Source organism: Monodon monoceros, unplaced genomic scaffold (assembly GCF_005190385.1).
Source record: "Monodon monoceros isolate NGI ecotype Baffin Bay Population unplaced genomic scaffold, NGI_Narwhal_1 Super_Scaffold_11, whole genome shotgun sequence".
In the NCBI taxonomy this organism is placed as follows: Eukaryota; Metazoa; Chordata; class Mammalia; order Artiodactyla; family Monodontidae; genus Monodon; species Monodon monoceros.
In genome coordinates this window covers 15,595,934-15,668,022 of record NW_021703767.1, presented here as the reverse complement: position 1 = coordinate 15,668,022, position 72,089 = coordinate 15,595,934, and the positions used below count along the sequence as shown (strand labels likewise).

Genomic DNA, 72,089 nt, shown 5'->3' with positions numbered 1-72,089 from the left:
GACATAGACTGGCTGAATGGATACAAAATCAAGACCCATATATATGCTGTCTACAAGAGACCCACTTCAGACCTAGGGACACATACAGACTGAAAGTGAAGAGATGGAAAAAGATATTCCATGCAAATGGAACTCAAAAAAAGCTGGAGTAGCAATTCTCACATCAGACAAAATAGACTTTAAAATAAAGACTATTACAAGAGGCAAAAAAGGACACTACATAATGATCAAGGGATCAATCCAAGAAGAAGATATAAACATTGTAAATATTTATGCACCCAACATAGGGGCACCTCAATACTTAAGGTAAAGGCTAACAGCCATAAAAGGGGAAATCGACAGTAACACAGTCATAAGAGGGGACTTTAACACCCCACTTTCACCAATGGACCAAAATGAAAATAAATAAGGAAACACAAGCTTTAAATGATACATTAAACAAGATGGACTTAATTGATATTTATAGGACAGTCTATCCAAAAACAACAGAATACACATTCTTCTCAAGTGCTCATGGAACATTCTCCAGGATAGATCATATCTTGAATCACAAATCAAGCCTCGGTAAATTTAAGAAAGTTGAAATTGTATCAAGTATCTTTTCCAGCCACAATGCTATAAGACTAGATATCAATTACAGGAAAAAAATCTTTTAAAAATGCAAACACACAGAGGCCAAACAGTACACTACTAAATAACCAAGAGATCACTGGAGAAATCAAAGAGGATATCAAAAAATACCTGGAAACAAATGACAATGTAAACACAACGACCCAAAACCTATGGGATGCAGCAAAAGCAGTTCTAGAGGGAAGTTTAGAGCAATACAATCCTACCTCAAGAAACAAGAAACATCTCAAAAAAGCAACCTAACCTTACACCTAAAGCAATTAGAGAAAGAAGAACAAAAAAAGCCCCCAAAGTTAGTAGAAGGAAAGAAATCATAAAGATCAGATTAGAAATAAATGAAAAAGAAATGAAGGAAACGTTACCAAAGATCAATAAAACTAAAAGCTGGTTCTTTGAGAAGTTAAAAATTGACAAACCAGTAGCCAGACTCATCAAGAAAAGAAAGGAGAAGACTCAAATCAATAGAATTAGAAATGAAAAAGGAGAAGTAACAACTGACACTGCAGGAAAAAAAGGATCATGAGAGATCACTACAAGCAACTATATGCCAATCAAATGGACAACCTGGAAGAAATGGACAAATTCTTAGAAAAGCACAACCTTCTGAGACTGAACCAGGAAGAAATAGAAAATATAAACAGACCAATCACCAGCACTGAAATTTTGATACTGTGATTAAAAATCTTCCAACAAACAAAAGCCCAGGACCAGATGGCTTCACAGGTGAATTCTATCAAACATTTAGACAACAGCTAACACCAATCCTTCTCAAACTCTTCCAAAATATAGCAGAGGGAGGAACACTCCCCAATGCATTCTAGGAGACCACCATCACCCTGATACAAAAACCAGACAAAGATGTCACAAAAAAAGAAAACTACAAACCAATATCACTGATGAACATAGATGCAAAAATCCTCAACAAAATATTAGCAAACAGAATCCAACAGCACATTAAAAGGATCATACACCACGATCAAGTGGGGTTTATCCTAGGGATGCAAGCATTCTTCAATATATGCAAATCAGTCAATGTGATACACCATATTAACAAATTGAAGGAGAAAAACCATATGATCATCTCAATCGATGCAGAAAAAGCTTTTGACAAAATTCAACACCCATTTATGATAAAAACCCTTCAGAAAGTATGCATAGAGGGAACTAACCTCAACATAATAAAGGCCATATTTGACAAACCCACAGCCAACATCGTTCTCAATGGTGAAACACTGAAACCATTTCCACTAAGATCAGGAACGAGACAAGGTTGCCCACTCTCACCACTATTATTCAGCATAGTTTTGGAAGTTTTAGCCACAGCAATCAGAAAAGAAAAAGAAATAAAAGGAATCCAAATCGGAAAAGAAGAAGTAAAATTGTCACTGTTTGCAGATGACATGATATCTACATAGAGAATCCCAAAGATGCTACCAGAAAACTACTAGAGCTAATCAATGAATTTGGTAAATAGCAGGATATAAAATTAATGCACAGAAATCTCTTGCATTCCTATGCATTAACAACAAAAAATCTGAAAGAGAAATTCAGGAAACACTCCCATTTACCATTGCAACACAAAGAATAAAATTCCTAGGAATAAACCTACCTAAGGAGTCAAAAGACCTGTATGCAGAAAACTATAAGACACTGATGAAAGAAATTAAAGGTGATACAAACAGATGGAGATATATACCATGGTCTTGGATTGGAAGAATCAACATTGTGAAAATGACTATACTACCCAAAGCAATCTACAGATTCAATACAATCCCTGTCAAACTACCAATGGAACTTTTCACAGAACTAGAACAAAAAATTTTGCAATTTGTATGGAAACGCAAAAGACCCCAAATAGCCAAAGTAATCTTGAGAAAGATAAATGGAGCTGGAGGAATCAGGGTCCCGGACTTCAGACTATACTACAAAGATACAGTAATCAAGACAGTATGGTACTTGGACAAAAAAAGAAATATAGATCAATGGAGCAGGATAGAAAGCCCAGAAATAAACCCATGCACACATGGTCACCTTATCTTTGATAAAGGAAGTAAGAATATACAATGGAGAAAGGACAGCCTCTTCTATAATTGATGCTGAGAAAACTGGACAGCTACATGTTAAAGAACAAAATTAGAACACTCCTTAACACCATGCACAGAAATAAACTCAAAATGGATTAAAGACCTAAATGTAAGGCCAGACACTATAAAACTCTTAGAGGAAAACACAGGCAGAACACTCTATGACATAAATCACAGCAAGATCCTTTTTGACCCACGTCCTAGAGAAATGGAAATAAACACAAAAGTAAACAAATATGACCTAATGAAACTTAAAACCTTTTGCACAGTAAAGGAAACCATAAACAAGACGAAAAGACAACCCTCAGAACAGGAGAAAATATTTGCAAATGAAGCAATGGAGAAAGGATTAATCTCCAAAATATACAGGCAGCTCAAGCAGCTCAATATTAAAAAAGCAAACAACCGAATCCAAAAATGGGCAGAAGATCTAAACAGACATTTCTCCAAAGAAGATATACAGATTCCCACAAACGCATGAAAGAATGCTCAACATCACTAATCATTAGAGAAATGCAAATCAAATCTTCAATGAGGTATCACCTCACACCAGTCAGAATGGCCATCACCAAAAAATCTACAAACAATAAATGCTGGAGAGGATGTGGAGAAAAGGGAACCTTCTTGCACTGTTGGTGGGAATGTAAATTGATACAGCCACTATGGAGAAGAGTATGGAAATTCCTTAGAAAACTAAAAATAGAACTACCATATGACCCAGCAATCCCACTACTGGGCATATATCCTGAGAAAACCATAAAATTATGTACTGCAATGTTCACTGCAGCTCTATTTATAATAGCCAGGGCATAGAAGCAACTTAAGTGTCCACTGAGAGATGAATGGATAAAGAAGATGTGGCACATATATACAATGGAATATTACTTAGCCATAAAAAGAAATGAAATAGAGTTATTTGTAGTGAGGTGGATGGACCTAGAGTCTGTCATACAGAGTGAAGTAAGTCCGAAAGAGAAAAACTAATACTGTACGCTAACAAATATATATGGGATCTAAAAAAAAAACAAATGGTTCTGAAGATCCTAGAGGTAAGACAGGAATAAAGATGCAGATGTAGAAAATGGACTTGAGGACACGGGGAGGGGGAAGGGTAAGCTGGGACGAAGTGAGAGAGTGGCATGGACAAATATACACTACCAAATGTATAACGGATAGCTTGTGGGAAGCAGCCGCATAGCACAGGGAGATCAGCTCAGCGCTTTGTGACCATCTAGAGGGGTGGGATAGGAAGGGTGGGAGGGAGTTGCAAGTGGGAGGAGATATGGGGATATATGTTTATGTTTCTCTGAATCACTTTGTTATACAGCAGAAACTAACACACCATTGTAAAGCAATTATACTCCAATAAAGATGTTAAAAATTTTTTTTAAAAATAAAAGAAATCTTCTAGTTCTAACATTAGTAATATACTTACATGTGCCCTAATTCTTCTTTCTTACTGCCCATGTAGACACAGTGGAAAGGCCTAGTTAAAATTACTCTACTTTTTGTTCTTAATGTGCCCTTCAAGAAAATTATTATAAACAGATGAATGGCAGATAAAATTTTCTTAAAATCTTAGTCTAAAAACTTAAACGGAGGGCTTCCCTGGTGGCGCAGTGGTTGAGAGTCCGCCTGCCGATGCAGGGGACACGGGTTCGTGCCCCGGTCCGGGAAGATCCCACATGCCGCGGAGTGGCTGGGCCCGTGAACCATGGCCGCTGAGCCTGCGCGTCCGGAGCCTGTGCTCCGCAACGGGAGAGGCCACAACAGTAAGAGGCCCGCGTACTGCAAAAAAAAAAAAAAAAAAAAAAAAAGAAAGGAAAAAAATAAAACTTAAACGGAGTAAAAAATACTATTCTGTTGATATTCTTATTAATCTTCATTTACTTTTTCTTGGTAAAAAGGGAATGTCGTTCTTCTTCATTGTGAATTTCAGAATCTAAATTTGGAAATAGAATTCTAAAGGCATGATAATTAGACTCTGAAGAGAGTTCTTTAAGGTTTTGAATATATAAATAATTTTACCATTCAAAGTGTGAATTAGCTGTAGTTAGTCCAGTGGGCTTTTTAAAGTAATACACTTTTTTCATGTTCAGGAGTGTTTTTCTGCCATTTTTGTGGAACTCAGACCATACAGAGCCCTGTAGTACAGACTTGTCTAATGTGAATGGTTTGGATTAATTTGGCAGTCTGTGAAGTACCACTGTGATTCTTATCTTGGTCATGCTCACCTTAAGGAAGGCATTTTGTTGGTTAATAATGCAAGCTCTCATTTTATCGCAAAAGCATTTGTGAACTCTGTCCTAACTATTGATAGATTTCCTATATTTAATGTATTCTTAAATCTCATAAGGAGGTGATCTCCTGTGGTTCACTGGGATTTTTCTGTTCCAAGAAAATGTCAGTTTCTATTTGTAGACTCTTATAGGAAATCTTCATTCTCCTTTAGCTGGAGCAATGATGGGAAACTGCCCCTTCTCTGATGGACTTAACAATGCTATTTCTGCAACTCATTTGAGAGGCTGGCCAGCCATTCATTTGTGGTTAATACTGTAATTCTTAAAATGTATTTTTAAGAAGGGGATGGAAATAACTGAAACTCCATTTTAATTTGAATGCTATCACTGCTCAAGCACATACAGAACTGTCAGCAAAATGTTTGTGTTGAGCAACTCCTATGAATTGAAAGTAGCTAAGCTAAAAAAAGGGAAATTGACAGGTGTCTTATTAGGCCTTAGCTATTAGTCATTTTTGTATCTGCACAAGTAATTGACACTCCACTTCTAAACTAGGAGTGTGCATTTGCATGCTTTCAGGAAGAAGTCCTGCTGGGTGATTCTAATCCACTATTTTAGGATGTGATGGTTTAATTTGAAAAATGTTTTGATGAACAAAACATGATCTCTTCCGTGTCACTCTTCTGGAAGACCTCGGGGTTCACAGTATAATCAGGGACTAAATGGATTTTGCTCGGGTATGAAATATCTGATGACTAAGGGAGTTTAGCAGTAAAATTGGGGGTGGTGTTGGTAACCGGCTTCAACAGGAAAAGGAAGAAGGATTATCTTCATTCTGTTCTTTTCTGGACGATTGCTGTAAATGTATTTTTGGTTTATTACAAACCATTTGACTCTTTACTAAATCAAAACTAGGGAAAGGATTCTGAGGATAATTCCTTTTTCAATTAGGGGCTGTTCCACCTCCTAAAATGAAAGAGTTTCGAACTGTAAAGAATTTCAGAGCATCAGTTTTAAATCTTTCGCTTCCAGATGAGAAACTGTCGTCCAGAGACATGAAGTGACAATCTCGATGGGGCTAAATGAGTTAGAGACAGAACCAAGATGAAAAGATTACTAAACCAGTTTGATGCCATTTATGGATCTAGACTCCTCTTTCTTCTATCTTTGTGTTTTGTGACTTTTCCCACAAATAGATGAATTGCTAAACCACATCCCACTCTCCACCCACTGCACTTCTGTGTTGTTTTGCTTTTGACCCTACCTCTGAAAACATGGAGTATATCTAAACTGATAATCAAATGGAAAAGTTTGAGTTAGTGATTTGATGAATTAAATACCACTGCCTCAACGATAAAATGTTTCCCTACCAGCAGCTTCTCATTTAGGTGATTGTTGCAACTCACCACGCTATTGGTCTTTGTGACACTATTCAGGAATCGTGTCATACCTAAAAGTGACTGTGCCCTTTGGGTAACCTCTGTTGTCTCCCCACAACCAACCTAAAGGGAGGTGTGGGGAGACAACAGAGGTTACTCAAAGGGGAGAAAGGGTTCAAACTATAACGAAATCACCAATGCCCTCTAGGACACATTAATACTGATGAGCTGACTGATGGCCCTGAACCTTTGTGCTGTCATGCGGTGTGAGTTGGCACAGTGGGCAGTGGGGTAATTTTGGTAGGGATTTCTACACTGGCTTGGCCAGCAACACACTCTATAATGAGATAGAGAACCACATAAATATATGGACAGTAAATGTATCCCCAACTCAGCTTCCATTTAGCCAAATTCTCACACCTTCTCCATTTTCACCCAGTGCAGGTGTGGAAGTGTGACAGAGGGGAAGTTGGAATGGTAAGAGACAAGAGTCTTAACCCATGCAATGAAAATATCTTACTTTTGCAAAGTTTACAAAGACATATGACCATATGAACCCATTGTAAGGGTCCCACCCAGGGCTTTGGAAGGGGTCTGTGTGAGTGAGGGTCCCTGAAAGCTGCCTCTGCTCAAGAGATGCTTTCCACAGAGAATGATATTGACCCAGTCCTCTCTTTTTAAAGAAAGGTAAACAATGGTGGCTGTGGGGAGAATGATCTAGAAGAGAGTCAATGTAGGAGTTTAGTGATGAAGTCATCACATGGATGTTGTGAAGATCTTTGAGGAAGAATTCACCCCATTTGGTTGCCAATTCTGCATGCAGAGATGATGGAGAGGAAGTCCTGTTTGAGAAGGATTGGTGAGATTAGGAAATTTTCCTACCTCACTTCTACCTTTCTTTCAAAATCTAAATGTTATAAATCCCTGCCTTCTCAGAGTCTCATTCTGCTTTCAAAGGTATTATTTGGATAGTATTACTGTACTTCTGTATAGATTAAGCTAAAAAACGGAGAATGATGCTGCTGCAACAGGCATAAACTTTTAGCACTAATCTCTTTCCTTTTTGTTCTCCAGCTCAAAGGCATAACAGTTTTGCTGGGCCTGTTTCCTCAAGAAGGAGTTGGATTAAGATCCTATTCTATTCTAATATTCTGTGTTTTTCTGATTGCTAATTATATGGACTTCATATTAATTCCTTGCACAAGGAATAACTCATGGTCTTATTCATTGGATGAGGTGATCAGATTTGTACCTACCGGTATTAAATTAACTAAAATAAACAAATCTCTTTGTATTTCCTGAGACTTTGCAGCTCATTGCTTTTTGAGACTCCCAGTCTGGCAATAGGAAAAGGTATCTCTTACAAAAGCAATTTTAGCCATATGCTTTAAACAGATTTTGGTTTGTAGATGAAGAGATTTATTTTGGCAAACAAATTGGCTCCGATGCTTTATTAGCTCTGGAACTCTGGAGAGATTACTAAAACTTTCTGTATCTCAGTTTGTTCTTCTATAAAACAGGAATGACAGTAGCTATTTTAAAGGGATGTTTTCAGAATTAAATGGTATCATATGTATGAAAAGAGCTTAGCTGAGTGTCTGGCCCCATCAAGGTCATTTTTAATCATCATCTTGGAGCTAGAATATTTTCATGGGACACAGACACATCCTACTTATGAGGATATTAGCATAGGATTTTTTTTTTTTTTTCTTGCGGTACGCGGGCCTCTCACTGTTGTGGCCTCTCCCGTTGCGGAGCACAGGCTCCGGACGCGCAGGCTCAGCGGCCATGGTTCACGGGCCCAGCCGCTCCGCGGCATGTGGGATCCTCCCGGACCGGGGCACGAACCCGCGTCCCCTGCATCAGCAGGTGGACTCTCAACCACTGTGCCACCAGAGAAGCCCTAGGATTTTTTAAATAGATCTTTATTGGAGTATAATTGCTTCACAATATTGTGTTAGTTTCTATTGCACAACAAGGCAAATCAGCCATATGCATACACATGTCCCCATATCCCCTCCCTCTTGAGCCTCCCTCCCACCCTCCCTATCCCACCCCTCTAGGTCATCGCAAAGCACCGAGCCCATCTCCCTGTGCTATGCTGCTTCTTCCCACAAGCCAACTAGTTTACATTTGGTAGTGTATATATGTTGATGCTACTCTCACTTTGCCCCAGCTTCACCCTCCCAGCCCATGTCCTCAAGTCCATTTTCTATGTCTACCTCTTTATTCCTGCCCTGAAACTAGATTCATCAGTACCATTTTTTTTTTTTTTTAGATTCCATATATATGCGTTAACATACGGTATTTGTTTTTCTCTTTTTGACTTACTTCACTCTGTATGACAGACTCTAGGTCCGTTCACCTCACTACAAATAACTCAATTTCATTTCTTTTTATGGCTGAGTAATATTCCATTGTATATATGTGCCACATCTTGTTTATCCATTCATCTGTCGATGGACATTTAGGTTGGTTCCATGTCCTGGGGCATAGGATTTTTAAGTGGCCTTTTCCTTTCTTCCCTCCCTCCTTCTTTCCCTCTTTTCTTCCCTCCTCCCTCCCTCCCTCCCTCCCTCCCTCCCTCTCTCTCTCTCTCTCTCTTTTTTTCATATGCCCAACATTAGTTTATCAATTTGGAGAATTATTCTCTCTCTACTCATGACACTGTCCAAGTGCTCTACTCCTTTTCCACAGCAATGGACATGGCGCTCAAGCTTGACCAGTGACTATTCTAACCAAGTGTTCTGAGGAACAGGATATTATCCTTCTGTTGGGCTTTTGAGCTGGGAGGATGTATGTTTAGGCAGCTTGTAGCTACCTCATGGGGACACTCCATCTGAGAACGAAGTTAACATAGGAGAAAGCTGACCCAGGAGGTGGAGAAAGACCGATTCCTGATGTCTTTGTGCCTTTGAATAAATCCATTTCTGAAACAAGAAGCCTTCCGGATTTCCTAGTGATGGGAGCCTGTAAATACTCTTTGTTATTCAAGCCAGTGTTGAATTGGCTTTTGACTCTTGCAACTAAAAGAATCCTAAATCAGATCTAAAACTTTTTTCTTTCCTCTCATTCACACGGGAGGTTTGCCTGGCATTTGGTCCTCTCTTGCACAGAAGGCTTTTGAAGTAAAGACATACACTAAAAGGGCAGAAAGCCACCATATTTAATGGATCATGCAGCTCAGTATTTGGGATTTTTAGAAATAGTTCAATGAGTTTCCTTAATAATTTTAGTAAAAATGTGACCTTAAAATTGAAGCTCATTTGAGAAATGTCCGAAAGGCATTTGGGATACATCGCTTTAGGCCTTTTGATTTTTAACAGGCTTGTGTTCATGTGTTAATATAGTACAAATGAAGCAGTTGTGGTACATGTGGTACAATAAAGGTACAATAAATACATGTGGTACGATAAAGGAGGCCAAAGTTTACAGACCCCAGGTGTTCAGCAATTTCCTTAAATGTGTGCTTGTTGTATGAAGGCCAAGAGTGTCATGGGTACCACTCAAACATGGGTTTCAAAGCAGGTCACAGAAGAAAAGTGCCACAAGGAACCAGTCATCATGCCCATGTCACTGTGGAGAGGAGGAGTCCTAATGTATCAGCACTCGAGGAGTCCTATGTTCAAGCTGTGTGTACTTGCTTATTTTCAGGAAAGCATTCTGTCATGTTACATTAATGTGGTCAAATTCTATTTTAGCTTTGGTGCTTTATTTGTATTCAATTTGTAAACTTGGTTTTATAAGAGCCTTAAAAATTTGGTTTTATAAAAGTTTTGTAAGAAGCTTACACATAGTTTTATGCTGTTCTTACTTAAATAACATTATTATCAAAATCATCTAAGGTCTTCATCGCTGTGCGCGGGCTTTCTCTAGCTGCAGCAAGTGGGGGCTACTCTTTGTTGTGGTGCACGGTTTTCTCATTGTGGTGGCTTCTCTTATTGCGGAGCACGGGCTCTAGGTGTGAGGGCTTCAGTAATTGTGGCTCACTGGTTCTAGAGCGCAGGCTCAGTAGTTGTGGCGCACGGGCTTTGTTGCTCCGCAGCCTGTGGGATCTTTCCGGACCAGGGCTCGAACCCGTGTCCCCTGCATTGGCAAGGGGATTCTCAACAACTGTGCCACCAGAGAAGTCCCCTGTTTTCTTTTAAGAATATTATTCACTGCCTATGAAGTTGTCCTGCAAAAAAAAAAAAAAAAATCAGGCTTGAACCTGATCAAGTTTCTGGATCTCATTGTCAATTTACAGGTAATCTAGAGGACAGAGAGGCATGTTAAATGACATTATGGGGGTGCAATTGTGGGAAACTCTATGGTTTTTAAAACAAATAAATTTCCAAAAACTTAGTTGGAGGTGGTGCCTATAGATTTTTAAAAATGTAAGAATAGTAGGAATCAATTATATATTTGAAACTTGTTTGGGCCTTGATTGACCTAAATGGTAAGGAAATCCTAAAAACAGGGGATACATGTATACATATAGCTGATTCATTTTGCTGTACAGTAGAAACTAAGACAACATTGTAAAGCAACTATACTCCAATAAAAATTAATTAAAAGCAAAAAAAATACTAAAAACAAAAATGGTAACCCAAAAAAATAATTTAAGACATTTGTGAGAAAACTGGAGGTTTGAATGTTGTTTGGATGTTCGATGATGTTGGGGAGAGTTATGACTGTGGTGGTTGTTGTTTGGTATGACAGTGTTTTTGGTTGTGTTAAAGACGGGAGTGGTCTCACCTGTTGGGGTGCACGATGGGAATTTTACAAATAATAAGTTTATGTTTTCCTTAGGATAACATGAAAACAATAAGCTAAATCTATCTGTACTATAGTGACAAGTTATAAAACTTGGTTTTAGTAATCCTTCCAGGTTGTATTCTTGGGAAAGATGCAAATGTTGATATATAAGATAAATATGATTTCTCATAGTCAACAATATTAAAGGAAATTTCATTCTCTCTCCAAGAGCCTGATGTCTAAGTTATTTTAGAAATAGGAACATGTAAGTCAAATCTAATCAACTATATATGATATGCTTATAATATAAAACCATTCAAATTCTACATAAGGTTAAAAGGCAAAACAATGGCTACACACACACACACACACAAACACACACACACACACACACACTATATTATTCCAATTTGGGAAACCTTAACTTTTCCTTTGCTTGCTTGTTGGCTAATTCTATAGGTTAAGGGTCTGAAAACTATGGACCTTGGCTCAGATCTGGCCCACTATCTGTTTTGGTGTGGTCCATGAGCTAAGAATGCTTTTTAAATTTTTAAACCATTGACAAATATTAATAAGAGAATAATATTTGGTGACATTTGGGAATTGTGTGAAATTCTAGTTTCAGTGTCTATAAATACAATTTTACTGGAATACAGATGTGCCCATTTATTTACTATTTTTGTAAATGAAGTTTTATTGGCATCCATCCATCCATTTATATATTGTCTATTGCTGCTTTCCACAATAGAAATGGCAGAGATGAGTATAGTCTTATCCCTCAGCAGTGGATTGGTTCTAGGACCACCCCCCCATACTCAAATCCATGGATGCTTTAGTCCCTTATATAAAATAGTGTGGTACAGCATCTGTATCCACGGGTTCTGTATCTCCTTGTTCTGCATCTGAATCCACGTATGTGGAACCCGGAGATATGGAGGGTCCACTGGAAATGCCACAGAGATTGTACAGCTTCCTAAGTCTAAAATATGTACCCTCTGGCCCTTTACAGCAAAAGTTTGCAGACCACTGGTATAGATGAAAAAACAGGTCCCAGAGATGTAAAGTGTCTGTTCTAAACTCACACAGCTTTTGAAGGCAGAATCATAATTCAAACCTAGACCTTCTAACTCTTCTAATACTGTTGGGTGTGGTTTTCCCTATATTTTTTGCCCCCATGAATTCATAATTTCTACTTACATAGTGCTTATTGTCTTTCTGGCATTGTTGTAAATACTTTACTTAGAAATAGAACTCTTCGAATGGTTTAAAGGTTCTAATCCTACTCACACCTCTCTTGAGCTTTAGGGTAAAAATGATAGAAAGTTTGTCACTCTGCTATCTTAAGGCTGAAGTGAGCTTGGACTATGAAAGTGGCTCCCAGTCACCTTTAAAATGAAAGGCTGTGGTAGTGTATGATCAGAAGTTCTTGGAGGAGGGCTACCTTGTTTTTGCTTTGGAGCTTCAGTCCTCGCTTTGTGATCTTTCACTGTATTACCCTGACAAGGAGGTTTGGGAAGGAATGGCAACACCACTGGAAGTAAGAATTGCAAAGAGACTTCTTTGGGACCGTGGGAAATCTTAGCTGAGGCCTGACTGGGGTCAGGAGGAGAGGAAGAGACCACTCAAAAGAACAGTGGCATGAGACCATCTCACAGCACACAACAGGTCCTCACAATGCTTTCCCGCCCTTCACTTGCAGTCCCGTGAACAAAGGGAAGAATCTCATCGACTGAATCTCTACAGCTTTACTGTGGTGCATCTCATAAAAATTTGCCTTCCCCTCATTAGACCAAGGAAACATGCTAAATCCTTGTACTTATTTGCTTATTTAAGTATTTATTCCCCTGTGTTTGTTTCAAACAGATGTATCTGTGCTTTATAGAACAGCAGGGTTAAGAAAGAACTTTGGGAAAACCACAATTCAAAAAGAGACATGTACCACAATGTTCATTGCAGCTCTATTTACAATAGCCAGGACCTGGAAGCAGCCTAAGTGTCCATCGACAGATGAATGGATAAAGAAGATGTGGCACATATATACAATGGAATATTACCCAGCCATAAAATCAATGAAATTGAGTTATTTCTAATGAGGTGGGTGGACCTAGAGTCTGTCATACAGAGTGAGGTAAGTCAGAAAGAGAAAAACAAGTACCAGATGCCAAGGCACATATATGGAATCTAAAAAAATGGTTCTCATGAATCTAGGGGCAGGACAGGAATAAAGACACAGATGTAGAGAATGGACTTGAGGACACAGTGGGGGAAGGGTAAGCTGGGACGAAGTGAGAGAGAGGCATGGGCATATATACACTACCAAATGTAAAATAGATAGCTAGTGGGAAGCAGCTGCAAAGCACAGGAAGATCAGCTCGGTGCTTTGTGACCACCTAGAGAGGTGGGATAGGGAGGGTGGGAGGGAGGAAGATGCAAGAGGGAGGAGATATGGGGATCTATGTATACATACGGCTGATTCACTTTGTTATACAGAGGAAACTAACACACCATTGTAAAGCAATTATACTCCAATAAAGATGTTAAAAGAAAGAAAGGAAGAACTTTGGGGCTGTTGTGAAGGAAAGTCTGACATGTAAGAGTTTTTCTGTGGGGATGGAGTTGGGAGGGATGAATAGAAGAGAGGCAACTGAGAGCGGCACAAAATGAAAAGTTAATTTTCTCCAAGGAGACTCTGCCCTGCCCCTCTGGGAGAGGTATGTCCACTGGAGCTTCAGACTGTGGTGAGGTGAGATAGGAGCTGGTAAACTATGGCTGTGGGCCAAATACAGGCTGCTGTCTGTTTCTGTAAATAAAGTTTTATTGGAACACAGACATGTCCATTTGTTTCCCATTTTTGTAAATAAAGTTGGAGCACCTCCATTCAAATACATCTTGTCTGTGGCTGCTTTTGTGCTACAATGGCAGAGATGAGTAAATCTGAGAGAGATTGTAAGAGCTCATTCAGTGTAAAACATTTAGTATCTGATCCTTTACAGAAAAAAAACTGCTTTTTTTTTATAAAAACTGTTTTTTTTTTTAATAAAAACTGACGGTTATAAGGGAAAACTCATTACTTCACCATGGTGAAACATTTCTTTTGGAGATTATAGGCTACCTACATCACACAGCAGTGGAGAGCTAACTTTAAAGTATTGATGAAAATGTCTTTTAAACCATTCTCTAAATGCTGTACACAAATATTAGCACTTCTTGTTTAAATTTATAAAACCCTGGACATACCCCAGCCCTACTGAGTCACCCCCATGGCAGAGTCTGGGAATAGGTATTTTTAAAAGGCATGAACCCACAATGAGGCAAATTTGGGAAATGCTAGACTGGCACACACCAAGTCTTCCCAAGATGCTTATTGAATTGTACCAAGAAATTGAGATCACATTAATTGTGATAACAGTCTGTACCATGAGCTGCTGACCATAATTCAGAAGCAAGTCAAGGGTTCATCATTTGAAAAGCTCCTTGAATTCCATTAAAAATAACTTTCCATGTAACAGTAAAAATCCATTTACTGTTGAAAAGGAGAAAATAAAAAGTTTACATATTGCTTCTATCCAGAGACATGCTGTTAATCTGTTAATATTTTGATGTACACACACTGTCCCTTCTGGATTGAATTAGTATAATTCTATTGAATTCTTAAAATACCATGTAGTTATTTTGGGTTACATTTGTGGGAAGGGATTTCACTTGAGTTTCAGATTTGTTATCCTCTTGGAAGTGTTTAGATAAAGAGCCAAGAAATACATCACTGCTCCCATGGGAACAGAAGAACTGGTGAATATTATTATTAAAGCCTTGAATTTATGTGATCAGGCTTGGACAGAGCACATTTAGACTATTTAGATGTATTCTTTTTGTTTCTTTCTTGTTGTTGTTGTCATATTATCCTTTAATGACATCTTTTCCTTTGTCTCTCTTTACCAACTGGCATCACCATACCACTGTTGATGTCATGAGGATGCAGCCACTGACATTGCAGCCCACACAATGGGTGGTCCCCAGGATTGCTGTAAAGGTGCTGGAGAATTCTCTGGATAAAGATCTATGCTGCATCTGTCAGGTGCTTTTGACAATATCATAAGAGGTGATATTTCCATTGTATTTAATGTATAACTGCCGTGTTCTAGCTCTGGTTGGTTCGCCAAGGGCTTTTATGATCAGGGCAGAGGAGGAAGGTGCTACCTCATTCTGGGCCTTTCCATTCTGAAGGGTCAGTTTCACTGGAATCCAGATGCTTCCAGTTATGGATTTCCTAGGCAATGTCCTTGTCACCACCAGCTTTTCTGAAGTCACTCCCATGGGCTGATTTGGGAGCCAGTGCAGAATTGGTATCCACTTCCCCACCAGCACACACAAGATCCACAACTTCGGTTTCCTTGAGGTTGAATTTAGGTGTCACGGTAAAGATGGCTGGTGTCGGATGAACCTGGATGCTAACAGATCATGAAGAAAGTTATAACTTTGTCTCCTTCACTCCAAAAGTTGAGTGTCAGACATCGGTAATGAAACAACTCAATTTGATATTTCATATACAGTGCATCCTGGTATAGTGGAAATAGCATGAACTAAAAATTGGAAAACCTGGATCTTATCTGGGTCATTATTCCATAATGATCATTTATCCTTGAACCTTTTACTTAAATTGTTTGAGTCTCAGTTTCCTCATCTGTTAAATAGGGCTGACAGTATTGGCCATGTTTATTTCATAGGATTATTGGGAAGATGAAGATAAACTCTTTTGAATAAGACTCTTTCTGGGGCTTCCCTGGTGGTGCAGTGGTTAAGAATCCTCCTGCCAATGCAGCAGACACAGGTTTGAGCCCTGGTCCAGGAAGATTCCACAGGCCACGGAGCAACTGAGTCCACAAGCCACAACTACTGAAGCCCGTGCACCTAGAGCCCGTGCTCCACAACAAGAGAAGCCACCACAATGAGAAGCCCGTGCACCCCAACGAAGAGTAGCTCCCGCTCGCCGCAACTACAGAAAGCCTGTGCTCAGCAATGACGACCCAACACAGCCAAAAATAAATAAATACAAATAAATAAATTTATTAAAACAAGAGTCTTTTTAATCAGTTTTAATGCAATATGTAAGACGATATTATTATCCATAAAATAACATCAAACAGTAATAATAATTCCTGGAAAGATTTGCAGTTAGAAATGCAAATAGGTTTATATGTGAATGTTTTTAATCATCTGAATCTATGCCCCTTATTACTGTGGATAGCATGACAAATTAACCTTTTATTCATTAGACCAAGGAAACCTGCTAAATCGTTTTACCTATTTAACATTTTTTGAGCAGTTTAAGGTTTACAGAAAAAAAAAATGAGTGAAAAGCACAGAGTTCCCTTCTATTCCCTCCCCCCCCACTTCTCCTCCCCTATTTCCCCAATTATTAACATCTTGCATTAGCGTGGTACATTTGTTACAATTGATGAGTCAATACAGACACAGTCTTATTAACTGAAGTCTGTAGTTTATAACTCTTGGTGTTGTACATTTTATGGGTTTGACAAACATATGACATATATTCACCATTATAGTGTCACACAGAATAGTTTCACTGCCCTAAAAATCCTATGCTCCCTATTCATCTCTCTCTCCCTCTCTTTAAACCCCTGGCAACTACTGATCTTTTTCCTGTCTCCATAATGGTGCCTTTTCCAGAATGTTGTATAGTTGGAATCATGCAATATGTAGCCTTTTCAAATTGGCTTCTTTCACTTAGTAATATACATGTAAGTTTCCTCCATGTGTTTTGTGGCTTGATAGCTCATTTCTTTTTATTATTGAATAATATTTCATTGTCTGGATGTACCACAGTTTGTTTATCCATTCACCTATGAAAGGACCTCTTGTTTGCCTCCAAGTTTTGGCAATCATGAATAAAGCTGCTATAAACATCTGTGTGTAAGTCTTTGTGTGGGCATAAGTTTTAGTTCCTTTGGGTAAATACCAAGGAGTGTGATGGCTGGATCATAATGGTAAGTACATGTTTAGTTTTGTAGGAAGCTGCCAAAGTGTCTTCCAAAGTGGCCACACCATTTTTCACCCTCACCAGTATTTGGTGTTGTTAGTGTTTTGGATTTTGGCCATTCTAAGAGGGATGTAGTGGAATATCAATGTTATTTTAATTTGCAATTTCCTAACGACCTATGGTGTTCAGCATTTTTTCATATGATTATTTGCCATCTCTGTATCTTCTTTTGTGAGGTGTCTGTTCATATCTTTTGTCCATTTTTTTTTTTTTTTTTTTTTTTTGCGGTACGCAGGCCTCTCACCGCTGCGGCCTCTCCCATTGCGGAGCACAGGCTCCGGACGCGCAGGCTCAGCAGCCATGGCCCACGGGCCCAGGCGCTCCGCGGCACACGGGATCCTCCCGGACTGGGGCACGAACCTGTGTCCCCTGCATCGGCAGGCGGACTCCCAACCACTGCGCCACCAGGGGAGCCCTGCCCATTTTTAAATTGGGTTGTTTTCCTACTGTTGAGTTTTAAGAGTTCTGTTTATATCTTGGATACCCATCCTTTACCTGGTATGTATTTTGCAAAGATTTTCTCCCAGTCTGTGCATTCTCTGGATACTTGTTTATCTTTAATTATTTAACCTCAACATCAACATCCAACTCTTTTAAAGTTCTACCCATCTTCAGGTTGATAGCTATTAAAAAGTTTGAACAGTTTGAACTTTCCCTTCCTGTTTACCATTGACTCAGTTTGCGGTCGGTTGCATCGTAGATGGGATCAAGTCATCAAGCCCAACAGCAGCTCGACCTCAGACCTCACGTTCTTAAGTCGAATCATCGCTGCCATCATCTGAGAGTCGGCTTGTGGCCTGTCCAAGTTGGCTGGGTCCCGGGGAGCTGACTGGAGCGGCCGACATTTTTGCTGACTGGAGTCATGCTATCTTTGCCAGTTTGCTGGAATAGACACAGACACCGATTGGGTCACGCTGAAGACATTCCTGTCTTGTGAAGCAAGTCTGTTTGTATTTTAGGTTTGCCAGGACTAATGAATTAAAACATTTGGACTCTCCACGACTTGCTGTTTATCAATGCCTCTGACAGGAGGAGGGATTTCTTTTGCTCTTGCTTTTTCTAGAAGCATGACAACATCCTGGCTGTTGGAGAGACAAGGAAAGGAGAGAGGGGTCGTGGAGGGAAGTACAACAGGGAGGCCCCGTGGGACGCCGGAGTCTGTGGGACAGCAGGTAGCAGCGAGCCGCCCTCCCAGCTGTCACTGCTCCTCAGATTGTCAGCGGCTGCTATGCGGCAGGTGCAGCCTGCTCTGCCACTAGGTCTGTACTCCACAAAGGCAACGACCGGCCAAGGCAGTGGCTGGCCCTGGATTACACAAGTGCAGACACTCAACTAAGTGAGGTAAGGCGACAGGTGTGAAAACCCAACTAAACGCTCAGAGCACCAGCAACTTAACCAAAGCTCTGCTACCACCGAGAGGAGGAATCAGTGGCCCATTTTCCCAGGCGGTGTGATGAAAAGGCAAGTTGGTTCAGGGGCTCTTGTGGCTGACACCGTGTGGAACTCAAAATCCACCCAACTTTGCCGCCGCCATCCTTTGGGAGGCGGACAGATGTTCTCTGTTGTGTGGAGGGGAGGGACTCTAATTAGCTGTGTTGATCAATTCCATTTCCCGTGGCTGAAAACCCTGCCAGAGATCTATTTACAAAATCCCAGGAGGCAAACTTCCACCTCTTCTGGTTTATTTCTTGGTGCAGGAGAGCATTGGGAGATTTAGCCAAAAGAGGAGTGAAGCTTTTCATCCTCAGATGTTACGATAAAATGGTTTGGTGATGGTACAGGGCGTAACAATAAGATTTTTTTCTTTTGGCTACAACTTTAAGGGGTTTTTTATTGTCTGTTTTGTTAAATTTGAGACAGTCTGTTCTATTCCCTAGGAACAGGTGGCTAACAAGATGGTTGATTCTAAGCAGACGAGACTACACAGAAATGTATGTCAGAGCTAAGATAAAACAAATTTTGAGTCAAGTAACAGTGATTTTATATTACCATTTTCTTGAGTCGAATGTTTCACATTAATACTTCTTTTCTAACTTAGAATGACATGACTTGGAGTGCTTTATGGTTCATTGCTACTTGTAGTGTTCAATGAATGGGCCAAATATGATTCTAACTGGGTGATGAACAGTTGCTGGTTTTTCTCCAAAGCTATACTAGGTGTTTAATATAAGCATGTTCTTTTTTCATATACTGGTGATAAGATGATTCCATATGTATGTATGTCTAAATATATATATTATATGTATATATGCATTCGCTTTGGCTCTATAAATAATTGTAAAAACAAAATTCAGTGTTCTAGACACTATTTTTAGATAGAGAAAAGTTATGGGAAAGAATCAGAAACCTTGCTGTGAGAAAATGTCCTTCTAAAGCAGTTCCCAGAATCTCGCTAAGGATGGTTAAAGAGATGATTTATATTTTGCCATTTTTAGAGACATTTTCTTTAAAATATCATTCAGAGTTTTTGGTTTACTGTCTCCATGAGAAGGAAAGTAGAGGGCTTAGGGGAAAGCATGACTAAAAATAGAAAAGTTAAATATATGGATTTAAATGACAAAGATAACTTGTGTTTATAATAATATCTTTTCGTAGACCCATTGAACAAAAATTATCAAATATCTTGGTTAAATTATTATACAAAGAAATTTTCATGTATTTTCACCCACCCCAACCCATATTATCTGTAGCATGCTTTTCCATTCATTCTATCTTAGTTTATTAAATGATAAATTAGTAGGTGATGTAGATCATCAATAGGATGTTTTTAGGATGTGTCTTTTGCTCATATCACACAACCTTAGAAATGTTTGGTAGATTAATAGGTAGTTAATCAGATATTTAAAGCACATACTATTCAGAATATAACCAGGGGATATTTTAAAATAGTCTTTGGTATTCTTGAAATAATTCCATGATAGGTATTTGTTACCACTCCCAGATCAATAATTCAGATCCAATTTAGGCTTTTGAGTGTGAAAAGATGTCTGTTGCCTTATTAAGACTTCTTTATCCCCCTCAATTAAAAATAAAATACTATATAAGACCTCAAAGGGCCAGGGTTGGACTGGTCAGTGTAAGGGATACTAAAAAAGTGAGGTGGGTGGAGATTTTGCCCCATCTTTTATATTTTGTTCTAGATGTATTTCCAAAGCAAATGTTTTTATAAGCCAGAAAAAGAATTATAAATGGGACAGGTGTAGGGAAAGCAAGCTAGGAGCTAGGAATATCTTTAAAATAAGAAAGCAGTGCTTACTAACTTTCCCCTCTAAGTTCCAAAGGCCTCTGAGTATTCGAGGGGTAATGTTGGGTAAAGTGACAATGGCTCTCTCTTGTCATTACAGCTGGAAGACCAGGAGGAAGGCCAAGGCTCAGGTGCCCACATGATCAGCACAGCCAGGGTACCTGCAGATAAGCCAGTACGCATTGCCTTCAGCCTCGATAATGCCTCAGGTATGCTCTGCTTTGAGGCAAAGTGTTGCCTCCCCAGCCTGCTGCCTTCTTGCCATCATTTTTTCTAGTTCCACAAAGGGCATTTAAAAATGCACGCCTGGGGACTTCCCTGGCAGTCCAGTGGTTAGGAGTCCGAGCTTCCACTGCAGGGGGCACGAGTTCGATCCCTGGTCAGGGAACTAAGATCCTGCAGGCTGTGTGGCCAAAAAAAAAAAAAAAAAAATGCATGCCTGGCATGAGCCAATGTTGGGGAGAGTGATTCTTCATCATGCATCGTTGGAGAGTGGCTTCCAGGAATGCCTCTGGTGACGCTTCCATCTCCAAACCTTTGGTCGTTTGAGCACATTTCTTCTTCTTCTTTTTTAAAAAAGTATTTATTTATATTTCTTTAGGCTGTGCCGGGTCTTAGTTGCAGCACTCGGGACCTTCCTTGTGGCATGAGGATTTTTAGTTGCAGCATGTGGACTTCTTAGTTGCAGCATGCATGCGGGATCTAGGTCCCCCACCACAGATCAAACCCGGGGCCCCTGCATTGGGAGCACGGAGTCTTACCCACTGGACCACCAGGGAAGTCCCTCTTCTTATTTTTTTACTTTTTCCATTTTAGTTTTCTTTTATTATAAAATTCATGGAGCTATAACAATTTCTAATGAGAACAAATTATGTCATTGTTAAAACTGCATGAGGAAACGTTTATTAAGAGCTGGCAGTTGGCTAGGTAATATAAAAATATCACTGTCCCTGTTCCAGCAGCATTTCCTGAAGCCTAAGTTCCAAATGCTGGTTTCTCACTGGTGCTCCCACACTTCCGGCTAGTAAACAGACTTCAGCGGGAGTGATGAATGGGACAGGTGAGGCGGACCTTCTTGAAATAGTATGGTCTGAGGTGAGGCTGCCGTACTTAGAGCCCTTTGTCATGGCTTCCTTCAATGACCTCTTAACACACATACTCAGTTCCACCGTCTTTGACAGGGGACCTCAGGTGGTGTGAGGTCACAGCAGTGAGGAAGGGAAGACTTGGATCTCTTCCACTGGTGTCATCTTTTGCTTTCAGTCTAATGTCATCTGTTAAAATCACATAGTCATACGCTTAAACAACATTATCATTTAAACCTTGCATCTTCTGAGCATTGATTCCCTCCTTCCTTCTTTTTCTCCTTCCCTCCCTCCCTCCCTCCCTTGCTTCCTTCCTTTCTTCCTTCCTTCCTTCCTTCCTTCCCTCCTACAATGCTCCTGTAGGAAGGAATGCTTTAAAAAGTAATGATTGAAAAGGGACAGGTTCCTCCCCAAAATAATGCAAAGTAAGGATCTGGGCTCTGTGAAGTCTGACACTACACAACCCATTTAGACTTTACTATACCAAGTGATTATGGTGGTGACACCTCTGCCCTGGGGTTCCTGGACTATGCAGCCCCCAGTGGAGAATTCGTTCTAGAGAAGGAAGAGGTGAAGCCTTGACTCTTCATCATCTGTTCTTCCAACACTCTTCCCATGGCCGCTGTTATATTATATTCCCAATCAAGGTTGCCTTGCAAGACAATGATGAAGGGGAAACCTCCCAAAAGGCAAACCAATCCGTCTCAACTAAGAAATGACAACTACCACTAATTGCATTTGTCTTTGCATTAGATCTTCACTTATATTATTTCTGATCTTTAAAATAACCATGCAGTGTAGGCATTACTATTTCCAATTTGCAGAGACAGAGATCAAGGTCCAGAGGCCCCACTGTTAGTGAGTAACAGAGTTATGATTTAAACTCAGGTCCCTAGACTGGACTGTCTGAACTCTTCATTATCCCATCATGCATCTCTAGGAAGAAAAAGGAAGCTATGTTTGTAGGGAAAGAGAGTATGTAAGAACTCTCTGTACTTTCTGCTCAATTTATCTGTAAACCTAAAACTGCACTAAAAAATAAAGTCAATAATTAAAAACAAAACAAAAAAGAAAAGCTCCTTCTTTTTTTTTTTTTTTTTTTTTGCGGTACGCGGTCCTCTCACTGCTGTGGACTCTCCCGTTGAGGAGCACAGGCTCCAGATGTGCAGGCTCAGCAGCCATGGCTCACGGGCCCAGCCGCTCCACGGCATGTGGGATCTTCCTGAACCGGGGCACGAACCTGTGCTCCCTGCATCGGCAGGCGGACTCTCAACCACTGAACCACCAGGGAAGCCCGCTCCTTCTGTTTTTACGCATTTCATAAATGCAAGATTTTGAGGAATAATCAGTGCTTGAGTGGCTAGCTCTCAAGACAGACACATGTAAACCCAAAATCCCAAGGGAGAAAGAAGATGTACAATTTTCTTCCCTGTGCTCGTATCCCACCTGAGCAGGACAAGTCCTGTCGCAATCAACAGTGTTACAGAAAAAATCTAGTATATAAAGCTTGTTTATTTCAAACAATATTATTATATCATAATTTTGGGCAACACAAATAAACATATTGGTCCCTCATATTCATTTTAACAAAATTTAATTTATGTACAGAAAAGAACCATGGAGAGGTGGATCTTCTCTTTGGGCTACATGAAAGACTCTTCCTTGAAGTACAAGATGTACAACTTGTAATTAATTTGCCACCATCCTTTGAACCCTCTTGGCCCCTGACTGGGAATTCCTGCATGTTTTTCATCAGTCATTTTCGATTGGTTTGTTCCAGTCTCTTTCAAATGTCCCAAGAATGCCCACTTCTGAAATTCACAGTTTTTGATACAGTAGCTTCAAATAAGGGCTGTCATTTATTTCAAGTTAATTTCTGACTTCCAGTTCTACAGAAAGATGCTCACGAAGCCTTATGAAGAACGTCCTAAAATTAAATTTTGTAAAATGATCAATGTGTCCCCATATCTCTCGAAAGGGCATCTAACAAGAGAATCCAAGACAGGAGCTGGGGTTCTGTGTTTCTCCATCTTTCTTAAAATAATCACCCAAGAGCACTCAACAAAAACATATGTTCCATGGCCCCACTCCTCCTGCAGTAGGCTCGGACTGAAGCCCAGCAATCTGTATTTTCCCATGCACCTGAGCTTACAAGTGCACAGAAAGATGCCTTGCAGATATCTGGGGACACTCCCTCTGAATTCTCGAATGAGGAGTGTGTGGAGTGTCACACCAAGCAACACTTGCCATCATACACACTATGCATGCCTTTTGAATTCCAGTGCATGTGGTCCATAGACCACACACTTGGGGGAAAACAAAGGAAAAATCCTAGACTTTTACAATAAATGGGAAAACTAAGGTAAACTTTTAGGGAGTAATTCCTTATTATTGAGTCCATGATAAAAGGAGATGTCTTTGCCTGTGAACGTTGACTTGTTCATTTCTTACGAGCCTAATACAGTGCTTATTCCTCTGGTCATGTTAGGACCATTTCTTTTCTTTTTTTTAAATTTTTTTGCATATTTATCTGAGACAATTTAGTGTAGAGGTTAAGGGAATACGGCTTTGAAATCAGTGAGCTGTGGTTTCTAGATCCATTTCCATCACTGTATGATCTTGGGTAAGTCACTCAACTTTGCTGAACTTCAGTTTCTCATAAGATGTGTATAGTAATAACTCACAGAGTTCTTGTGATAGATAAAACATGTAGCATAGCACTTGACATAAATTAAGGACTCAGTTAGGCCCTGTGTTTATGATGATTGATTCTGGAAAATAAAGGAAAGTATAAAGCATGAAGCAGCTTTGTGTTTCACCTACATCTCACACTTCTACTTCTTGTCAATGTAGAGTTTATAGTATAACTGAGCTGTAATTATTTAGGGAGTAATTATCCAGTTGCTGGATTGTGGGTACCTCTGCTTCTGCTCTTAGCAGTTAGCTGAGCTTTACTTAGTTTCTATATTTCTAGCATTCTGCCAAAGGCTGGTGATATGTGCAAAGAGAAGTACAATATGATCTCTCCTGTGGGGAAAAATCTGTCCCCCAGAGCAGATGGGAACAGCTTCTTGGAAGATGTAATAGTCATCCTGGGCTTGAAGGCGGGTAGTGTAGGAAAGGTGCCATTTCTGGATACCACGTATAAGAAAAGGAAGCTACACATCTTCTAACAATTCTTCTTCCTTTTCCCTTCAAACAGAAAGCGTGAGCAAAACCTAAGTCAGGAAGAGCACAATTTGTTCAGGAAATACTAAAACTCTCTTCAGCTGGAACAGAGGTCTGAACTGTGGAAGAGTTCCTGCCATTTACTGGGCCCCTCTCTGAGCTGGGCATTGTGCTGGAGTCTTAGGTAGAATGTCTATTTTAGATAGCAGTAGACTAGAGTTACCAAGTCAATCTTAAAAGTTTAGTGAAAGAGTTTGGATTTGATCAGAAGCAATAGAGTTTCAAGAGTCCTTGAGCAAGGGAGTAATATGATGAAAATGATGAGTGTTCAATTGAGATAGTCTAGAATGTGGGGAGATGAGAGAATGCAAGGGGCTTTTTATCATGGTACACAGACAAAGTGATGAAAGCCTGGATTAGAGAATGGAATGGGGTGATTGAATTCAGAGTACATTTGGAAGGAAGGGTTGAAAGGACTTGGTGATAGACTGGCCTGGGAGATGGGGAATTGATCATTGATCATTGATAGCAGAATGAGCCACAAGTTTTCAAAAAGACTAGGGACCTCTAGGGGCTTAAATAAAGGAAGCAAGTTGTTAGGGAAAAAAAGCCTTCTAAAATACAATCACCATTTCTAGCCTACCATTAGAACCCGTCCTTAAGTAACACTTAGCTAGCCATAACTCCCAGAGGCAGCAACGCCTGTCTTTTTTTTTTTTAAGAATATATTTTATTTAATTAATTTACTTTTTTGGCTGCACCGAGAGGCTTGCGATATCTTGGGATCTTAGTTTCCCAACGAGGGATCAAACCCGGGTTCTCGGCAGTGAAAGCATGGAGTCCCTAACCACTGGACCGCCAGGAAATTCCCAGCAATGCTTGTCTTTAATAAACTATGATATGACTGGTATTACCTCCAAACTGGGAATTCCAAAGAGTTGACTTTCTAAATTGGGACCTTCATGAAGTTACTTTTCTCAATAGAAAACGTGCAGAAGAGAAATAGGAATCCCACTTCTTGGGTTATTAGAGACTCACTGGTCCTTCTCCAATTAGAGAGAATTTAGAGTTAGACAGACATGAGGATTTGATGTTAATTACTTGAGAATTTTCTTTATCTTCAGCAGAGCCAAAATCTGGCACATTCTTGTGTAAATCTAGACCTTGGATTTTTTAAAAAAAATTTTTGGCTGTTATTTAGAATCAAGGATAGTGGTATCAGCCTTAGCTGGTAGCTTTCAACAATTTGTTTAACAAATTTTTTTCAAGCTATTAGAATTTTTCATATCTGGGCATGAATTAATCATAAGACCTTTAGTTTAAAAAAACTAAAGACCCACTATGCTTAAGTAATACTATTTTGTCCTCACACATCTGGTGTTTTGTGTGGCAGTGGGAACTATGTGGAGTAGCTGAAATAGCTAGCCTTGAATCTAGTTTAACTGGGTATCGTGTGAATGTCTTTTTGCATACATGTGCAAAACTGGCTCTCAGCAAAATTGTGATGCAGGTGAAATGTCTCTTGTCATTGTCCCCTTCCTTCAACTCTTTCCTCCCTCTGGTACCTTTTGGTGTTATTTCTCTCTCCCTCTTCAGGGCCCAGAAGTTTCTGTACTCTCTTCTCTTCACAGTCTCAATCCTTGCTTTTGGGAAAGACTCTGGGAAACCTCATTCACGCTAAGCAATAAGTGTCGAGGTTTACCTTTTTATCTCTCTCAGGGTGTATTTTTGTGTATCAGTAGGAGGTCTAGGGATAAAGTTCCCACTGGAATTCTACCAGCCAACTTGGTAAGGATGGCATTTGGGAACATGGGCTGGGTGAGCCTCTTTGAACTCTTCCAGGTGGCATTCTGTCCCAACTCTGACCTTACCTTTAGGGCTGCCTCAGCATGTACTGATAACAATAAGTTGAAAACCACTCAAGAGTGGGGTGGGAGTGGGGGGGGTCTTCTATATTTACATCCTTTACAGAGTTGAGAACCACAGTAGAACTTAATTATCAAATACTATAAAATCAATAATACAGTATCTATAACCCCTTTGAGTTTGTTATTCTGATATCGGGTGAAGATTCTTTGAGATACAACTGGATTTATTGGTTGGAATCTGTTGCTTAAGGCTGTAAAGAAAGGTCAAAAAGGAAATGAATGCTTATGGAGTCCCTAGGTGCTTTTACTTGTACTATCTCATCAATTTAGTATAGGTGATAACTCTGCAGGAAGATGTTATTATACCCATTTTACAGATGTGGAAACATTGGCTAAGGGAGGTTAAATAACTTGCCTCTAATCAAGCAGTTAATAAATAATGGGACGAGATTCAAAGCCAGGCTCTTGGGGCTGTTTTTACTTTATTGCCCATTTGGAGGCAGGATCCAAGTAATAAGAGAAAAGAATGATTGTTCCTTTCAGCAAATGGCTTCCCCAATGATCCTGGGAAATGATGGAGGAAAGTTAGTTCTGATATGTTTTCATAGAGTAGGAAAGAAGAAAGGGAGAGGTAAATTTTATTTAGTGGTGTCTGACAAATAAATATACTTCCAACGAGTTCATCTTGAAGCAGATGTTTCTGGGTGAGGGAGTATGTTTTTAAGCTGAATAAGTCAAAATATTCTTACAAAAGGATAAATCAATAAGATTCACAAAATTATAGCTACAGTAATAGTGACTAGATGAGTGTTTCAAAGAAACAAAAAATCTGTCTTTAAACTGAATTAGGTCTCTCCATGCAGAGAAAGAAATATCATTCAGTCTATTTGATGTATGATCTTGTTTGCCTGATCGTTTTAGGTACTGGTTAAGGTAACATGGTGATTTTTATTAATTATAAACAATTGACAATCTGCTAGGTATCATACGAAAGCTCTACCTTTATCCATATCCATATCTATAGTTTTAAGTTTATGGGCCCTGAAAATTCAATGTGTATTAGATTCGCATCTCTAATGTTTAACAAGCAGAAAGCAAAGGTTAAAAAAGCTTTTGATGTGTTTCAAAATGATATGATGCTCTAACAAGAACCAAGGTACCCAGAAAGTTTAAAATAGTTTTTTTTGATGTATTGGTAATGTGATTTGCAAACTTATGTCACTTATTTTATTTCTAAAAATAAAATGTGAATCTTGATTTAGATTTAAAGGGAAAGTACTCAAAGACCTTTCATGTGTAAGTAAAAAAAATTTTTTTTTTACAATATCTTATATAGAAAGTGCTTTGATAAGGAAGTAAAAGAGAAACACTTTTAAAATTCAGACTTAAATGAAGAGAGCTGAGGTTATGGCCACACCAGGGAAATCTCCCTTAACTTGGCCTGAGGAGAACTCAGTAATTAGAGTCAGTGATCTTGACCCTACCTGTTCTCTTTGGATTATTCGATTGATGAAGATACCCTTAACCCCCATCATTAAACACATACATATGTGCATGCGGACACACACACACACACACACACACACACGTGCCTTACCTCCCCATTACCACTTGATTGAGTTTATGGTGAAAAGGAATTTAAACTCGATTATATTAAGCATTCATTATTACTACTGATTATTTCCTAGGTGCCAGGCTTCAGGTGAAATGGTTGACATATGCATTCCTTTACTAATAAGTTTCTGAGACAGAGAATGTGACGTCCATTTTGCAGAGGAGAAAACTGAGTCTCAAAGAGATTATGTTGATTGTCCACATTCACCAATTAAAAAGTGGTCAACCCAGGGCTTCCGTGGTGGCGCAGTGGTTGAGAGTCCGCCTGCCGATGCAGGGGACACGGGTTCGTGCCCCAGTCCGGGAAGATCCCACATGCCGCAGAGCGGCTGGGCCCGTGAGCCATGGCCGCTGAGCCTGCACGTCCGGAGCCTGTGCTCCACAACGGGAGAGGCCACAATAGTGAGAGGCCCGCGTACCGCAAAAAGAAAAAAAAAAAAAATAGTGGTCAACCCAGAGATTCAAAGGCAGGTTTATCCATCCTACCAAATGGCACCAACCTGCTGTGTCCTTAGTGGTTAGGAGCCTTCACAGGCAAACAGTTACCAGGAAAGGTTTTTCATGAGCCTCTGCAGTGCAGCCACTGCCCAACTCACTTGCCTCTTAAGTGTCAGTTTGCCCCTGGTGCCCTGAAGGACAGTCTCCAGGAGACCAGCACTCAGGGGTTGTCCTGGAGGCAGGACCATAATGTGTAGAGGCACAGTGCAAACATTCTGGGGCTCTTCAAAAATTATTAAGAATTTCAAGACAGTGTACCCGGATCATTAAACCAAACGCGGGCCCGCCTCAGCAAAGAGCTCCTGCGACTGCGCAGGTGCATTCCCACGAAGCGGGCTTCGACTGTCGGAAGCGTAGACGGGTTGAATGGATTCTGGGCCAGCTGCCTCTCAAAGTTCCTGGCTGGGGAGTGGAGTGAGGTTTGGGGATGTTCTCTGAGCGTGACTTCTCCCTCTCCCGAGGTCTTCTTCTCTGTGTGGAAGCCGACATTCATTCTACCAAGGATTTAGTGTTTCCCAGCATAGACCCAGTTGTACAATATTTAGGATGGAGGGCACAGTGGGATGGGGAGAGAGTTGACTCCAAAGTCCAGTCAAGATGTTGTCTAGAGCAGTTGTTCTCAAATACTGGTTCACAGACCTGGTCTGGTTCTGATGAAGTTTTCCTCTCTGATGTAAAACAAAAGAAATAAGGACAGCACAGTGAGGTTGTGTGTGTGTGTTTGTCTATAAAGCTAAATTTATCCATTATGATGGATACACTTGCATTCTCAGATTATATTTGTCTTATAATTTTGGTGTTAAAATGTTCTCTGTCATAAAGAGATGTTAAAGATATGTGGTCGTTGTTTTGGAATCTTCACTAGCTGAATAAAAATTTGGACAGTCTAAGGGCATGATTCCCAATGTTTTGGGGAAAATTTTACTGGCTCATGCAATACAAGTGCATGGGAACCCATGAAGCAGAAGGTGAAGAAGCACAGGGCAGCATGAGAAGAGCCCTGGGCGGGGAGACACCCCTTAGTCTTACGAGACTCTTCCTTTCGTGGGGCCCTTGTCCTCAGCTCTGCTCTGAGAGACTGGGACCAGATGACCAGCAGTTCCTTCCAGCTGTAGCATTATCTGAGAGCTCTGGCTGCATAATTACTAAATAACAGTGAGGATTTGGATTACAGACCCAATGGGCCTCCCTTATCTGATTCATGGAGAAGCACAAAGCAGACAATTTAAGGAAACCTGAAGCAGAATAACCACCAAAGCAACCCAACAGCTGCTAAATAGACACTGAGACAAGCCCATCATAAAATGTACTATGGTATGTCATAATGGTTGGGATACCAATCAGAAAGTTCTATATTAAGTACCATTGACTTAGTCACATTGTGTTTGCAAAACAAGCAGTGAACATCTGCTTATTAAAAAAAAAAATTCCTCCTTCATTCTTTCCTTTATCTTTCGTCCTTTAACAAATTCCTGAAGATACATTTTTCTTGGTCCATCAAGCCCACAGTGTCATTTTGGAAAGGAAGCCTATGAATTATTTTCTTAATGCATTAAAAAATGTGGTAAAGTGATTTGCCAGTTTGGCATAGAACCTCAGTCCCTGCCTTGAATATAATAGGCATTTAATAAATATTTGATTGATAAATAAATTTTAACAAAAAAGTACTTGCATTCTGATTTTTTATCACATTATAAACATATCTAGCAACTATTCTCCTTTTTTAAAAAAAGCCAAATTTTCCAAGGGGGTGTCTTGCATAGCTACTGTACAATTTACTTTGTGCTTCTGGAATTGTCAAAACAAACTTAACTGCTCTTAGGAACTCCGATCTGATATCACTGTCAAAATGTTTTACAACGATTTGGCCAAATGTTTGTGGAACAGCTGTGCTACTAGTCTGCCTAAGTCATTTTCCTTCTTTCTTTTTGGCCCAATCCTGTGATTCATCATTCTGCTTTTAGAATATTTGCCTATTTTTAAAACCAGTCAAAGAAGGCAGCCACTGTTTAAAAGTAAACACACCACACATCAACTTGGAGCAGCTTTGTAAGCAGCTTTGCAAGCCCTGAAATTTCTGGCTGGCAGGGATGCCAGCTAAACCAGATGGCATCAAGCAGTGAAATACCAGACTGGCTTTCAAACTCAGTCATCTCCTTACATCTGTCTTTGGTTTTCTTGTTTTCAATGCCATTTCCTGCTTGGATTAAATCAACTTTAACAAAACTCTTGCTTTTATTTTGCCTTTCTAAAATATTTATTATATGTTTATTTCTATGTCAATCAATTAGAATTTTATTTTTTCCAACTCGAGGAATCTAATCTTAAGCCTTTACTTATCTGCAAAATTATCGGCTTGGTCCCATATATATGCCTTTACATGGTGTGACTATCAATAATGACAGATTTTTATAATGGGCTTTATTAATTCTGGGTCATACCAGATATTTGCTATTTACTATAGTAATGCAAATGAATAACTCTTTTCCTTTTTATTTTAAATTTTTTATAATTAAGCAGGAAGGAGCGTGACTTCATGGGGAACAAGGTGGATTAAATCCCAGGAAGACTTGAGTTCCATTCCTGGCTGTCTTTTAGAATTCTAGAATGTACTATCTGCTCTGTACTTTGTAGAAGTGGTTTCTCCTTCTAAAAAGTGGCTGCTCATCTGTGACTATTAAGGTTGGGGTGCCAAAGTATAATATGTTCCCATTTACCCGTACCAAGTTGTTCCAGCCTTGAACTCAATGAGTGGAAATAATCATGATGTTTGGGTTATTGATATTTTATTGAAGTAAATTGAAATGCACCTTAGACCAAAGTCCATTTTATATACAAACTATAGGTTTTATAATAAAGGCTATCTCCAAAGGGTCAGTAGAAACAAATGATTATTTCTGTCTTTTTAAAAAAATTTTTCTGTTTTTTTGGTGCAATTCTTTGCAAATGATGGGGTGGATTGAAAAAGCCACAGTATTTGGCAGAAGTTGTCACCTCCGAGTAGAAGAAAGCATTCCAAGGGCCAAGGGATTGACTCTCCTTGTTTCCTTGTGAGATGGCACTCCAACCTGCAGCGAGAGTCTTGGGAAGATTTCCCTGTTTCTACTTGCTCTCTGCAGCTACATAGCGTCGGTGAACCTGGGGGTATCCATTGTCTGGCAGGTACAGGAACAAATGGATTCACAGTTGGTGCCCCATTGCCATTGTCTGAAGCCACTCAAGTGGCAATATTATTACACTACTCTTGACTAAATTATAGCAGAGGCCCTTAAGGTGTTTGGAAGAGGTGAATACTGTCCTTGTTTGAATGATATTTCTGGTGATTATCTTTGCTGCCTTCGAAGAAACGTAGTCTCTTAGAAGCCAGGAGCTCCTCGTGTGCTGTGTTTTATTATGGATAGTACTGTCAGTGAGTAGGGAGAGGATGCTTGCTTCTGCGTTGTGTATGGCCCGTATTACTTCTTCTCGTTCAAAGAGAACTTCAACAGTTTTCATAAATAAATTTGTTTATGGTAGTGAGAACATAAAAAGCATGATCTTTCTTTCTTATAATTTAAAATAGATTTGGTATTGAAATTATTCATGTAGTCTGTATTTCATCATAGTCTCATAGTCATACCTGTGGTACCTGTGGTTGTCAACAAGGAGAGGATTGGAAATCTATGGCCAGTGGACCCACAGAGCCAGATACAGAGGTTCTGCTGACAAGAGGGCTGTCCTCTAGTACCAGAGCTAGGTCAGCAGTATGTTCTTTTTTTTTTTTAAACTTCCAAGGACAGTCTTTATTAGTGCTAAAATTACTTAGTTAAACTCCAACCTGAACTGCTACACTTTTATCTTTATCTGTAGAAAATAATGGAATAAACACCAATAGCTACTCACTGCTCTAGATCCCATAACTCTTTAAACTTCCTAGTGAGGGTCAAAATGCTCTACTTCAAGATCATATTATTCTTGAGAAGCACTTTATTCTGACTGTATGCACAGCTTTTCTTCCTTTTCTTTTTTTTTCATTGCAGCATTATTTATTATTACAAAAAATTGGAACTCAATATTCACCAATAGGAAAATGGACAAATACATCCAAATAATAAATGAATGAGTGAATACCGTATATCAGTTAAATGAACAAACTAAAACTAAGTTTATTTAGTTCAATCTCAAACACATAATGTTAATCGAAAAAAAGAACAAATTTTAGAAGAATATCTACAATGTGATTCAATTTATAGTTTAAAATCATCCATGCATAGTAATACTATATTACCTATATAGTTTGTGGGTGTATACATACATAATAAAAATATAAATACATACATATACATGATAACCTCTAAAATCAGGATAGTGGTTACTTCTGAATATGAAGAGGTAGAAGGGGAATAGAGTTGTCTCCACTCACCTTATTTCTTAAGCTAGGTTCTTACCTTTTCTTACCATATGAATTCAATTGGCATGAATTCCATTAGAAATTCTGCAGTAGAAAAACTCTCCTCCTTGCCAAAGAATTGAATGGTACAATTCTCATCATCTTTTTAGTCTAAGGAGGTCAGCCTTATGGCTATGGCAAGGATAGCAGAAGTATGTTCTTGAAGAGATTCGGATAAACTTCTCTCAGGTTTCCTCTGATGCTTCTGTGAACCACCTCTTTTGATCCAGCAACACCTGCCTGTTGCCAGTCAGCCAGATGAAGGCAGCTGAGGACAGAATTGCGTGCTCTCCCGCATCAGGACAGTGTATGGGCCTCGGGTTGGGATTGCTTCCTGGTGCGTTGGGAAGAAACGCCCTGATCAGGTTACTGCCTGTCACCCACTGTAACCCAGAGGAAGCTCTGGTCAACTGCCTGTCAGTGGTGGTTTGTGGTAAGAGCAGAGGGCAAACCCATCAAAGCTTGCCACCCTTGGAGTCTTTCAGAGCAGAACTAACACTTTTTTTCACTAACACGTTCTTCTGTCCCAGTGAGGTTGTTCTGGTCACCTCATTATTACCTGGTTAAATAAAGCACTTTCCTGAATATCATATTTTTTGGTTTTGGCTAACGTAGGAGTATTGAAAGATAAGCAGTACTTCTTAATTGGAGAACTACTAGACTGAACATTTGAAGATTCTGATACTTGTTTGCAAAATTTTGGTCAAACCAACTATGCCTTCTGTGCTTCTGTTTGTACCAAAAAATGAGCCAAATTGCCTCTGCATTCTTTCTGTCCCTAACTGATGTATACTGACGGTGCAAGTCCAAAGATGGTAACAGCAAGAAAACTCTCCTGAGAGAAAGGGCTCTAATAGTGAAGAATCACTTTATTTTCATGTTTTAGATGATACACCTCCTGAAGACGCCATTCCTCTGGTCTTTCCAGAATTAGACCAGCAGCTACAGGTAAGGATTTTTCTACAGTCTTTACTCTTTCCTCCTTAGTTTCACAAAATACAGTGAGTGGAAAAGTGGCCTAATTGAGAAAGATTGACCTGGAGACAGAGTGGGGGACATTTCACGTCATCAAGGTTTGCATTTCTAGGGTTTCAAGGTCATGAAGCCCTCAGGTAATGCCCCTGTCTGTTTATGTGGCTATAGCATGAGAATAGCAAGAACTTAGGGGACTTCCCTGGTGGCACAGTGGTTAAGAATCCGCCTGCCAATGCAGGGGACACGGGTTCAAGCCCTGGTCTAGGAAGATCCCACATGCTGCGGAGCAGCCAAGCCTGTGTGTCACAACTACTGAGCCTGCACTCTAGAGCCCACGAGCCACAACTACTGAGCCCATGTGCCACAACTACTGAAGCCTGCACACCTAGAGCCCATGCTCCGCAACAAGAGAAGCCACCGCAATGAGAAGCCTGCACACTGCAACGAAGAGTAGCCCCCGCTCACCACAACTAGAGAGAAAAGCCCTCATGCAGCAACGAAGACCCAATGCAGCCAATATTTAATTAATTAATTTTTAAAAAAAGAACTTAGGGTGTAAGCTCCTACTTTTAAGGAGTTTTGGAGCCTGGGGACAGGGCTGGTCCCTGCTCTCCTTGGCTATGGATGTTTCTGGGCTATTGTAGTTTTGGCCCATTTTGGATTAGCGATTTAGTGATAAACTACAAGGGACACTTGTCATGTGTGGCGAGACTTCAGAATAATCTTCCTTTCTCTACTCCACGCTCACCCTCTCCCCAGTTCTCTGACAATTTGTAGTAGAATGTAATTATTTTAAGTTAAGCTTTTCTGAATACTGTCTGGCTTGACCTATGAGAAAAATATTTTGTATGTGTAGTCTATGGATGACCTATCAAAGATATCTAATTTTAATACACCAGAATTATTTGAAAGAAGATAATTTATGACCCTTTAATTTTCTTTAGGTGATATATGGTGATTCCAGAAAGATGGCTTTAGGAAGAGGCTCTGCTTAAAATACCTGGATACTGGCCTTGGGTCAAATGTTCACCTGAGTACTTCACTTTGCTGTCACATTTAGACCAGTCTAATAGGGGTTTTGAATCCTGTGCACAGATGTTTGCTTAGCCACCACTTTTTTCTCTAAATACTGATTCTGAAAGCCTTTAGGAGGGGTCTGCCACCTCCAGTTCCCAACTGATGTTTCTTCTTGTCTTACACTTGGTAGCATTTCCCATGTGTGGGTGTGCTTGGCGTCCTGAAGTCATTTGAGTTTGGGGCCCCTGGACCAGAACAGCCCTTGACAGAGGTGGGAAGAACCAAGAATGAGCCCTTATGCAACCCAAGATAGAATCCTTTTTTTTGGCTCCAGTTCTTGTCTCTGTGCCCAGTGCACTGAATTAAAACCTGGAAGCAACTAGGTTGGGTCTGAAGAGCTGGTGTTTCACTGCTGGGGTGGTCCTCTGAAGATCTATCCAACACAACTCAGGTGTGACCAGACCTCTTGGAGGAGCTCTTGTCTCATCTCTGCGCAGGCCTGGGCATCGTCACAGCCCTCCGACAGAAAGCCTGCCAACAGAGCAATATCAGTAATGTAGAGATTTCTGAAGACTGTTCAGGAGGTTATACTAATGACCTTGCAGCTGTCAAAAGACAGCTCTGTTCTCCTCTAAAATTTCCTCTGCAGCTATCAGCCATCGTATCTCCTTCCTCTCCCGTCCCCCATGCAGGGTCTTCAGCCCAGCTCTCTGCTTCCTGCTGTCTAACCATATCCCCCAACCTCTCTTCTTCTCACCATGGAGGACAACTCAGCTGTTCCTCTGCTTTTCCGTCTGGTGTGCTTACATGACGTACAACCTTCCTTGCTTGGGTTCTGTCCTGACTGATGGGCTGTATGTGTGCTGCTCATGGTGTAGTTGGGGTTGCAAAATAATAACTATATTTTTTTCCCAGTCACAGTTTTCCCCCTTTATTTTACTGTCACCACAAAGCTATTTTATTATCTTAGGAGTCAGCTGAAAATAAGGAGTTAATGCGTTTTGCAAATAAAAGAGGGAAAGCATGTTTAGATTCATATTCCCCCACCACTATTATGGATCATTAATTCTACTTTCTTGTGCTGACAGTTTTTTTCCTTTGGGAACATTAATGGTCTTCCCTGGCTCATGGATCATTCTTCCCAGGATTCATGGCATCTCTGGCAATTATCCAGATAATTTTTCTGTTAAAGCATTGCAAGATCCCTTTGAATTTTATAGCTTTAATTCCATTTGACATATATTAGAAATTAAGTCTACTTAATTATTTTAATCTAATGAGACTATTTCATCTTCATTGATCCTTAATGAATTAGTCAGTTGAGAAGCTGATTTCAGACTCAGGGGTTATGATACCCCCAACTTCCCCACCCTAAAATATGGTATTGCTTTGCCTCTTCATGAACAGAGAGGACCTTCCCAGCACTATAACTAAAAGCATTTCAGTAAGGGCTTGTTTTTTTGGTTGAACGATATGATTGAGTTTGTTATAAACATTTACCAGTGGCCAAGCCATTTGGTTAAGGTTGCCTCTGTCTAGGGCAACTTAGACAGTTACCTTTATTCTACACTCCAGGGTGTGAGTAACTAAAATATAAGATGGAGGGGATTGAGAGGGGAAAGATAACACAGAAAGCTACATCTAAAAGCAGACTGTTGTTTCCATGCTTAGCATAAGCATATAAATTTAAGACATTCTGCAGCAGGAAGTCTCTATTGAAAGCAATGAAGATGCTTTATGTATGAAAGGAACAATCCATTCCATGGAGCAGGCTGTCTTTACAGTCAATCCAGTGTGCTTTTATCACATAATAATGACTCTTGGGATTTAACCAACCATCATAATCCTTTACAGAAAAATAAAAGTTAGGTTACAAAGGCATATGAAGTGCCTTGTGGTTGTTACTATTTGCTTGAGGATGAACTGACCCTTACTTATCTCTGCTAGAGCCTTAGAAATGTGCCCAGTGAAAAATAATTGATACCAGCGGATTATTGCTGGCCTTCCTCTCTGAATACCCTCAGATTTAAATCCTACCCATGCATATTGAGTACCGCTAGGCAAGGGGGGTTTCCCCACAAACGACCTCATTTGATCCCCGCAACAACTGTGTAAGCTAACTACTATGTCTCCACTTTAGGGATGAGAAATATGAGGTCAAAGTTTGGTCTACATAAATTTGCTAATTCAGACTAGATCTCTGATTCTGAATCTAGGTAGCCTTCATTTCTTTACAGCTTTGGTGGAACCTATGGCATGCTTAAATTATGTTGATAGGTGGAGGGTTTTTGGTTTCTGGCTTGTGAAGTTGCCATAATGTGGTTATAGAACAACCTAGTAAAATCTCTTCTGGCTTCCTGATATCCGTTACACGTTCTTTCATAGTTTATAAAATGCAGCTATAAAGTATCTGTTTGGTAGATACGCTATCACCACTTTGACCCCCCAAGATTTTTCGGTTGCTTTGCCAAGAATGTGGACATGTTTAAGCATGTAATTCGTAGGGCTTCTATTTTCACAGAAGCCAAAAAAAGCCTTGGGCAAGAATAGCAGTGACAAACATTTTTCTCGATGTCTCTATTAATGCAAAATGTTGGGCAAGAGACCTTGGGCTAAGGTAGGTGTTAAAATGAACATCTCTTTATAGGCCTCAGCCCAGGGGCAGGTGGTAGGTTGGTTCTATTTTGTGCGGATTCCTTTCCTGGAATTCGGCTTCTAAATTCTTCATGTCCATTAGGGGCAATGTTTGGGTAGAGCTAGTTTAGACCATACAGTCAAAAGAAAGGAGGTTCAATTCTATGTCCATTTGTAAGAATGAATGAAAAATCACTACTTTTCTTTAGGCCTCAGTTTCCTTCTATTTGAAGAAGAGGTAATGATTGACCTCCCTCCCTTTTCTGAAGGATGGCACAATCCTTTAATAGTCTCAAGGTCTGGGTCAGAACCAAATTTGTCTTAAAATTTAACCACATTGTAATGTTTTGGAGATTGTGGTTTGACCTATAGATGATCCAAAGCTAAGCTTTGTGGTCTTTGTTGCCTCGGAAAGAAGAATATGTTTTATTTGTAATCAGGTGGAGGACATGCTGATAACTAGATTGTAATAAATCTAATGGGAGTGACAGTGACTGGGGCATAGGCACTGGCATTAGGCTGGCATGAATTTGGACCTCAGCTCCACACCTACTAGTTTTGTGATTTGGGCATGTTATTTACTTTCTATAAACCTCACTTTTCTGACCTGCAGAGTGGACATAATATCTCACATCGTTGTGTGAATTAAATGTGATAATGAGCAAATCGAGCATGGTGCTTGGCAAAATAATTGCTCAATTAATGTCAATTTCCTTCTCTAGTGAAATTGTTTATTGAATGAAATATTTAAGCACTAGTATCTTTATATGTGTAAAATGAAATGAGAGAAACATCTCTTTCGATTCTTGGGTTAGGAACAGAGATGCTGATGCCCTCTTCTTTAAGCTAAGGTACTTGGAAAACAATACGACTATTTTTTCAAACCAAATTGAGCAATAGCTTCAATCCCTCCTAAAGTACTCCCATCTAATCTGAGAAGACAGTAACAGGTGTCTCCGTGGGACACATTGAACTTGCTTTTTTCTCAGACAGAGTTTGGTAAGTCCAGAAACTGATGTCACCTCCACAAATAAACAATTTCATAGCTTTGGTTGTGTACTATAGTATCTTGTTGTCCGAGCAGTCACTCCAGAAACTTCCTTTAGGTCTTGCATCAGTGTATCACTTGCTATCTGGGAAACAAAAATGGTAGAAAATGGAGGAGTCTTAGCATTCTAAGATTCTACTGCACTAGTCTTGAACATCCAGAGAAAACACTGAAAAAATGTCTGCCATTTTCTCTCTGAGGCACACGTTGAAAAGTATTTTACAGTCGTTTTTCTGGCTGCTGGGACCACACAGAAAACATATATAGATATCTTGGAGCTTAATTTGATCCCTTTAATTTTTTTTTTTTTGAGAAGCCCAGTTCATTAGGATATGCATTGTTAGAAGCGTTTGGGGCGCTCGAGTTCTTGCTCCCTTTAATATTGCCTACATTGATAGAAATGACTTAAATATCCTTCATTCCAATATTATATAATGTATAAGATGTGTAGTATAATTAGTACTAGTGCTGACTTTGACCATAATGTAGATAGTATAGAAATGTCAATTCTTAAAATATTTTAAAAATATTTACAGTTCTTGATAACAGAGTTTTCAAATATTGCAATTAGTCCTGTCTGTGTTTTTCCATTTAGTTTTAGCAAATTATGCTTGTTAATTTGGGGACATTAAAATGCAACATGAATTTAAGCCAGTCACCCCCATTCTGCCCCCAAAATAAAGATAACACTGAGAATCAAGGAATAAATACAAATACAGTCTGCTCAGCAACTGTAGAATATTTAGCTTCCTAAATATATCTTCTGTGTGGGAAGCTGGGAGAGGAAAATTAAATTCTTACATTTTTGAAGTGGATGGGGCCAGTAGTATTTGAAGAAGCCAAGTAGAAAACGGAAACGCTTAAGCTGGCTTTGCCTCTTGCGGAGAGATGCTTGGCTGGATCTTTTCCCACGGGGCTCCTTCCAGAGGACAGAGTCCATTTCGGGAGGAGCTTGCTATAAACCGGTGGATGGGATGGTGTGGCTCAAGCCTGCATTCTTGGAACAGGAGCCTGTGGTTTCTCTCTTACTTCATCTTGTTAAATTGGTCCAGATGACTGGGGTGGATACCAGAGATAGTAGCGGCTCTCTCACACTGCCATGTAATTTAAAGCCCTTGCAAGCTCCATCCTCAGGCAGTAGCAGGATAAGGGGGGATAGAGGAAAGGGGGTGTGGAGGAAGTGCCTCCTCCTGGGCTCTGACCTCATCCAAACCCCAATCTGTGTCTTGGGAAAATGTGTTTCAAAGTTGGCTTGAGACACTGTTAAGAGAAGGTCTTAATTTAACCTTCTTAGAACTGGCTGGGTTGTGAGTAGACCAGATACCATGGCATCGAGTGGACCGGAAAAGTTGTTTCTGTGACCCTACAGAGTTTGTCCCCTAGTACCTGAAGAATACTTTTACCTTTTCATTTTCACATGAAATATCTTTGGCTTCCTTTTCTTTGAAATTCAATATTTCATTCTTTAAGCAAGAGCGTGTGATAAATGCATACAAACCATGGGAGGATGTAGGGTAATTGTGGAGAAAATAACAAGGAAACTTTCTCTTCCTGAAGAGAAAAGAAATTCACTATCAACATGGAGTTTATTTATTGCTTTCCCATTCCCAGCACAGGATTATAAGTATGAAGATCTCTTGGATGAAATAGTCAAAATCAAGCAATAAGAACTGAAATAAAAAGTTTTATAGATAAACAAGGATTTACTGTATAGCACAGGGAAATATATTCAATATCTTTAATAACCTATAATGGAAAAGAATCTAAAAAAGAATATATATATATATATATATATATATATATATATATATATATATATATACAACCAACCAAACCACTTTGCTGTACATATCTGAAACTAATAAAATATTGTAAATCAACTATACTTAAAAAATTTTTTTTTAAACTGTGTTAATTTTTATTCCAAGATGTTAATAGCTGTTTTCATCTGGGTTATCACAGGCATTCTTTTACGTTATTATTATTATTTTTAATGTGAACACATGTTAAATAGTGTCTTAAATCCATGTACAGTTGATTAATTCATGGGTGCCAGTGTTTTAAATGTCCCATGATGTAAGCCTACTAGTAGTTCCATTTTTAAATTGGAAACCTGATTCATGTGCTTGAATTTTAGGAATCTGTTTCCTCGGGTAAACACTTTATTCAGTGAACCCTGTTGGTCATATATTTTCTCCTGTTTTCAGGGCTTATAAGAAGGTAAGAGAGAGTCACTCTCAGTGAGGACCTTGTGATGCTACACACAAACCCACATTATATCATGAAATAATGAGAGTGTGCTATGTCATGCAGGACAATACATTTCATTACTCTATAGTTCTACTTTTTATATCGGGTAAATTCCTATTGGGATGAGAACAATATGTGTTTAAAAAATTCTTTGATGAGTTTCCTGAACTGGAGTAAACATCCAATGATGTCAAATGGCTTTCTAAGAACAGTGGGTCCTGCTGACCAGAGGGCACTTTGATTTGTCCAGCAACGTTTGGGTTTAGTGGTACATGGCTCCGAATTATAAAGGGGTGAGAAATTTTAAGTTTCCTGGGGAGAAATTTGGGAAGGAGAGAAAGGTAGGGTGTGAATGAAGTGAGTCTCAGATAGGGAATCCTGGTAGCAATGCTTAGAAGATGGGCTGGGGGCAGCAGAAGGATCTAATGATACTTTTTTTTGCATTAAACTTTTTTTTTTTTATTGTGGTAAGAACACATAACACAAATGTTCTCTTCTTAATTTTAAGTGTGCAGTTCAGTAGTGGTAAGTATATGCATATTGTTTTTTTTCTTATTTGTATTGTTGTGCAACCAATCTCCAGAACATTTTCATCTTGCAAAACTGAAACTCTATACCCATTAAATAATAATTCCTCATTTACTCACCTCCCCTCCACCCCCAGCCCCTGGCAACTAATGAGATAATTTTACAGTGTTGTGGTGTGTTGTACAATATAACTTCCCTTCTTGCTTAAAAAATAATTAATTTTGTTCTTTAATGCTTTCATACAAATTGGAAGAACATGTATGTACTGCTGCTGAGTTACATGTCAGGCTGGGTATAGACAGAGCTTTTAGGAGCCGGAAACTGAAGTGACACCTGGCATCCTTTTACTCCCTGAAACACTGAACACTAAGTATTTTTGGCTTTTTTAAAAATTGGCACTACTTCTTAATTGTGGGCAATCTTGAAAATATTGTGACGTATAGCATGATCTTCCTGCTGAGAACATATGAGGATACTGAATATATCCTGAAATACTCTATATCCTAATGTCCCCTTAGCATGATCATGTTACCTGTACATAAAAATATCTTCAAATTTCCCACAATTAAATAGTGCCAATGAAAAAAGAAGTCATGAAAACATTTCCCCCTTAGTAAAAAGCATTGCAGGTTGGCAAGCCAAGGGGGAAAAGAGGACTCTCTCTTCTTAAGAAAATTATTAGCTGTAATTTTTCAGTTTTTCTTTTAAATTATAGCGGCAAAGGGTATTTCTCCCTTTCCATGGCTGCTCTTATCTGTATCCTCTTAGGCATGCAAACACAGACTCCTAAAATCTTCCGGCTGTCACATAGGTAACTCTGCTGAATTCGTGGTTCAGGTACCTCCATGTGGCAAGTTATGGGCTGGACTGGGTGTAGTTTATGAGTGTTCATGAGGACAGGAAATAGGATACGTTGAGTCTTGGGGCTTACCAGTATGCAAGTCCTTTAACAGGGCACAGATGGTTTAATAGCAGCTTGGTGAGGGTGCCCAGAGTAAATTGCTTTCATTCCCCTTACTATTATACCTGGTCATTTGCCAGTGTAACAGGTGAAAATTGATGAGGGGGTGGTGATTTCTAGGATTGGAGGACCCAGGAGTTCTGAATGCCTTTGGCAATGCCTTTATCTCCTGCAGTGAGTTGTACTGTAATACTCCCGGGCACTACTTTTTAATTTATTTCACTATAGAAAGAGGTAATGGCTCCAACAGGCTGAGTTTATGCTGTGAATATGTTCATGGGGCAGTAGGGAAAGATGCTACATAATATAATTATTAGATGAATTTCCATGGATTAGAACACAACAGATGTTCCACATAAAGGTTAATTTCATCCAAGTCTATTTCAAATTTTATTTCCTTTAGAAAATCTCTACTCAGAGCCTTCATGATAAATAGGAAGGGTCATCTTACTTATCAATCAGATTTTATAGAATTTTGTAGAACTTTCCAGAATTTCTTTTGCATCCTGGGTGAGGTCACTGAATATGACACCCAAAGAAATCTGTGTCCTGGAAGAATATATAGTGAGAGGAGCAAGTAGTAAGAAATTCATTAGTATAAATTAATTAATATAAAATTAGTGAGACTATGACCTAGTCAGACACATAGTTTACATATAAAGACTATTGTGAAGAGAGGATTAGACAGAAGAGCCTATTTAACAATTAAGTCATATTTCTCAGATATTATATAACATTTTTCTATAAATAATTGAAAAAGGTGATTAAAACACTCTTTAAAAGACTATTAGCTAGTATTTCTCCAAGTAATGCTTTTAATAATGTGCCACTATAGAGCAGAAACTAACACACCATTGTAAAGCAATTATACTCCAATAAAGATGTTTTAAAAAAAGAAATAATGTGCCACTAATTAGAGCTAAGGATTACAAACTCAGGGAAAGCTAGTTCTTTAAAAGTAATTTCTGGAAAGAAGATTTTCAACATGTTTCGGTTAGAAAGGCTTGAATGCTGGCCTCTGTTTCCCTCATGGATGGGAGAGAAGCAAAGACAGGAAGCCTTGTTCTCTTTGGCCACACGCTTTATAAGCATCGTTTTATTTGGGGTTTGGTCTTTCATATGCTTTGTTAATTCTTGCAAGCATTATTTCCAGGCCAGCATCATTTTTTCAGTTTGAATTCCTTTCTTTTTTTAAAAATAATTTTTATTGGAGTATAGTTGATTTACAATGTTTTGTTAGTTTCAGGTGTCCAGCAAAGTGAATCAGTTATACATATACAAATATATCCACTCTTTTTTAGATTCTTTTCCCATATAGGTCATTACAGAGTATTGAGTAGAGCTCCCTGTGCTATACAGTAGGTCCTTATTAGTTATCTATTTTTTTTTTTTTTTTTTGCGGTACGCGGGCCTCTCACTGCTGTGGCCTCTCCTGTTGCGGAGCACAGGCTCCGGACGTGCAGGCTCAGCGGCCATGGCTCACAGGCCCAGCCGCTCTGCGCCATGTGGGATCTTCCTGGACCGGGGCACGAACCCGTGTCCCCTGCATCGACAGGTGGACTCTCAACCACTGCGCCACCAGGGAAGCCCAGTTATCTATTTTATATATAGTAGTGTGTATATCTCAATCCCAATCTCCCAATTTACCCACCGCCCCATTCACCCTTCGTAACTATAAGTTTGTTTTCTATATCTGTGACTATTTTTGTTTTATGAATAAATTCATTGGATTCCTTTCTTGTAGGGCTCCTCCACTCTACAAGATTTGATAGAACTACAGGAACAGAAAATAAGGGGGGGATTGAAACAGATAACTGAACTATTTCCCCATCACTAATTCTCTAAAGCAGAGTCTAAGATTTCTGGGGAAAAGTACAGAATTATTAGGGGACTTATTTTTCCTCCAGCGCATGGCAGGTAACTGATCTGTAATGGGTCTCATGGCTCTGGCTTGGGCCTGAGAATGCCCTGGCATAACACAGAAAGATACATGTGGGGACGATCAGACCACTTCTCTATTTGTAGTCAAGTAGAATCAGCTGAACTCTGTCCAATGAGGGTTGACAGTGCTATTCTCATGCAAAAACTCTCCTTCTAAAGAACATCAGTAGAGCACGATGGTTGGTAATTTATTCTGCTACAAGGAAATGGACTGATTTCTTCTTCTTGTTGTTTGTGAAGCCTCTGCCGCCTTGTCATGACTCCATGGAATCCATGCAGGTGTTCAAACAGCACTGCCAGATAGCAGAAGAATACCGTGAAGTTAAAAAGGAAATCGCCCTGCTTGAGGAAAGAAAGTAAGTACTGTCCCCCTGAGCACCCTCAGCCCTGAATCCTGACTGCTGATCATGGACCAGGGGTCATGGATTGGGAGTGGCAGGGGAGGAAAAGGCTGAGCATGGGAGCAAGAGGGAGGGAGACGTACAGGGAGGAGAACTGACATTCTGTAGTTCAGAGGTTACACGCCTGTCATGTTTGATTCTAGAAATGATCCAAATGGAACGGCGCTAGATGAAATGCTTTACAGAGTAGTGAGGGGAACCACAGGAGTGCTTCCTACTCAAATTTAATTTTTTAATAAGCATCCTTTAGTTCAGGAAATTAAAGATGCCAAAATACCACCTAGAGCCACATTATGTTCCGTGTGAATGTGCCCAAAGGCCCCAGAGCACTTTGTCTTGGGGTGAATTTTAATTAATGCTTGAATGGTGGAGTACCCACATGAAGTAAAGAAGTCACTGTGATGGCTCTTTGGAATAATGTAAAAGGATTAGTTGCCTAACTACATTTTATAGCCCAATAGTCCAGGAAGTTTTTATCTTGATAGCTTCTATTACCATTACAGTTCTGCTATAGGGAATTAGGCAGTTCTATTAATTAAAGCACTATCACTTTACTTACTCATAACTTTATGCTTCAGAATTCTCCTTTTGATTGCACTAAATTCTGCTGATGTCTACCCAGTGATCCCCATTCTTTCATACTTTCAAAGCATCATAGCGCTGGTCGGTTTGTACTTACACATTTATTAGGGAGATCTTTTGATGAATATTTGCATCTCCTGCCAAGTGGTTAAGTGTCATAAAAGGGAGGATAGTCAGGTGTCTCTCACCATCATATTCCTGAAGCCTAGCACAGTGCATGGCATGTAGATACTGAATAAATTTTTGTTGAATGAGTAACACATAATCCAAACATACTGTGAGTCTGTAAGTTTCTGCTTCTTCCCTTCTTCTTACTGGAGTGATACATGGTATCACTCCATATTTATATCAGTATTTATACTTTGTATTTATATTTATATAAAACTTATTTTTTAGATGAATATAAATGAAATATATTTTGTTTTGAGAGATTTATGAAATTCGTGGGACTCTTTGGAGACTCCCCAGAATAGTGGTTGCACAGTATAATATGCTAGGGAGCAGCATGGGTTTTAGGGTCAGACTTCTACATTCACTGTAAGACCACAGTTAGCATGTTATTTTCTCACTTCCTTGCTTCAAACATAAAGTCTTACCTGGACTTTTGGTTATAGGGCGTTGAAGGATGCTTATGAGGAAATCAGAAATACAACTTTTCCTTTGTATGTCTGAGACTTTCTTTTTGGTCTAAGAGTTTTCATAAATTGGTCGGAATGCTTAGATTGTCCATTTACACACAATATGAGCCCTAAAAACAGTTTCATAAAGGAACAGAGGAAGCTTACTAATAATGTGACCAGTGGTTAAGTTAAAGGAGGACTTGTATAACCAGTAGCCTATAAAGGTATCTTCCAGTGGGTGTACGTGTGTATGTGTGTGTGTGTGTGTGTGTGTGTGTGTGTGTGTGTGAGAACTGTGGTGTTGTGACAGGAAAAAAAGCCCCAGGTAATTATGTATTTATTTGTAAACACTTTAGGCTGGAAGTACAGTGTTATTTAAATTAACCCCATGTGTAGCTTTTTTGGGTGGGGGCAATGCAAGACTTGTCCACTAAATTATATATTTTGTAAGTTTATATTTTTGTATATTGCATTAAAAAATACAATAGGTTAACAATATGAGAGTGACTCATCTGCTCTTTTATTAAAACATATTCCTGCTGTTTCTGCAAAACTAATCTTACTTCCTCCTTAAACCTCTTTGAACTTTGGAGTTTTCTTGAAACCATGATGTTGTCTTTTTTTTTTCTTTTCTTCCTAATAATTGACTAGATAAGAGACAAAGACCAAATTCTTTGATTTTTTTTTTCCTTTCTTTTTTATAAAGTCTCTCAAGTTCCTTTTCTTCATTCTCACTTCTGCCATTTGGGATCAGGACTTGTTACTTCAAATCTTGATCAATGTAATATTATAACTGCTTTCCCTACCTATGGTTTCCTATTGCTAGAGAAGGGCACCCAGTGCTTGGCCTGGATTGAAAGATCTACCTTGGGCCTTAGTACCTCTGCAGAATGTTCTAGCTCATCCTTCGTCTTCAGCTACGTTGACCTATTCACTTTGTCTACCTCGGTGCCCTTGCTCACACCAGGCTCTCAGTATAGAGTCTCCCTCCTTCCTCTTCACCTGTCCAAATGCTATCCTTGAAAAGAGCTTAGCCTGTATCCCTAGCCCAACCATCCCACAGTGATCAGTGCTTTTCCTGGATGAAGGAAAATTCACTGGAATGATTCTTTGGGCACTTTTTGTGGGCTAGTGTTATCAATAGCTATCCACTGAAGTTTCTGTCCTTTCTGACTATGTATAGTTCTCTGCAGACCTGGATAACCTTTAGCATCTCTTTGGATCCTAATCACTGAATAGGGAGCTGCACGTAGGGTAAAATACGAATAGGGGTGATTTACAGTAGCTGATGATAGGAAACTGTTATATCCTCCATGTATGCATTTTTTAAATTTGTAATTTGTATTGTCTGTATTTAAAATATGGAGTCAATATCAGCAGTAAAGAATTGCTAAGATAAATTGTTAAAATTCAAAGTAGGTTTATATTTTATATCTATAAATAAATGAACTTGGTCCTCCAAGGGTTATGGGTGATCCGTGTTTTCATTAACACTTTACTGAAGCAGAAATTCATTTTACAACAGGTATTTTCCTGAACAGTCTTTGTGTTCAAGCAAGATAAATTGGGCCAAATGGATTTGACCCAAGTAAATTCACTCTCCATTTTTTTGATGATTTGGATGAGAATTTCTTCCCCATCATTTAATAAAGTGTGGCTGATTATGTTGCTTCCAGTGATTGGCTAGCATACGCTGGACACACAGAGAGTCACTAAATCAGGTATTTTAAAAGAGAGTTTTTGAATATTGGAGCCATGTGGGCACAGGTTAAGCTGAACTTCTCTCTCATCTCCAGAGGGGGTCTCCCTGGACCTAGTTTGGGAGACTTCACAGAGGGGAGGGGAGAAGAGTTGATTATAACTATTGTTTTAAATCATGTCTGTTGGGTGGATAAAGACAGTCAAACATTTTCTGGGATTACAAATTCAGCATGGGATGAATTTAATTTAAAGAATAGCTTCTGGCTTATTGACCAGTGATATGCAAAAAGCTTGTTCTTACTTTCATTGGAAATTTTTCTCTTCTCAACTGAAAAAAATGACAATTTTATTGAAAGCTTTAAAAATTTACCAAGAATTCTGACATTTTTACAGAACTGCTACTATCATTTTTGCCTATTTTTTCTAGGTCTTTTGGATGTGAATAGGCATTTCTATATAATTGCTTATATAGTAACATAAAATGTATACATACTTTTTTCAATAAATATTATAAGCATTTTTATAGAACACATATAGGTTTTGTGTATGTAATGGAAACTCATGGAAGTGAGATACAGATATTTTATGGCATTTGATATTTATCACTGAATTGTTTGGCAGTTTAAAAAATATATGGTTAAACTATAATTAGTTCTACAAATAGATTTACAATTAGTAAAACTTGCTTTATGTTTTATCTTGTTCAGAGGAGAGACCACTCTTCTGCTCTATATATGAAAAATTGTGCGAGGTGCTCCGGTGTTTAGAAGATTGACTTAGACTGTCAGAAGAAGATAAAATCTTAGAAAAGTCAGATTGAAAAATGTTATATTGCTTAAAAGAAATAAATCAGTGGCTTAAAAAATAATTCAGTGGTTTTCAGTAGACTCACAGAGCTGTGAAACCACCATCACGATTTTAGAACATTTTCATCGCCCCAGAAACAAACCTTGTACCCCTGAGTGGTCACTCCCCATTCCCTCCCGCCGGCCACTGGCAACCACTAGTCTACTTTCTATCTCTATGTATTTGCCTATTCTGGATATTTGGGATAAATGGAATCATGCAGTATGTGGTCTTTTGTGACTGGCTTCTTTCACTTAGCATAATATTTTCCGGGTTCATCTTTGCTGTGGCATGCATCAGTGCAGGCAGACCTCAGAGGTACTGCAGGTTCGGTTCCAGACCACTACAATAAAGCGAGTATTACAACAGAGAGTCACACAAATTTTTTGGTTTCCCAGTGAATACAAAAGTTATGTTTACACTATACTGTAATCTATTAAGTGTGCAAGAACATTATGTCTAAAAAAAACCATACATACTTTAATTAAAAAACACTTTATTGCTAAAAATTGCTAATCATCATTTGAGCCTTCAGCGAATCGTGGTCTTTTTCCAATAATAAAATCAAAGATCACTGATCACAGATCACCATTACAAATATAATAATAATGAAGAAGTTTGAAATATTGCAAGAATTACTAAAATATGACACAGACACATGAAATGAGCAAATGCTGTTGGAAAAATGGTGCCAATAGACTTGATCATTGCAGGGTTGCCAAAAACCTTCAATTTGTACAAAAACACAGTATCTGCGCAGCACAATAAAGCAAAGTGCAATAAAATGAGGTATGACTGTGCTTCATTCCTTTTTATTGTCAAATAATGTTCCGTTATACGGTTATATCACATTTTAGTTAGCCATTTGTCAGTTGATGGACATTTGGGTTGTCTGTACTTTTGGCTATTATGAATAATGCTACTACAAACATTTATGTATAAGTGTTTGTGTGGATGTATCTTTTCAATTCACTTGGGTGTGTACCTAAGAGTAGAATTACTGAGTCATATGATAACCCAATGTGTAACCTTCTGAGGAGCTGCCAGACTATTCCTAAAGTGGAATATTCCTACACCATTTTATATTCCCATCAGAAATGTATGAAGTTTCCAATTTCTCCACATTTTGCCAACACCTATTATGTCTTTTTGATTATAGCTACGCTAGTGGGTGTAAAATGATGTTTCTTTGTGGTTTTCATTTACACTTCCCTGATAGCTAAAAATGTTGAACACCTTTTCATGTGCTTTTTGGCATTTCTATGACTTCTTAGAGAAATGTCCATTCAGGTCCTTTGCCCATTTTTAAATTGAGTTATTTGTCTTTTTATTATTGAGTTTAAAATGTTGTATATAATTTTAGTTGCAAAACATTAGAAAAGTGTTTTCATATGAGAGTACCACAATCAGTATAAGACCTGTATTTTCATGCCTTTTTTAAGATACACAAAATGATGATTGAGGGAGCAACATCTCATTGAGGGGAACATATCAGGATGGGGGAAAAGGGAGCATAAGTAATTTGTAAAGGCATAGTCTAGAAATAGCCCTATTCTGATTTGTTTTTAGTCATGGTATTTACTTTATCCTGAAATTTCCAACAAGAGGTTTTTATTATTAATCAGAAACATTTATTTCTTTATGGGCATTCCTGAAGGCAGAGGCTTTTAAACTGGCTTCTAGGAAACCTCTCAGAGATTGGGGATGGTGAGGGTGATGGGGGGGCGGGGCACTGTACAAGGGCCAAACAGGGGAAGTTCAATTTTATGTGTTTTATTTGCTTCACTTCAGGGTACAATTTTCTTTGCAAAACGATACCGCAGTTAGAAAACATTGAAAACCAAACCTCACTTTTTCATTCCAGGCACATTTTTCTTAAATCTTTACACAGCCCTCAGAAAGCAGGTTTCCACTGTCATAAAGAAACAATAAATTGAGGTATTTCTCCACAAGTGTTTGCAGGGTATGTAGTAATGTGTGGAAAGTTCTATCCTCATTCCTAAGATGTCTAATATGGATAAGATGCCTTTTGTATAATTTATAGGTTTTGAGTTCATTTTCCAACAGTGGAGATACACTCCCCGAGACTAACAGTCTATCGAGAATTGAGGACAGGGCTTGGTTTGCAATAGGATTTCAACAAATACTTGTCAAATGAATGAGTAGAAGGACCAAAGAACTGTCTTGGCTCTTCACTCAGAGGCAGAGGTGTGGACAAGGGGATTCTTTTTATTTTGCAACATCTTTATTGGAGTATAATTGCTTTACAATGGTGTATTAGTTTCTGCTTTATAACAAAGTGAATCAGCTATACATATACATATATCCCCATATCTCCTCCCTCTTGCATCTCCCTCCCACCCTCCTATCCCACCCCTCTAGGTGGTCACAAAGCACCGAGCTGATCTCCCTGTGCTATGCGGCTGCTTCCCACTAGCTATCTATTTTATTTTGTAGTGTATATATGTCCATGCCACTCTCTCACTTCATCCCAGCTTACCCTTCCCCCTCCCCGTGTGGACAAGGGGATTCTTTTGTTTGAGGATTTAGTTTTATGTGAAATCCCAATATATCAGATTTCATTAGACTGTGAGATTACACTTTCCATTTATGCCCCAGTCATAATGATTTGGGCCTTTTATACCTAATTATAGGCAGTCCAGTCTTTTAACTGGAATCTCATTCCCAGGTATCTCTCCACCTAATCCTCTCTGCCTGGAACCACATTAAAAGGGACAGAATATTTACCTCTCTTCAGTAAGAGTGCCTTTAATTTTGTCTCCCTTGCTAAGGAAAGAAACTCCAATCTTTAGGGGAGCAGAATGAGGAAACATTTTTCCCTCAGCCAGTTTCCCCAGTCGTTAGCATGTTACATTACCATGGTACATTTGTCGAAACTAAGAAACTGACATTGATGTATTACTATTAACAAACTCTAGATTTTACTTGGAATTCATCTAATTTTTCAATTAATGTATTCTGTTGATATTTTTGGTAGACTCCAGTCTTCTATTGAAATATATCATCTGTTCTTCTATTTCTTGAATATATTAATCATAGTTATTTTAAGTCTATGTCTAAGAGAAAGACGAATACTGATGATATCACTTGTATGTGAAATTTAAAAAAATACAACAAACTAGAGAATATAACAAAAAAGAAGCAGACTAGCAGATATAGAGAATAAACTAGTGGTTACTAGTGAGGAGTGGGAAAGGGGAGGGCCAGTATAGAGGTAGGCACATAAGAGCTACAAACTATTAGGTATAAAATAAGCTACAGAGATATATTGTACAACACAGGGAATATAGCCAATATTTTATAATAACTATAAATGGAGTATAACCTTTAAAATTTGTGAATCACTGTATTGTACACCTGTAACTTATATAATATTGTACAGCTGTACTTTAATTGTACACCTGTACTGTACTTTATTGTTCACCTGTAACTTGTACACCTGTACTGTACTTTATTGTACACCTGTAACTTATATAATATTGTACAGCTGTACTTTAATTAAATTACTTAATTAATTAAAATAAGGAAACAAACAAAAAACAGAAGAGGAAAACATTTTGCCTTTCCCCTTATTCTTAACCCAGAATTTAACTCTTTTTCGGGTGATTGATAGTGGAAATCTCCATTTCCTATAGAGTAGGGGTTTTTAACTAGGCTGATTCCTCAGCCTCCTACCCCTAGGACATTGGCGATGTCTAGAGACATTTTTGGTTGTGATGATGTGGGGTGAGGGGAGGTGCTACTGACATCTAGGGAGTAGAGGCCAAGGATACTGCTAAACCTTCTATAATGCCAATGTCTGGGACAGCCACCAACAATAAAGAGTTGGCCCAAAAGATCAATTGTGTCAAGGCTGAGAAACTCTAGAGCAAATCTTACTTCTTCCTGCAAAGGTAAGGTGTTGCCCTTTGGCTCCCAGAAGATAGGGTAAATTTATTCTTCCTGCATCATTCACTTGTAGGGCTTAAATACCAAAGTCTAGACTGTGTTTTGGAAATTCCATTTCAATACCATTTATTGTTCCTTCACCTGCATAAGATGAAGGTGAACTTTCACATCCTTTATGTCATCTTGAAGCATCTACTCCTCTCCTGTGTATAAATGTTGGTGCTAGAACACACATCTTTCAAGAACCACTAACAGTACAGTCTAAATCACGATTTAAGCTAAAATTCTCCTATGATGAAGATAGTATTTTATTACACTATTATTTTTTTAAATTAATTAATTTAATTTAATTTATTTTTGGCTGCATTGGGTCTTCATTGCTGCATGCAGGTGCTCTCTAGTTGTGGCGAGCGGGGGCTACTCTTCATTGTGGTGTGCAGGCTTCTCATTGCGGTGGCTTCTCTTGTTGAGGAGCACGGGCTGTAGGTGCGTGGGCTTCAGTAGTAGTGGCTCGCGGCTCTAGAGCACGGGCTCAGTAGTTGTGGGCACATGGGCTTGGTTGCTCTGCGGCACGTGGGATCTTCCTGGACCAGGGCTCGAACTCATGTCCCCTGCATTGGCAGGTGGATTTTTAACCACTGTGCCACCAGGGAAGACCCTTTGTTACATTATTATTCAAAACTTTAGCTCCTGGGGACTAAACTGCCTAGGATTTTGTCTTTTCCAAATAAAAGTCTTTAGTTAACTTAGAAAGTTCCAAGAGTTCTGGTCTTTCCAGAAACAGAGAAATACTTGTACTAATGATGAATCCATTTCCCAACCTCCTACAACATAAAGAATCTCCTTAATTTTGAAATTAGTTTGCAGAAAGTTTTAAAGTTCTCTTTACCGACTCACTTGGATTTCCCCTTCCCCCATTTGTTTTAGCAAATAAAAACTTTTCCAGGCATGTGGCTTAGGGTGGGGCCAGCAGGTGATCTATGGTGGACCCAAGGTTATGACCTTTTCACTGTTGAGGTACATCATCTGGAAAACTATGGTATAAATAAGATTCCTGTAATGATGGTCTTCTACACCTTTATCACATTACGCTGAAGGGAAATGATAAACAAGAAATCAAAGGCAGGACCACATTCTAGCCAATTGTACATATTGACTTGCTCCCCAGATCATCTATTTATAAGATCTTTGTAGGTTGATGTGCTGGGGTTTAAATATGAATTGCTGATGAATGAGCATCAATTTTTCTATATAAATAGGTCTTGGACAGGAGGCAACAGACGTTTTGACAGTATTCATTAAATAGATGTGTAACTGCTTATCAAATACATGAAATTAATTTAGAAACCTATCAGTTGAGTCTTCTTGATTCCAGTAAGGAAGAAATTATTGTTGACTTTCTCCAATGCAAGAAAATTGGATTAGACAATCATGACCATTCCTTTCAGTTGTAAAATCTGTGATTTATTTTCCCTGCTAGTCAAAACTAATAACAGATATCCTCAGGAAATTTAAATGAGGTTAGATATGGAGCCTGGACAGTAGCCATTTTTTGTGTGACACAGTTAATTTGAAAAGAAAAGAACAGGAGTAGATGATCTGATGGGTGAGGGATTTAGAGGCATGTCCCTTTTTACTTACATAAATTTTACTAATCAATTTCTTTAATATAGTTACGTAAGAAACTTTACTAATATTTAATTATTGACATTTATTGCTTAAACTATGTTTAGAGGCAAAGAACCTTAAGCATTTAATCAGAAGGATAGGTTCGATTCATGGCTGTTTCTTATTAGGTATGTGGCTTTTTCCAATTATATTAAGCACTTTGAGTTTCTGTTTCCTCATCTTTAAAATATACGTTGTCTCTGAGGTACTCTTCAATTATATTTATTCAATAACTATTTATTGGGAGACTTTATATTCTTTTTTTTTTTCCCCTTTGGCCGCACTGAACCTGACCGGGGATCAAACCCATGGCCCCTGCAGTGGAAGAGCGGAGGCCTAACCACTGGACCACCAGGGAATTCCCTATATTCTTTCTTTAAACCATTTTAAAAAATTGAAGTATAGTTAATTTACAAGGTTGTGTTAGTTTCAGGTGTATGGCAAAGTGATCCAGTTTTATACAAATATATATATATATATATAAATTCTTTTTCAGATTCTTTTCCATTATAGGTTATTACAAGATATTGAGTATAGTTCCCTGTGCTACAGTAGGTCCTTGTTGTTTAACTATTTTATATATGGTAGTGTGTATATGTTAATCCCAAACTTCTAATTTACCTCTGGGAGCCTTTATATTCCAAATACTATGGAAGAGTCAAAGATCAATAAGAGCCCAAAGGAACCTTGTGTATATGCATATGAATGTTCCAGATTATCTTCCCTTTGTCCCTGTTGGGCACTTTCTTTCCGGTGCCTGGTTTTGCTCAGTGGTCACCAAATTGGGTACACAAAGCAGTCTGTTGAATGCAGGAAGAAAATACTAGAACTTCTATTCTGATTTGTTTTTTATCCTTTTCCTGGGGCAACTGTGTGATAGTTTCAAATTTACAGAAAAGTTACAAAAATGGTAAAAAGAACCCTCATACTTCCTTTACTGCATTCATTAATTATTAAGAATTTCCCCAGTTGTGATTTATTCTCCCTCTCCCAAAGCTACATACTACTGGGGCTCTCTCTCTCTCTCTCTCTCTTAGAGAGATGGGGTGTCTATCCATCTATCTATATCACATGCACATATACAATTATATATATGTGTATATATATATATCATGCTCCATTGCCCTAAATACTTCAGGGAGTATTTTCTAAGAACAAGGACATTCTCTCACTTGACATCAATACAATAATTAAAATTAAGAAATTTAGCATTGATACAGTAGTAATATCTAATTCACAGGCCATATTTAAATTGCATCACTTTCCCAATAATGTCCTTCACAGCTTTTTCTTTTCCAATCCAGAATTGCACATTGCATTTCATTGCCATTTCTCTTTAGTTTTTCTAAATATGAAGCAGTTTTAATATTTTGAAGCATACAGGCTTCAAATGCTTTTGTAACGTTTCCCTCAATTTGAGGTTGTCTGATGTGTGCATTTTTTGGCAGGAATACCACAGAAAAGATGTTGTGTCTTTTGTGATGCATGGGGCATCTATTGGTCTCATTACTAATGATGTCAAGTTTAATCACTTGGTTCAAGTGGTCTTCCAGGTCTCTGCACTTTTGCATACAGAGGAGAAAGAAATATGACATACCCTTATGTTGAGGCAAAGGAAAATTCAGTTAAGTCTAGTTTAAGATTAACTGACACATATAAGGGGAATGGACCTGTTTTGGGTTGTCATGTTTATTAAATCTAAATATAGACTGCAAATCTTTAGTTCCTTATTATGTGTATTTACATCAATGAATTATTTACAGATATTTATTGTTTTAGGCGTTATCACTACAAGTTCCCTCCAATAACCTTAGCTTGCTTCCTAAATTCAGGAGTCAGGACAGCACCAAACATAGAGATATTGCTTTGTTAGTTAGGGTGACAAGATATATATAAGGGCTAGGGAAAGACATGGAAAATAATATCTGCAGGAGGCAACTGGAATTTCTTCATAAAGATTTGTTACTTTGCCTAGTAAAGATTTGTTAAACTCAGAAATAGAAAACAAAAGAAGATAATAACTGAATTTGAAGGACAAAACTTAGGTAAGGGACAAACTATGATTCACCTATCCGTAAGACAATAGCATTTTAAATTATAAACAAATTTTTCTGTTTTTTTCCTACAAAATAGTCATAATTTTTATAAGTTGTTGTACTCTTTAAAAGATCACCCCCTTTGACTGTCAAAGGATTTGTTGAGCTTTTTCTGGTATATGTTTATTTTATTTCTATTTATTTATTTTTAATTGGAGTATATTTGCTTTACAATGCTTTGTTAATTTCCACTGTACAGCAAAGTGAATCAGCTTTATGTGTATTTATATCCCCTCTTTTTTAGATTTCCTCCCCATTTAGGTCACCACAGAGCATTGAGTAGAGTTCCCTGTGCTGTACAGTAGGTTCTCATTAGTTATCTATTTTCTACATAGTATCAATACTGGATATATGTCAATCCCCATCTCCCTATTCATCCGATTCCCCCCTTCCCCCTTGGTATCCATACATTTGTTCTCTGTATCTGCGCTGGTATATGTTTAATATTTTGGATATATCTAGACGAGGTGCTGGAATAAAATAAAGGCATCTAACATTTGTGAAGTTGGAAAAATAAAAGTAATTCATTGGAGGCAAGCAGAGATGGGTAAAATTTAGAAGAGTAGAATGACATATTCGACTTCCATTATGCTGTTGCTGTATAACTCAATTTGTTTGCGTTATGTTTTATGCTTCTTCCTCACCTGCCCCCCTGAATCTTCAGAAAGGAGCTCATTGCCAAGCTGGATCAGGCAGAAAAGGAGAAGCTGGATGCCGCTCAGCTGGCTCGGGAATTTGAGGCACTGACAGAGGAGAATCGGACATTGAAGCTGGCCCAGTCCCAATGTATAGAACAACTGGAGAAACTTAGAATTCAGTATCAGAAGAGACAGGGCTCGTCCTAACTTGAAATTATTCAATGTGAGCATAAGAGGTTGGTGGCTGCTATGCACTGGCCAAAAGATTTTTATTTTAAAGGGATAGTGAGTAAAATCTATTGCTTCTCCTTATTACCCACATGGCCGACGTCTATACTAACGAGTTTAATGCTTGCCTGATATAGTTTGAGAGAAGGGTTATTTTATTTTAAATAAGGTAATTAAAACAAACCTATTACCAGATGTTTTCAGAGATCATAATTCGTTTCCAAAGATATTTTTTTTTCTTATTTAGCAAAATACGATCATACTGTAGATCTGGGTAGAAAATGATAGAAATAGAACATTGACTGATTCTACTAAGAATCATGAACAGAATTCAGCCATGAAACAAACTAGTAAGATGCTCACTGCAGTTTCTTATCTGTGTATTTTAAAGTTTCACATCTTCAATATTTCTACGGTGCTCTAATCTGAACTGTCAGAAACTTCTCCAAATATATTTATGTTCACCAGAGTTAGGTTTAATCCCTCAATGATTGATTGTACTAAGAATAAATGGTTGCATATCATAAAAGCTTTCTCATGAAAATATTAGCGGAAAGCATGTTTGTGCCAGAAGCACATTTGCCAGTGCTAACTTGCTGTTGTAATAAAAAGCTGATAAGGCTGCATTTTCTCCATGCCACGTTACCTCGTGGTAAACATCTCTGCCTTTGCTTGTGTGTGTTCTGGGAGAAATGGAAAAGTATTGTTTGGACATTACCTTGGTGAGTTCCCATGAAAACAGCCCAGTAATTTGAACAGTAAAATTCTAACTATTACTCTGTTTTGGATTTAAGGAGATGTTTTGGATCAATGATAACTAATAAGAATATATGAGTAAATTTAAGATTAAAATGATTTTTCCCTTGTTCTATCTATCACCATAGTTTTCCAAATTGATCTCTTTGTTCTATGTCCATTTCTATTCCTGTAACTTCTTTTTCATTAAACATAGATCAAAACTCTCAGTCTGTATTTTGTCTCTTTCTTAACCTCAATTTATGCTAAAAGTTGGGATGGGTTAACCCTAGTCAGAATTTGCTCTTAGTTGTATTTGGAAGTGCCAAAAAAGCGGTGGAGTCCCTTTTCTTGTAAGACTGTGGTTTCTCATATAAATAACTCAGAGCTCTATACTGAATATGATCATTAGTGTCTTAAAGTATTTGCCCAGAAAACATAAAAGAGAATAGTTGATTAAAGCAATAAGATGGCCTGGGATAGACTGGTTTTTATCAACTGGGGGTAATTTTACCCTCAAGGGACATTTGGCAAAGTCTAGAGATATTTTTGTTGTCACGACAAGGATGAGGGGGTGGGTGCTACTGGCATCTGGAGAGTAGAGGCTGGGGATACTGCTAGACATCCTGCAATACACAGGACAGCATCACAACAAAGAAGAATTGTTTGGCCCAATATGCCAATGGCACAGAGGTTGATGAACCTTGGGTTAGACTAATCACTGGGCAGCTGGGCAAATGCCAAGCGGAAACATGATGCAGGGCCATGGGTTTCTTGTCATATGGTGTGTTTCCATAAGGTCCTTAGCATCCTTAACCTCAGTCTCCTCATTTGTAAAATGAAGCTTTTTGATAGCTCTCATCGAAATGTTATGAGAGCCTATGAATGTTATGTGAGCCTATTCACCTTTCAGCTGCTTTAACATTTAACTAAAGGTGAAAGTCCCTATTATCCTGGTAGAGCCTTCTTTTTAAAAGAACCCCAAGGCTTATATATACTAATATAAAGGAGGACTTGTTGACTAAATTTATATAAATCTAAGGTCAATGGAATGGAAGGATGAAGGGTAAGTTACCTAGCTTTAAATACAACGATTAGTTGTTGATCACTGCCCATCTGAAGAGGGTTACACGTATTTACAGAATTCAAGCAGTCATGGCACCTTATAGAAAATAGGAGGGGAGGGCATGGAAATATAGTTGCAAAATCTCTCTGCTCTACTAGAATGAAAATAATTTTACAAGGTCAAAGTATTTGAACACACTGTTATTATGTTAAGGAGACACTGAGTAAATAGTTTTCCTATCTGTTCTAGTCTCAGCCTGGAATTTTACTGTTTCCAAAAGATATCTATTCATGACTCAAAAGTAAGGATTTCTATAGGTGTGTATGTGTTTTAATATTTTTTAATTGAAGTATAGCTGATTTACAGTATTATATTAGTTTCAGGTGTACAGCATAGTGATTCAACATAGGAGTGTGAGTTTTAAGCAGACTTTTATTCATTAAAAATATAAAAACGTCTACATTTGTAGCATTGTCAGAGAAATCTAAAGGCAAAATTTCTTATATTGTCAGTTTCATCTTTTCATTCATTTGACAAATTTCCTCCAATCTTATTTACCGCTGCCTATTGTCTGTATAACACAGAATCATTTAAGAATTTTATATCTTCAAATATACTTACAATGTTCTTGCTATTAGCAATAATGAAAAATTTACAGAGCATTAAAAATGAGTACAGAGGTTCTATTAGTATTAAGACGAAGTGCTTGCTTTAGAGCTAGAATTTAAGAAAAATGTAACCCACATTATACTGTGTAACTGCTCTGCTAAAGAATTTGCTATTTGTGGGCCATTTAGTTTATATAGACATAAAAGAATGTGGTTACAGGTGACTAAAAGTCCAGTCTCTTCTCATTGGTGTTGGTATCTTGATGTCATTCTGGTACCTGGGCTTGGATGTATCATTAACTCAGTACAAACAAGGAACTAAGAGGGATCTGGAATTCAAATTCAATTCAACAGAAGTTTACTATTTACTTACCAAGTGCAAAGCAGAATAACAGCAAAAATGAATGACACAATCCCAGCGTTCCACACTTTGGGAGGCAGTAGATAGTCTTCTCAGAGGGTATATGTAGGGGGATAGTGACAAATTAAGTTGAGAAGTTCCACTGGGCCCTGGTTGTGGGAGAGTTTGGACAAAATAAAGATTTTGAAAAGAGGAGTGAATGGTCAGGGCTGGTCTTGAAGAAAATGAATAGGGTTGCGGTGTACAGGATGGATGGATACCAGAAATTGTCAGGCTAATAGGAAGGACTGTGCAACAAGGGAGAGTGGCAGCAGCTGGATTGGAGGAACAGACTAGTAGGGTTGGGAGAGACAAAATGAGAAGGAGAATCCACGTGCCTTGGGATGGATGGCAGGTGTCATTGAAGCAAAAAGATGAATAAAAGTAATGTTTAATGAGCCCTTTCTGTACCAGAAAAATCCAGGTTCATCATATAGCCTGTATTATTTAACTCTCAGAACAGCCTGAGAGGTAGCTATAATTATCCCCATTCCCTAAAGCCAGAAATTAAGGTTACATAATTTGTACAGTGTTTCGCAGGGCTGGGATTCAAATGCAAATTGACTTTTTACCTTCCCTCCCTGCCTCCCTTCCTTCCCTCACTCTGCCTTTCCTTCCTTCTTTCCTTCTTCCTTCTTTCCTTCCTTCCTCCCTCCCTCCCTTCTCTTTCTTTCTTTCTTTCTTTCTTTCTTTTCTTTCTTTCCTCCCTTCTTGCTTCTTTCTTTTCTTTTCTTTCTTTCTTTCTTTCTTTCTTTTCTTTCTTTCTTTCTTTCTCTCTTTCTTTCTTTCTTTCCTTCTTTTCTTCCTTCCTTCCTTCCTTCTTCCTTCCTTCCTTCCTTCCTTCTTTCTTTCTTTCTTTCTTTCTTTTTCTTTCCTTCCTTCCTTCTTTCTTTCTTTTTTTTTCTTTCCTTCCTTCCTTCCTTCTTTCTTTCTTTCTTTCTTTCTTTCTTTCTTTCTTTCTTTCTTTCCTTCTTTCTTTCTTTCTCTGAATGCTTGTACTTTGCCAGGCATTCTGGAAGGTGTCAGGGACACAACAGTGCACAACAGGAATGTGGGTCTAGTAGTCAAGGAATCCTTAGTCTAGTAGGGAAGGTAAACATTTACTTAACAACCTACCTGGGGTAGTTTTAAATATATCCAAAAATCCCCTCAAAAGGTAGAGCTTATTTCTCCTCCCCTTTAGTGTGGGGTGGACTTAACTTGTTTGTGACAAACAGGATAAAGCAGAAGTGGCAGTATGTGGCTTCTACGCCCAGGTCACAAAGACACAGAGCTTCCTTCTCCTCCATTCTCTCTTGGATCACTTGCTCTGGATCAGCTGGCTGCCGTGTTCTGAAGAGGCTCCAGCAGGCCTACGGAGAGGCCCATGTGGTAAGGACCTGAGGCCACATGAGTGAACTGTGAAGCAAGTCCTCCAATCCCAGGTGAGGCTGCAAATGGCTGCAGCCTCGTGAGAGGCTCTGAACCAAAGCCACCCATTAAGCTGCTCCTGTTTCTGAGTCTCAGGAACTTTGAGATAATAAATGCTGTTTTAAGCCACTAAATTTTGGGGTGATTTGTTATGCGGCAATAGATAAAAAAATACAACAAATAAATGAGGTAAGTGCCAAACAGAAAAGAAATATAGTCTATGAGTTCATATACAAAAGAGAATCTAACTGAGATCTAGAGTCTGGGATGACTTCCTCAAGGTGGTGACTACTGAGCTGAGATCTGATGGATGAGTAAGAGCTAAAGAGGCAAAGAAGGCAGGAGGAGGAAGGTGCCTAGACAGAGTGAAACATGTGCAAAGGCCCTGGGGCATGTTCAAAGACTTGGAGGGAGACCCATGTGGCTGAGCATGAAGAGGTATGGAGTGTGTGGTACAAGATGAGGTTGCAGGATAAGGCAGGACCTTGAATATCACATTAAGAATTTTGGCCTTAATCCTAAAAACAATAGGAAGCCACTGAAGACTTTCAAGTACAGGGACAACATGTTAACACATTATCTTCTAGGGTAACATGTTTCAAGGGTTTTCTTTGTTAAGTTACTTCATTTTAAGTTGCTTAGAGTGCTATACTGTATGGCGTTATTTATACTATACACATTTAGCTAGCTGTACAGTTGATAGGGTTATTTGTATAGGGTTATTATATACATTTTACTTGAGAAGTCATTTTAGTGACTATTTTTCTCCTTAGAGAGAAGGTAAACCCTTAATCGTATCATGTGGCCTGGCTTAGAATAGAAGACAGAATTTACCTCTGCTGTCATCATTAACATATTTAATTGAGTGACACTAATAATCCTGCCTTTTAATGAAGATTTCTATGATCTGTTTTTTAATGTTTATTTCATGTTTCAAAGTTGCCAAACTCACAGCTAGTAAGAGAATATTCTTAAGCAGTTAGAACTTTTGAGACTATATTTTCCACCTGTCCATGTTATTTTTAAAGAATGGTAATAATCAAAGATGGACGTGCAGACCACGTCACACATGTGAAATGTTCACAAGGCAGAGATGAAATCACCCACAAAGCTGATAGCCTTAACCTTTAGCTTCTTTGAACACCCTTCCAGTTCTAACCTTCTATGTTTTAATTAACGGGGAATATATTATTTCCCATGGTTAGAAACAAATGCTCCCCAAAAGAAAAGTGTCTTATATACTCAGGGGGGTTTTAAGTTCTAGTGTTAAAATCATATCGATTTCAATTTGCTCCCTGAAAGTTTGGAAATGTTCCTAATCAGTCCTCCTATTTGCACATTTCTCAGACAGCTCTGGGGAAGGGAGATAAAAGAAGAGGCTTTTATGAGAGTAGATTATCGAGGCTACAGTAACGGCCATGAGGTGATGGTCTGAGTCACACAAGCTGGAAAACAAAGTTTTCCCCAAGGAGTTTCTCTTTTAAAAACTTTTCGTTCTTTTGGACTAAGTTTAAGACAAGAAATTCTGAGCAGAAGGACTGAGCTAGTGTGAAAAAAAGGAGGAATCAAGTTTTTTAACAGCCAAACAAGGAAGAATATGTGTCTGCCATCTGCTACACTAACATATTGTATCTGTCACTGGACGTGTCTGGGCAGTGGCAGTTCTCTCAGGTCTGAGTCTTGAAAAGGGAAAGATAAAGAAATAGTAGGACAAGGTAAAATTATGTATTAAACAGCTTTCCTCCCGCCACCCTGAGCTTTTTAATTGCCTGTTCACTTCTCAAAAATGGAGTAAATGCTGAAGTGCTGACTTTCCCCCATCATTCCTGTAAATAAGGATATGACTCACAAGCCCTGTAATCTCCAGAATGTTATAGAGACTATGGTGATTTGATTATTTAAAAATAGCTGGGAAAAAAAGTAAGAAATTGATTATGGGTAAGTTGGGGTGCTTTCTTTTTTTAAGATTAAAAAAAATTTAACTTGTTACTGTGTCCAGCCCTAAGTATTCTTAGAACATCTGGTCAGTCAATCAAGTTTTGGGGTTTTATGATTTCTAGAAATTAACACAGTGAACACAGTGGTCAATTCCCAGATCCCAGGCAAGAAAGAAGACCCAAGACTTACCATGGGGTCATTGTGGTCTGTGTGCAAATCTCTATTTGGTGGTCTGTTCTCCTTTTCTCTAAAGTAGAGGGAGATGAGTGTTGATGGCTTTTGAGTACACTGACCCCCACCCCCAAACCGTTACACAACCATTGCAATATTGTCAATGCAGATATTTAAGGTGCTAATAAGAATAATAGTTGTAGGGATTGCAGTAGCTTATATTAAGCCTACTGAGCGGTATGCATTGACCTATAGCTAGCTGGTCCAGAAATACGAAAAAGGGAACCTCTTTATTGTTGGTGCGAAAACCCCCGAAGCAAGACTTTCTGCAAACCTAGGTTTGAGTTTGAGATTTAGGATTAAGGCTCAGGCAAGGCAGCTCCATTTGCCCTAAATCTTAGTCTTACAGGATATTACTCAGGGTCCTTGTAAGGAAGCGTAGCACAAAAAGAGGCCGAAATAAGAGAACTTCATGGAGAGACTGTTTACAAACTTGGGGGCAGAGGCTTGTGATTTGACTCCAGCACTCCTTCCTAGTCATAAAGCCCCATTAAATGCCTCGAAATATGAACCAGGATGACCAGAAGCTCCTCCTCCCTGGCGATGGATTAGGGGTAGGGTTGCCAGACAAGGTTCAAGGTGCCCACTTAAACTGAATTTCAGAAATCAGGTAAACAATGAATAGATTTTTGGTATATGTAGGCCCCAAACATCACATGGGACATACTTATACAAAAAAAAATTCGTTTTTGCTGTTCATCTGAAGTTCAGTTTTAACTGAGAATCCTGTATTCTTATTGGCTAATACTGGTAATCCTAATTAAGGAGGGTGGTATGGAGAAAACTCCGCAAGTGCAGCCACGTAATCCTCCGTCCCCTGCCCCCTCCAGCCCTGTCCTACCCTGCAGTATGTTTAGTGAGAAGAAAGTGTCCTCAAAGTAGAAAGTGGTATAGTGCTTCCGAAAACACGCTCTTGCAACACCAGTGTTTGAAGTGTAAAGTATTTATAAAAAACAAAACCAGAAAAGAAAAAAACAAAAAACTGATTCATGGTCACACAAATTTGAGAAACTCTGGGCTAAATTAAAGAGTTCTTGCATCTTTAGGATTTCTCCTAGCATTTAAGGCTAACATGCACTCTGACACAAATAATAGTGTTCCCTTGCTTTATCTGCAAACGATCACAGCAAACAAACAACAGGCTCAATACCCTTTGGTTCCACAGTGACCATGGGTTTCCATCAAAATGCAGTTTAAATTTAGCAAAGTCATTTTGGTGTCCATCAGGTTAAAACAGAATTTCACTGTTGTAATCTTGCTTTAAGACTTAATTTGCATTTATAAAGAAGTTTTAAAGCTCCCCATAAATGTTTGTAAAGGGATAGAATTCTATTGAATAAGATATTGTTGCCCACTTGATACTGCATGGTTTTGCTTAGCTTAATATGAAGAATTCAAAACCAAATTATCATCTAAGCAAGGACAATCCTAGGTTTTTCAGAGAGGAAAATGAGGATTAAAACATAAGGCTTCTCTGCCTCACAAGGTTATTTTTGGAAAGATATAATGTCATGAAAGGCTGCACAAAAGCTTTACTGTGCTGTATAAAGTTTGATTGTTACCTTCACTGTAGAGTTGAGGGCTACACAGGTCTTAGGGTTTTCTCTCTTTCTAGTCGTAGGTATTTTAGCTAATTTGTTGCCCAATCCATCATTCTCTCCTGTAGTGTGAAATGGGAGAAAAAGGGAGATATATCAGTTAGGATTAGCATCAGCTTTCACAGATCCCCTCCTTCTCCACAAACCATCATCACCAAATAACAGCAGATTAAACGAGGTGCAAGTTTCTTTCTTCTCTGATGTAGAAGACTGGGGATATAGAGTCCTGGGCTGACATGGTGTTTCTGCTCCATAAAATCTTCAGAGCCCCCAATTTTTCTGCCATTATTTAGGTATGTCCCTTGTTGTCATGGTCCAAGATGGTGGCAGCTGGAGGAGGAAGAGACAAAGAGCTGGGACATCGGTTCTTTCTTGCCTTTAGAGTAGAACAGAAACATTGGCTCCTTCTGAGTCTCAAGCCTGCTGGTCTTCAGATGGGAGCTACACCTTTGGCTTTCCTAGGTCTTCAGCTTGCAGATGGCAGATTTGTGATTTATCAGTCTTCATAATCATTTGAATCATTTTCTTTTAATAAATCTCTCTATATATGTATGTTTATTAGTTTTGTTTCTCTGCAAACTCTGACTAATACAATCTTATTCCCTGGAACTTAGCATTGAAGAAGGAGAGAAGTATAGGGGGTGAAACATGTAGGGTACAAGTAAGATATTCTGCCAAAGGAGGGAAACTCAAACCTTCAGGACAGTTGTGAGTCAGCAGTGATGTTGGTGCAGTCTTTTATTTTGGTAGCTGGTCAGAAGTATTGCCAAATCAGCAGGCCAAGTTCTCCATTTATCAAATTGGGTGGCAGTGCCTTCCTCTGTCCCACCAGATGAGAGTTCTTGGAAGATATTAATCATATACAAATTCCTTCACTTTTAATGCCTATGCAGAGTATGTTAAATACAAATGCTTCGACAAATGGAAAGCTCTGATGCACATTTGTGTTTATATGAATGTGTTGTCTAAAACCTGGAAATACGATATTTGGTCTCTTTTAATGCCTGAAATGGAAGTCAGGGTGATTATTTTTGTATAGCAAGTAATACACTTGCAGATTGTAGGCAGTTCTTTTTTCTTACACCAAGGGAAGTTTGTCAAGAGTGAAGGATGGCAAAAGAAGGTTTTGACAATGGTGCCAAATTATTTTACTCAGTTCCTCGACTGGGCATTTTGAAGCTATTTCACTGGCAGGGGGGCCAATATCATCCCATTATTAGAGGTTCAGTCCTTGATTTTAGAAGCAGTTATCCAAGCTCTTGTAAATACTGCTAATTAACTTGCATCTCTTCTCAAGCTCTGCACGAGGACTAGTTGTTATGTAGTTCCTCATGGCTGTTGCTCAAGGCCTTTTCTTGCCTGCTGTTCTTTCCATCTGTGGGAAGAGCATGGGATGATGGGATTTCAGTTTGGTTTGCTATTATTCTTGAATCCTAACATAAGACCATTAGAATAATCAGTAGGTGGAAAGTTGAATAAACATTTACTTTGAACTTATAACCACTTGTGGATACACAAGTGGCAAACATTGTGAAGCTGTTTGTAAGGGATCGATTCCTACCAAATAAATTAGGAATATTCTTCGAAGGACCTTGACATTTAGTATGGAAAAATGGCCTATAAGAATCAAATCACCCACATGTAGTAAAGAGTGATCTAATTACCCAGGGAGAAGGGATGTACCTGGATCATGAAAAATTTATAAGGCAAATTAGAGGCAGGTATTATAATCAAAGTAGCTTCTGATTACCTTGTTTCCTGTGATACTGTATTAGGGCCCTCCAGAGAAACAGGGCCAATAGCATATATATATATACATATATATGTATATACATATATATATACATATATATGTGTATATATATGTGTGTGTGTGTGTGTATATATATATATATATATATATATATATATACTCATGCAATTATGAAGACAGGTAAGTTCCAAGATCTTCAGGGTGAGTCTGTAAGCTGGAGACTCAGGAGAGTTGGTAGTATACATCCCAGTCTGAGTCTGAAGGCCTGAGAACCAGGAGAGCCAGTGGTGTAGTTCTTGTCCAAGGCCAGCACATTTGAGACCTAGAAGGGGCTGATGTCCCAATTTTATAACTTTCAGGCAGGAAGAATCTCTTACTTGGGGGAGGGTCAGCCTTTTTGCTCTATTCGGGCCTTCAACTGATTGAGCGAGGCCAACCCAATTAGGGAGGGCAATCTCCTTTACTCAGTCTACCAATTTAAGTGTTACTCTCATCCCCAAACACCCCCATAGAAACACCCACAATAAAGTTTCACCAAATATCAGGGCATCCTGCGACCCAGTCAACTGGACACATAAAATTAACCATCACAAATACCGTGTCATCACAAATTCTATATTCAAATTCCTAGCTTCACACTTATACAGACAGCTAGCTACTGTTCATTATATTTGTTCAATTCTACCACTTGCCATAAGTGAAGATTTAATTAGAACAAGGTAAATTAGAGATTTAGAAAAAGGTAAATTCTTACATCAACAGTTTACTGAGTGCTTACTTTGTGCTACAAGCTAGGGTTGTGGAAATGCCTAAGGACAGCTGATTAATCCAAAAGGCATTGTCAAGAAGCAGCTTTACTTCAATGGGTTTCACCTGCAAACTTCCTTTCTTCATTTTTTTTTTTATCCCTCTCACCTGGGATGTGATTTTCTTTTCTCTTGTGATTGCACTTTTAGTGTTGGAACCCTACAAATGTCTCACCACTACTATATGGAGTACGGTCGGGTTATGTAGGAAGGAGAGAATGAGGGGTGAGTGGAATCACCTAAAGAGGATTAGAAAGTAGCTATGGTTAGAGGCGTCAGTCTCCATGGGAGAACAAGAGCTGGAAGGAGTAAACAGAGGGAAAAATAAGAAAGAACCTTGGATGGAGCAGGCAGAGTGAGATTGATGAAAGTAAGGTGAGGAAGCCAAGACAGTTGGTCACTTTTAGCTCTACGTTACTGAACAAAATGCTTGGATTACAAGGAGAAAAGAAACCAGCCTAGAGGTGATGAGGTAAGAGAGAAAGAAGAGCTGTCATCATTGAATTCCTTGAGAAAACCTGTTAAGAGGCTTGAGTCCTCAAAAGACAGTGGCATCCATGGGTCAGAAAAAACTTGAACTAAAAGGAAGATTTAATTAAGTGATTAAACATTGATGCCATGTTCTTTCTTACTTTCAGCTTTTGTTCATGCCACTCTCTCTGTCTGGAAAGCCTTCTTTGCCATCCCCTGGTTAATTCTTATTAATGATTAGGTCTCCGCCTCCCTGCTGTTTCCTCTCAGACGTCTCCTTGGACCCCTGAAGACTGGGTTTGGTGCCTTTCTCCCGTGTTCACGTCTTACCCTATTTTAGAATTTATCGTACTGATTGAAATGGCTTCCTGACATGCCTGTCTGCCTGAATGAGCTGGGAGCTCCTTGAGGACAGTAGTTGTATCTTGTTTAAAGTTGTATCTGCAGAATATACTTCAGTGCTTGGCAGCTGGTAGGTATTTAATGGATATTTGTTAACTGAAGGAAGGAATGAAAGAATGAATGAGAACCCTAGTCCTGCTCTCTCAGTGGCATTTAAGACACTGGTGTGGAGCATCAGGAAGGGTGAGGTAGAAGTGGTGGTGACACAAAGGAATTGGACACGATTCCTGGCCTTCAAGAGCCTGCAGCCTGGATAACACTTATGACTCATGGTGTGATACAAGACAAGTGATATAGTACCATACTCTAGTGCAAGACAGGAGAGTAGGGGCGCACAATTTACTAAACAAATATACAGGGTGCCCGATTAAAATTGAATTCAAGATAAACAACAAATAGTATATATACATCTCATGGAATATTTGGGACATACTAATACTAAAAGTTTTAAATTGTTTATTAAAATTAAGATTTGACTGGACTTCCTGTATTCTGTCAACCCTACGAGAAAGGAATATGGCCTACAAGAGATTATTTTTGTTTCTTGTGGTGGGGTGGGGAGTGCAAGGGGGTTATTAGAGAAAGGGAGATAATTCAGGAAAGATTTTCTAGAAAAGATGGAAAGTAAGTTGAGCTGCAAAGAACGCAGGCCGAAATGTGAGGAAATGGAGTTCAGGTAGATGACATCTCAGGGGAAAAGACAGTGGCAGGTTCAGGACTGGCTGGAATCTGGTTTGGCCATTATGAGAATGCATGAGCTGGGTGGTGAGACACCACCCAGCTAGATGGCTGAGTCAGGCTGGGTGACTCCTCACATGTCAGAGTCTCACTCCTCTGACCACCCCTGCCCACTTCACCTAGGCCAAAGTTTGTGAACAGGCAGGATGGAGCCTGGGTGAAAGTTTCATCCTTACCCAGCTCAGCAAGTTTGGGCATTAGTCTCTCTCTGTAAATAATGAAGAAGACACACCAGGAGCATTTTGCAAGGATCATGAATTTCTCAACCATTTTCATTTGTTTCAAACACTGGTGTCAAAACACCATTTCTAGTGAAGGCGAGGAAAAAAATGAATACTAATGATGACTTATCAAAACAAGAGGGATGGTGTGAGAAATACTAACAATACTAACAACGTTAAAGGAACTTGTAATGTTAGGTTTTTCCAATTTTTTATTATAATATCTATTTAGCATTTTATAGTAAATATGGTAATACGCTCTATGGAAAATATATAATGAAACAGACAAAAATAGCTTATTTATGATGTAAATAAGTATGGTGGAAATACTTGTATAATCTTATTGAGCACTCACTATGCTCCAGGTAACAACATATGTAATTTCCCTTAATCTTGACGATAATACTATAATACTATTGTATATATGTATATATATATATATATATATATAAGTATACACAATAATACTATAACAATTGTTATGCACATCTTGCTGAGGTTCATAATGTTTATTTGCTCATCTATGATCACTCAACTAGCAATTATTTTGGAATTCATTCTGACTTGACTCCAACTTCTATGTTGTTTCCATTATACCACGCTTATAGATATAGACCCATGTATAAATAGCAATTACTGAGCACTTGTGGCATATACACTGTGTGAGCAGAAAGGAAAGAACATTTCTGTCTTGTAGACATCAAGGATTATTTTGCAGGGGAAGTGATGCCTGAGTAGTGACTGACAAAATTATTCCACCTTCTAATAAGTTTAATAACAGGCAATGCATGAAGAATACTCACAAGTAAAAGAAGTATTAATAATTTTAGAAACAGATATTGCAGCTCATTCTAAAAAACTCTCTCTAGGTTTCTGTAATCTTTTATTAAGTGCTCCACATCGATGACACACAATTAAATTCTCATACTTTCTCCCTTTTTCTATTAAACACCCACTAATATCATTAGTCATAATCATTAAAAGGTCATTATTTATAATCTTCAGCTACTCATATGATTATAGTTTGATACCACTTTTGTTAGAAACACTACACCTTCCCATAGAAATATGTTTTAAATGTCTTTACAATTCTTTAACCTACAGGAATAGTTATATAGTTGGGTTGACCAACTTCCTCCCATATAATTATTTCAATTATATAAAATGTTACTTAACTGGAATTGTATTATAGTTGTAAAATATTCAATTCTGTAATTAGGTAAGATTAAAATAAGTAAAAAGAAAGGTCTGAAGTTTTAGCAAACTATTTCCTAGAGAAAGGCTGAAGAGTTCTATTCTTATATTAAAAAAAATACAACTATAATAATAAAATACGAGAACAAAATGTTTTCAATGCTTTTCTATCTCAAAAGACACTAATTAAATTTTAATTTAAAACATCAAAGAGTAGTAGCCTTGAATAAAGTCTTCTGAGATGGGCAAATATTGCTGTCCTCTTTTAACTTACATGTAGCTTCCACATCTTCTCCCCAGGAAGTCCTTTAGACAGATCTTAAGTCATTTTGGTTAAACTATTTGTATGTTGCCTTAGAAACTTTGCAGGTGTGTGTGTGTGTGTGTGTGTGTGTGTGTGTGTGTGTGTTTCTGTGTGTAGAAGAAGCTATCCCAAAATGCCCAGAGCACTGCTCTTTACTTAGTAAGCTCAGACAACCATGTTTGACTTACTGATTTTCTAACAATGACTGTTCAGGAACCACAAGAAGATAATTCTGACCTTGGCTAGACAGTTTGCAAGGGAGGTAACTTGATTAAATTTCAGATGTGTTCCTCAGAGAGTCATATAAATTTGAAGCTTATACTTATTAAAGGATAAATTTTCAATGAGGATAAAATCATGACTTTCATACAATATAAAATGCACATGTATCAAATATTAATTCAGGAATTAATGAGAGACCAATAGCTTCTACAAGCAGTGCAAAAGAGAAACACCCATTTATAGTCAGATAAAGAATGTGAATTTATAAATAGATGCAAAATTGGTAAAACTGGTCAATATCCACAGGAACACAATTTGCATTTCTATGGACAGGCATTACTTGCACTACAATTAATTTTCTCTAAGTTAATTTCTGTATCTAAAAGGTTGTGAAATAGCCTAGTTAGAGGCAAACAAAGGCTTAAATAACCCAGATGTATGAGTTGGACAGGACACTTAGTAAAGTTCAAAATCTTTCACAATTTTTTTCTCATATTTTTTCTTTAAAAGGTGCTTTTGGTGCGTCTTACATATTTGTATTTATAAATAATTCAAGATTCAGAAATTAGCTAGTGAATACAATTCATTATTGGGGGCGGTCAAAGATTCACATACAGGAATTTGGCACTGAAACTCATTTTGGATAATAACATGAAGATTAAGTATTCTTTTGAGGGTCTGGTATCAACTAATTATACTTTCAAATACAAACTGAAATATCATTTTCTTTTCTGTACATGGTCCATGAGATACAACACAAGCATTCTGAATGATTTGGATCAGTCATCCATTTACTGCAGGCACTCTGTCACTCTCAGATCCACCTCTATAATAATAATGAGTAAGAACAATAAAAGTAAAAACTATGACAGACAAGTCTTACCGATACATGTGTCAGACACTGTTTTATCTGTA

General features: G+C 38.6%; 1 protein-coding gene and 1 pseudogene across 1 annotated transcript; one reads left to right on the top strand and one right to left on the bottom strand.

Moving 5' to 3' along the window:
• Positions 1-14,974: 14,974 nt before the first annotated feature.
• On the bottom strand, positions 14,975-18,662 carry LOC114890812 (annotated as a pseudogene).
• A 1,834-nt stretch (positions 18,663-20,496) lies between these two features.
• MAP3K7CL (MAP3K7 C-terminal like) lies at positions 20,497-57,056 on the top strand. The gene is made up of 4 exons (XM_029215370.1): positions 20,497-20,581; positions 33,921-33,982; positions 44,629-44,744; positions 56,876-57,056. The coding sequence occupies exons 1-4, from the start codon at positions 20,512-20,514 to the stop codon at positions 57,054-57,056; spliced, it is 429 nt and encodes a 142-aa protein (XP_029071203.1). The 5' UTR covers positions 20,497-20,511.
• The last annotated feature ends 15,033 nt before the right edge of the window (positions 57,057-72,089 follow it).

Coding starts and splice junctions, on each gene's coding strand:
- MAP3K7CL (XM_029215370.1), top strand. CDS start 20,512: ATGATCAGCACAGCCAGGGTACCTGCAGATAAGCCAGTACGCATTGCC. Junction 20,582..33,920: donor CAGCCTCGATAATGCCTCAG/GTATGCTCTGCT, acceptor TTCATGTTTTAG/ATGATACACCTCCTGAAGAC. Junction 44,745..56,875: donor GCCCTGCTTGAGGAAAGAAA/GTAAGTACTGTC, acceptor CTGAATCTTCAG/AAAGGAGCTCATTGCCAAGC.